Raw genomic sequence first — 69,200 nt, 5'->3', positions numbered from 1 at the left:
GATATGGAATCACCATATACTTCCATATCATGGTTTTTGGAGAATATGGTATCACCTCTCATGATATGGAATAATGAGATGGAATCAGCGTAAAATCGCATGTCCAAACGCTGATTCCATCTCACAACACCATATCGTGATATGGTATCACATGGCCAAACGCCTACTAAATATATTGATTATAATAAATATTTTTGATCGAGCAACTAACTCTGTAACATTCCTTTTTGTAGTTTCCCGATCAGGGACGGAGTCAGTGTAATTTGGTTTATACTGTTGATACATTATTACATTTTTTAATGTTTATATAGTAGATGTTAAACTCATTTGAATTGGTATGTTTACTTCATATTTTAACTCTTTCGATAAAAATTATGGCTCCACTTCCCAACGATTGTTTGGAATCCATATTGAGGCTCTGGCTAATTATAATAAAAAATATACTATGTCATTTAGATTAGTCATTTCAATTTCATGAGATATTAGGAGATTTACTAATTTCCGATATAACATGCAACTATTATATTTTACGTTTTACTTATACTTCATCCCATATACATGCAACTATTATATTAATTGATTGTTTTACTAATCGATTTGAATAGATTGGGCTTTTGTTCTCGACAATGTTAAGTCATAAGCATATCTCTTTTGGTCATATCAATCTGGCCTATAAAACATTCTTTGTCCTTTTGGACAATGATAGGTAGTAGAGTAGTCAATCGATCTCAAACATGACAAATATATAGAAATACCTAGCTTGTAAGAGTTTAAGTTGTAAACATCTTTGTTGTAAGAAAAACATTTACACTATGAGGTCACCCAAACGACATCTACAGACAAACCTGTTTAATCTTGAAGATAAGATAGGTTACCTGCTTAATCAATTTATATAAAATTTCACTTGGTCATTTTATGATTATGCATCATTCAAGAACATAGTACATGATGTTTGCTACTTAGTTCTAACCTGAAATCATCTGCTATAGTTTCTTGATCCACCAACTAACTCTAATGCCCTATTGAAAAGATTGATATAAAGAAACTAAAATCCAAAATCAAACTAGGATTTCGATTCATTTAATTGGTGGACAAGGGGTCTCCCATACATCAAAAATATCTTCGTCACCATGAAGAGCAAAAAGACGATCACCCCCAATTGAAAAATCACAAATCCAACCACCATGACTCTGTCGAACCTCTGATGTTAGAACCCAATCAGAACCACAGTAAACCGAAATTCTATCCTTCATTGATGAAAACAATTGTCCCTCATGAAATGCCAGTTTGGGATAGCAGTTGTTGTTACCTCCGAAAAAAGAGGAATTCGTGTTGTCCCTTGTAGTTTCTTTCCATTCCACACTTGCATCAGTAGTACTTCCTCAAATCAATGAAACCCAAACGCTCATTTTTATCGACTACACAAATGGAATAACTCTCCTCTATTGCTATCACGTCTTTAAACTTAGTTTGATCAGTAATATAAAGTTTTTTCACTCGATCCCTAACATCAGACCACGATATAACCGTTGTGTTTTTCCTAAAATCTAACAAGCTGATGCAACAATTTCCGTCCCTTGGATGAAAACTAGTGGCCATCAAACAGTTGGTTCCGTGCAACCATTGCAATCATCTAGCATTACCATATGTATAGTATGACGAGAAATCTATCTGCTTACCTGTGACTTGGTCCCAAACACCGATTGCATGCCCGTTGCTAGTACTTTTACAACTCGAGAATAACTTGTAATCCGAGCTACAACTTAGTATACCTGTTGTGTAATCATTCATTTCATCTGTAGCCTGAAATTTATACCTCAATTCCCTGTGGATGCCCTGAATAACCCCATGCCTCCATTAGGTATCTTTTCATCAGAGCTAACCACAATATTTTCAGAATCAACCCAACAAACATCGTTCACCTACGATAATCAAGATTGATTGCAGGGTGTTCTTCTAGCATCCAGTCGTACACGTGAACCACATTTCCCTGACACAGCACCAGCCATTCAGGTCAGCCCGAATGGCTGGTGTGAATTTACCATCCCCTGCTGACAAGCCTGTTATGGACTTTGCCAGACGGAGTCTATTGCCATCAAAAGTATCACACTCAGCTGACCTTACATGATCCAAAATGCCATAATATTCAGCCTCTCTGTATAGAAACTTTTTATCGATCTTTGGAGGAATGTAAAGCTCCCCGGTTCTGAGTAAGTCCAAAAGGACACCAAAATAATCGGGATTTCTATCGATGAAGTGTTCAGTGATTGCTGCATCAGNCAATTGATCTCAGGCATTCACAAATAAAAAATGCCTATAGAAGAGGCAGGGCAAGGGTAGTTATTGACAAATTGTTTTAAATTATATACATGCTCAGTGTAAAGAACATTTTACTCTATCAGGTTACCAAATGACATCTATAGATAAGCCTTCTTATCATGTAGGGCTTGTAATCTTGAAAACTATGAACTAACTATAATGACCTCTTGAAATCATCGATATAAATAAAAGAAACAAATTAAACTAGGATATAGATTCATATAATTAGCGGACGAGGGGTCTTCCATACATCAATAACATTTCTTCTTTACCAAGAGCAAAAAGACATCACCACCAACTGCAAAATCACTAATCAAACCACCACGAGTCTGTCGAAGCTCTGATGTTACTACGATCCAATCAGAACCACAATAAACTGAAATTCTATCATCCATTGATGAAAACAGTTGCCCCTCATGAAATGTCAATTAGTTATAACAAGGTTTAGTACTCACGCGAGTAGCGAAAAGCTTAACACCCTTGGTAGATTCTCTGCATTTTACCCTTAGCTCAGTAAAATGGAAATGCTACATAAATAATTAACCTTTCATCCACCAGGAATCTATAAAAGCTGTTTGGATATATCTGTTTTAAAGAAACTTGCAATTTACTTTATTCGAAGAATCCTGAGAAGATTAACAATAAAAACTTACCCACACACGGTGTTTACGTCAAGATTTACCAAGATTAACATATAGAACTTCATTTTTACCATTAAAAAAAATGGTACTTTCTTTGATCCACCAGCTCTAACAATCTATTGAGAATAGGGATAGAAGAACAAAACCAAAACCAAACTAGGATATAGATTCATGTCATTGGTGAACGAGGGGTGTCCCCTACATCAAGAACATCTTCGTTGCTATGAAGAGCAAAAAGGCGGTCACCACCAATTGAAAAATCCCAAATTGGACCACCGTGACTGTTGAAACTGTGATGTTGGAACCCAATCAGAACCAGAATAAACCGTAATGGTATTGTTCAATGATGAGAACAATTGCCCCTCATGAAATGCCAGTTTGGGATAACAAGAGTAACTTCTACCCTCCCAGGGAAAAAAAGGCATTACACCCTTGATAGAATTTCTCCAATTTATTGTTCCATTACCCCTCAAATCCATGAAACCAAGACACTCATTCCAATCTACTATACAAATTGAACTACTCTCCTCTATCGCAACCACATCTCTAAAAATTTTCTCACAAGCAATGTCATAACTGCTCCTCGCGTAGACACCAGACCAAGACCAAACCACCTTGTCATTCCTAACATCATACAAGCTGATATCATTCCTTGGGTGGAAACTAGCAATCATCAAACATTTGGTATCATGTAGCCATTGCAGCCTGCTAGCATTGTGTTGATACTTGTATGGTGACCAATCGAGGAAATCTATTTGCTTACCTGTAACTTGGTCCCAAACACCGATCCCATGTTTATTGCTAGTGCTCTTAGTACAACTGGAAAACAGCTTGTTATCCGAGCTAACTCCGAGTGCATCTGCTGTATAACCTTTTAATACATCTGTAACTTGAAATTTATATCTCAATTCCCCTGTGGAAGCATTGAATAACCCCATGCCTCCACTATCTATATTTTCATCAGAGCTAACCACAATATTTTCAGAATCAATCCAACAAAGATTGTTTACCTTACGGTAATCAAGATTGATTGTAGGACGTTCTTCTAGCATCCAGTCGTACATGTGAACCACACTACCATGCGCCACACAGCACTAGCCATTCGGGTTGGCTTGGATGGCCCGAGATATCTCACCATCCCTTACTGACCAGCCTGTTATGGACCGTGCCAATCGAGGCCTATTGCCATCAAATTTATCACACTCAGCTGACCTGACATGATCCAGAATGCCATAATATTCAGCCTCTTTGTATACGAGCTTTTTATCTATCTTTGGAGGAATATATAGCTCTCCTGTTCTGAGCAGGTTAAGAAGGACAGCAAAATAATCAGGGTCTCTATCGATGAAGTGTTCAGTGATTGCTGAATCAGAATGCAGGTTCCAATTCTCATCTAACATGGCTCGAAAGAGTGAATTTTGGCCAGCAAATTCTAAGGTTGTGGCTGTAGCCACCAACATTGAGTTTCACCCTACCTTTCGGAGTTCCCATTATTCAAAAGTACCCAATAAATACTAAAATGAAGTTCAAATTGTGCTGAAAATGTATGGTATATAAAGCCCTTCAAAAGGCATCAGTGGTCAGTCTATACCAATTCCCAAAGAAAGCATACAAAGAGTTATTTGGTGTCTGTTTAGTTTTTCCATAATTTATTTTCCCCATGTTTCAAATGTAAGGAATGTAAAAGGTTGTCTCAAATCATTGGTATCAAATAAGAGCTAAAGGCTATACATTTACGGGGGGAATGCAGATATACCCGATTTTGGGGCAACCATTGAGGTCATACCCGTTGTGCACAAAAAATGGTGAATTTCCTACTTCGGAACACGCTTCAGACTTACACAACTAAAATGTGTTGATCATCTTAGTTGTAATATAACTGCAACATAAAGGATTAACATTTGATACATCATATACCTAAAAATTATAGCTTTCAAATTAACTTTATTAGATTGCTGAGAAGATAAAGATACATGAATGAAATATGCAGAAGTTGAATGGTGTAAACTGAATATCGGCTATGGAGTTGTTGATAAACCAACTCTAACAATCTAAATTTTATATAATTGGTGGACGAGGGGTCTCCCATACATTTATTATATTTCCTGTACTTTGCAGAGAGAAAAGACGGTTACCACCAATTGAATAATCATGAATTGCACCAAAATCACTATGTCTAAGCTGTGATGTTCGAAGCCAATCAGAACCAGAATGCACTGAAATTCTATTGTTAAACGATGAAAACAATTGCCCTTCGTGATATGCCAGTTTGGGAAAATACGGACTAGCAAAAGGATCTTCCGTATTTCTCCAATTTACACCTCTAGCGGTACTCCTCAAATCCATGAAACCTAAAGCTCCATTCCAACGTAATGCACAAATTGAACTAGTCTCCTCTATCACTATTGCATCTTTAATAGTACGATCACAAGGTCTGTCGTGCTTCTCAGTCAATAACCGAACCATAGTGTTATCTCTAAAGTCAAACAAGATGATATCAACCTTTGCACAATCCAAATAAAAGGCCATCAAACAGTTGGTACCAGGTAACCATTGAAGTCTGCTAGCCTTTTTAAGTGAGAGATGAGGTGGACTACAGTGGAAATTTATCAGCTTACCTGTGACTAGATCCCAATTGCCAATCCCATGGTGTTCATCACCGTTTTCACAACTCGAGAACAACTTGTAATCTGAGCCAAAATCTAGTGTACTTGCTGTGGAAAATGGAGCTAAACCGCTCGATTTATCTGTAACTTGAAATTTACACCTTGATTCCCCTGTGGATGCATTGAATAGCCTCATGCCTCCATTTGCTAGTCTTTTATCAGAGCTTATCACAATATGTTTGTCATCAACCCAACAAATGTCTCTCACCTTATGGTGTGCAATATGTATTATAGGATGTTCTTCAAGCATCCAGTCGTACACACGAACAACACTACCCTGAGCCAGACAGCACCATCCCCTCGGACTAGCTCGAATAGTGTATGCAAGAGTTCCATTCGCTGCTGACCAGTTCATTATGGGCTGTGCCAACTGGGCCCTATTTCCATCAAACGGACCCCATTTAGCTAACCTGACATGATCAAGAATGCCATAATATTCTGCCTCTCTGTATAGGAGATGTTTATCTATCTTCGGAGGAATATAAAGCTCTCCTGTTCTGAGCAGGTTAAGAAGGACGGCGAAATAATCAGGGTCTCTATCTATGAAGTATTCAGTCATAGCTGAATCTGAATGCACGTTCCAATTCTCATCTAACATAGCTCGAAAGAGTGAATTTTCGCCAGCAATTGCTAAGGTTGTAGCCGTAGTTTCGAAGATTCTGCCACCAACATTGAATTTTACCTTGTCTTTTGGAGTTCCCATTCTTCAAAAATGTCGTAGTACCCTGAAATTCAAAACCAATACTAATGTAAAAGATAAAAAGAGCGATCTGATGCACAAAGCATCCCGCTTTACCCTGTCCAGGGAAGGTCCACACCCAAGAGATGTAATGTAGACAACCTAACCTAATGCAAGCATTAGTGGCCGCTTAGAAAAGAATTTCTACAACAACTTACCCACTATAATCTCACAAGTGAGGTTTGTGGAGGCCCTCGATTCAAGTAAAGCATCTCAAAGCAGTTTGAAAAAGAGAATACAGAAACGGAATAGTAACAACAATGAAATATAGCACTATGGAAAACAGTACATAGCATACATATAGAAAGAGCAATAACAACAACGAACTAGTGAGATTGAAACACACGAAACACAATGACAACAACACTCAATAAACAAGCAACTACGAGAATAGTGTTAATACTACCTGTAAGAGAGAAGATAACTATTCCACTATGTTCAACTACCAACCAACCTTCTATCTAAGGTCATATCCTCGATATTCGAAAAAAAAAAATCTAGCGCCAACAATAAAAGGGAGAGTTGAAAGAAATATTTATTTTTACCAGACTTAGAAGAAATCGAATAACGAGTAGCAATCTGGAGACGAATTCACTTGTGGTTATTGAAAAAAATTAGTCCATGAGATGTTTTTATACGTAAAAAAATAATTAATTTTGATTATCCCAATTGGACTCGTATTGTTTAGTGAAGTATTTCCTTTTACTATTCCACGTAGGACTAGTATTGTATAACTATTCAAAGTAGGATTCTAATGCGTGAATTTATGTATTATAAAGATTTTAAAAAAAAATACTCTTAAAATAATAATCTACCAAACTTTTAAAATTTGCTTATTTTGAAAAGTTTATTCCCAACACTCTCATGTATCAAAATTACGAAAATTGATATAACCTACTGATTATGAAAAACATATATAGCTGATTGACAATTTATATTGAACTAGGCTTTCCAATTTACTTTAAACTATAGGTTGCTCAGACAATTCAAAAATACGAGTGGGTGCCTGTTTGTCCTCCCAAACTAGTGTATTTTTGGAGGATCCGATATGGATGTACGTACCTGCATTTTCAGAGAGTCCGAGCAACATGAATGAAATATGCAGTTTCATGGTGTACACTAAATACTGAGTTGATGCATTTATAACATGTACTAGCTGAAGCAAAGCCAAATTGAAAATAATGTTAATCAATCAATATATGTAGAACTAGTTTACTTTGATCATTCTATGATATGCACCATTCAAGAACATAGTACATGACAATTTGCAACTTAATTCTGTTCTGAAATCAACAGCTATAGTGTCTTGATCAACAAACTCTGACAATCTAGATTCATATAACTGGTGGACGAGGAGTCTCCCATACATCAACGACATTTTCATCTTTATGAAGAGCGAAAAGACTCTCACCACCAATTGAAAAATCACAAATCGAACCACCAGGACTCTTTCGAAGCTGTGATGTTGGAAGCCAGTCAAAACCACAATACACCGAAATACTATCGTTCAGTGATGAAAACAATTCCCCCCTGTGAAATGCCAGTTTAGGAAAACACAGACCAGACGAAGAATCTTTCTTATATCTCCAATGCACACTCGTATCAGTCCTTCTAAAATCCAAGAAACCCAAACACTCATTCAAGCCTAATACACAAATTGAACTACTTTCCCCTATCACTGTTGCATCACGAATAGTACTAGAATGTTTGTTCTGATCCTCAGCCAATAACTGACACATAGCGTTTTGTTGAAATTCAAACAGCGTGATATCAACCTTTGGATACAAATAAAGGGCCATCAAACAATTGTAATCAGGTAACCATTGCAGCCTGGTAGCCTTTCTAAGTGAGTGATGACGCGCAAGAGAGCGGAAATCTATCAGCTTACCTGTGACTAGATCCCAAATGCCAATCCCAGGGTAACCATCAGCATTTTCACAACTCGAGAACAACTTGTTATCTGAGCCAAAACCTAGTGTACTTGCTGTGACTAATGGAGCTAAAGTTCTCAAATTATCTGTAACTTGAAATTTATACCTCAACTCCCCTGTGGATGCATTGAATAGCCCCATGCCTCCACTAGCTAGCTTTTCATCAGAGCTAACCACGATACTTTCGGAATCAACCCAACCGACATCATTCACCTTATTGTGTTCAATATGTATTATAGGGTGTTCTTCAAGCATCCAGTCGTACACACGAACAACACTACCCTGAGTCACACAGCACCATCCACTCGGGCTAGCTCGAATAGTCTGTGCAACCTCTCCATCACTTGCTGACCACCCCGTTATGGACTGTGCCAACCGGGCCCTATTTCCATCAAACAGACCCCATTTAGCTGACCTGACATGATCAAGAATGCCATAATATTTGGCCTCTCTGTATAGGAGCTTTTTATCTATCTTGGGAGGAATATCAAGCTCCCCAGTTCTGAGTAAGTCCAAAAGGACACCAAAATGTTCGGGATTTCTATCGATGAAATGTTCAGTTATCTCCCCATCGGAATGCAGGTTCCAGTTCTCATCAAACATGGCTCCAAACAATGAATTCCTTCCAGCACCCGCTAAGGTGGTGGCCGTAGTTTCAAACATTTTTCCGCCAACATTGAGTTTCACCTTGTCTTTTGGAGTTCCCATTCTTCAAAAATGTCGTAGTACCCTGAAATTCANGTACATCCCCAGCCTCATCATGTTTTTAATGAAACATTCTTTACTCAATGACTTTGTAAAGATATCAGTCAGCTGGTCTTTAGTCTCACAGAACTTCATCACCACATTTTGCTTCTCAACATTGTCCCTCAGGAAATCAGTGATGATCCAAGAAAATGTGCCATGCCTGATGTACTCTTTCGATCTACAAGAAAGCCTGCATAATCAACATCTGCAAAACCAATTAGATCAAGTGAGTCACCTGTTAGGTAGAGGAGGACCAGGTCCTGAGTTCCCTTCAAGTATCTCAGGATACGTTTAGCTGCCTTTAGATGGGATTCCTTTGGTGCTGCTTGAAATCTTGCACTCATTCCTCAACTCCATCTTCATCTAAGTCAAGCTTCACACTTGTGCTCATGGGAGTGTCAAGAACTTTTGCCTCAATCGAATTAAACTTTCAAAGCAGTTCCTTGATGTATTTCTCTTGACATAAAGGCTGAATATGCAACTAGATTTCTTGTCCTGGATCTAGTTTGAATTCCAGAGTCAAGTGAAGAGATGAGATTGTCCAATGGATGTGAGAATTGATGTTTCCATCTGGACTTTATGATCAACTCTTCTTCGATTTCAGCATCAGATTCAACATCATCAGCTTCATGATTTTGAGATGGAACCTTCTAGGTAGTATCAGAGGGACCAGGTGCTCTTGTGAGATCTGCAGCAATTTCCTTTGCCACCTGTTTGTTTCCAGGATTTAGGATATCCTTGTCTTCCCTTTCCTTGATTCGCTTCTCCATCTCATGGTATCCCTTTATCACTCCTCATCTGCTTTGAATTCTAACAGGTTCACACAGATTCATGTGGAGAAGTTCCAAAGGTCTGATAGTGCTCACACCCTTCTTTGCCTTGAAAGAAAATCTTGTTTGTTTGCCTTTTGCACAGGCATCACAGATTTTGTCATTTGAGAACTTCAACTTTGGTAGTCCGCGGACCAGGTCCCCTGTAACAAGCTTGTTAAGTAAAGGGGTACTTACATGACCCAGTCGCCTATGCCAAAGATTTGCATCATCAGTTTGAGCATTCAGACATGACAAGTTGTTTCCCTTCAGACATGAACTTGACTTCATTTTTCCTTGTCGCAAATATGATACACACTTTAGAGATTAAACTTCAAACCGTCCACATAGTATACACTGTCTATGGAATGATCAGGAGTTCTTCCTATCTTGCCAATACCAAGAATAAAACCTTTCTTTCCACCTCCAAATGACACACCTCCACCTTGGTGTACTTCCAAAGAGAGGAAGTTTAGAGAATTTCCAGTCATATGCCTTGAGCATCCACTATCCATGTACCAACATTGAATGCTCCCTCTCTTCTGCACAAGAATTACTTATTAGACTTGGGAACCCACTTCAGACGAAGTTCCCATAATCATTAAGAGGTCTGATAAGAAACCTTTCTGTCCAAAGAGGCAAAGTTTTCTTATTGAAACGATAACAGGGACCAGGTCCCTTGAGTTCCCTTTTATCATTGTTTTCAGATCTGACAAATTTCTCATGCTTTTCTTTTGCTTTTCTCAGAGTCTCACACTTTTCTTTTAGATGACCATTACGCCCACAGTGAGTGCACAACAGATTGTCATATACAGACACATATTTGCAATGAGGATTATAAGGAGGTTTTATTGGTCTACGTCCTAACCCTTTCTTTCCATTGAAACTCTGATTAGAAAGATTAGAGAGTATCTTAGAAGAGTCTATCCATTTTAGAGAGTGGCTTAACTCCTCCTTGACCTTACTCAGATCCTTTCTCAGTTGAGAATTTGTTTCAAGAGAAGCAACTAACTTGGACTCAAGGATTTTGAGCTTTTCTTTCAGTTCTTCCTCAAGGATGCTAAGCTTTCTCTTTCCACCTACTGAGGTACCAGGTCCCTCACTGGGTTCCAGACTATCATTCTCGAGGATACCTATCCTGATACTCAGTTTAGACATAAGAGCAGAATTCTTATCTTCACACAAACTTAATTTTTTATTCAACATTAAGTTTTCAGTGGTTCGTTCATCAACACAATCAATAAGAAGAGCAGCAAGTTTTCTCAAATTTTCAATAGGCAGATTATCTAGATCATCTTTAAGATCAAAAAGAGTTACCTCATCTGAATCCTCTTCATCATCAGAATTTGCTATTAATGAGAAGATGGAATTGAAGACATTTTCATCATCTTTAATAGCCATCATTGAAACATCTTCATAACTTTCTGCATCTTCTTCTGACTCACTTGAATCATTTCCCCATACAGCAAAAGCTTTTCTCACCAACTGATCAGCATGAGCCTTCCTCCGAGCACTGTCTGGGACCANTCACCAACTGATCAGCATGAGCCTTTCTCCGAGCACTGTCTGGGACCAGGTCCCTCTTACGAGGTTTGAAGTTCTGAGTTTCCTGCTTTTGGCTGGGACAGTCCCTCATAAAATGACCAGGTTTGCCACATTTATGGCAAAGGTCATTTGCGTTTGATGTTCTGCTGGTCGAAGCCTTCTTTTGAAAAACGTCATGTTTCTTGATGATTTTTTGAAACCTTTTAGTAACATAGGCCATTTCATCCTCCTCCTTTATGTTTGTCCCCTGCTTTTTATTCAGCTCGTAGGTCTGGAGATTTCCAATCAGCTCATCCATGGAAAGTGTCTTCAGATCTTTTGCCTCTGTTATAGCATCAATTTTGCTTTCCCATGACTTGGGAAGAACCTTGAGAATCTTGCGAACTTGTTTGCTTAAAGGAATGGGCTCACCTAAGCATCTTAGTTCGTTGGTGATGGAAGTGAATCTTGAGTTCATTTCAAAGATAGTTTCACCTTCCTTCATACAAAAATTCTCGTATTAAGTCGTAAGCATATCGACCTTAGACTCTTTTACTCGTTGTGTTCCTTCATGGGCTGTTTGGAGACAGTCCCATATCTCTTTGGCAGATTCACAGGCAGAAATTCTGTTGTACTCCTCCGCTCCAATCCCACACACTAGGATCTTCTTGACTTTGTAATTTTTTTCAATCTTTTTCCTATCAGCTTCATTGTATTCTTTTCTTGTCTTGACCACAGAAGTGGTGGTCTCTCCATCTTTCACTTTCTTGACTGGAATGTAAGGACCATCAAGAATGATATCCAACAACTCAGTGTCCTCTGCATTGATATAATCATGCATACGATTTTTCCACCATCCATAATACTGACCATTGAATCGAGGTGGTCTGATCGAAGACTGTCCTTCCTCCATGTTAGGTGGAGCGGCCATTCCGTCAGGATCTTTCCTTTTCTTGGTGTTAACCAGAGAGAAAAGACTTGCTTTGATACCACTTGTTGGAATGTATGCGTCCACTTGTCTAGATGGGACCAGGTCCTCAGCACAGTTACAATAACAGAAAAATAAACAAAGTGCTGAAAGTAAAGATTGCACAACAACTTTACGTGGAAACCTCCTTGCTCAAGGGAGTAAAACCACGACCTGGCCTGCCAGGACTTTTCAAACTTCTTTCACTAATCTTCTCCAAGCAAAAGTAAAAGCAAGTTTACAAACCGAGATTAGCCTACTAATCCCAACTCTAAGCAATACCTCCTATTACTTAGATGAGCCAGAGCAGATACAACACTACCCACTAAGCTATCACCCTTAGATAACTTAGACTTTGCTAAGCGGATACAACACCGCCCACTATACTAATCCTAACCGATTAATATAGACCTTTAGAGTAAGAACCTAAGTTACCCTTAACCTAGTTCTTACAATGATTCAAACAAGTTTGAAACGTTTCTTTCACAAAACGAATCCTACAATGTAAGCACTATTACAAGCAAACAAAGTAACAGCTGGTACAAGAAGCTCTTGAAGTAATCGATCAGATCCCTTGTTGTTCTTAAAGCTCTTGAAGTAATTGATCAAGTCCCTTGCTGTTCTTGAAGCTTGAAAGACTCTTTCTTTGAATGAATTCTTAATATTGTTGTATCATGTTTGATATAAACCATGAAAAGTTATTACCAAACGTACAAGCAACATCTTTGCTTCTGATTGGTGAAGTACTCTGCAGCTTTCACCAACTCTCTGACGCAGACAACTTTTACAGCTGTACCACACTTTGTCACTGGACGAGCATACTCTGCAGAGGACCAGGTCCCTGCACTTGTGAGGAGATCATCAAAACACCAAAAGGCATAAGCTCTTATCACCGAGCTAACACCGAGTGCATCTGCTGTGTAATCCTCAATTGATCTTCATCTTTAACTTGAAAATTATACTTCAATTCCCCTGTAGATGCACTGAACAACCCAATGCCTCCACTAGCTAGGTATTTGTCAGAACTACTAACCGCAATGTTATCAGAATCAACCCAACAAACATCGTTGACCCTACGATAATCACGAGTGGTTATTGTACGTTGCTCTTCTAGCATCCAATTGTACACGTTGACCATATTATCACGTACCACACAGCACCAGCTATTCGGACTAGCCCGAATTTTATCAGCCTTCCCTACTGTTGGGCCCGTTATAGACTCGGCCAACGGGAGCCTATTACCATCAAGCGGACCCCATTTAGCTAACCATAAATGATCTTCAATGCCATAATACAGAGCCTCTCTGTATAGGTGCTTTTATCGATCTTCGGAGGAATATAAAGCTCCCCTATTCTGAGTAAGTCCAAAAAGACACCAAAGTAATCGGGATTTCTATCGATGAAAAGTTCAGTGATTGCCCCATTAGAATGCAGTTTCCAATTCTCATCAAACATGGCTCCAAAGAATGAATTCCTTCCCGCACCCGCTAAGGTTGTGGCCGTAGTTTCAAACTTTTTTCCACCAACATTGAGTTTCACTCTGTCTTTCTGGCTTACCATTCTTCAAAAGGGTCTTTATACCCTGTAATTCAAACCAGTACTAATGTAAGAGATGCAACAACTTACACAGTCTAATTGCACAAGAGGGGTCTAGAGAGTGTTAAGATATACGAAGACCTTATCTTTACTTTGTAGGGTACATAGGTTGTTTTTGATACACCCCGACTCAAAGATGAGTAAACANAGTTTCGAACTTTTTTCCACCAACATTGAGTTTCACTCTGTCTTTCTGGCTTTCCATTCTTCAAAAGTGTCGTTGTACCCTGTAATTCAAACCAGTACTAATGTAAGAGATGCAACAACTTACACGGTCTAATCGCACAAGAGGGGTCTGGAGAGTGTTAAGATATACACAAACCTTACCTTTACTTTGTGGGGTACATAGGTTGTTTTTTATACACCCCGACTCAAAGATGAGTAAACAAAGCAGGATAAACAAGAAAGTAACGGCACCAAAATAGCAAGGAAAAAAAAAGCAAATGAAATGATAGGTAGTAATAAAATTAAAGGATAAGATACTATTTGAAAAATAGGTAAGTCTACGTTTAAATAGGGAGAAGATGAGAAGAGGAAACTAACTCCTTGCCTCTTTCACGTATAAGTATTCCAACATCAAGCTACCTACTATCCTTCTACCTTAATCCTTGACTCTTTCTCGTAAAAGTGCTCCAACACCAAACTACCTATTGCCCTTCTACCTTAATCCTTTTGACTATTTCTCATAAAATTACTCCAACGCCAGACTACCTACTACCCTTCTACCATAATCCTTTTGACTATTTCTTGTAAAAGTACGCCAACTCCAGACTACCTACTGCCCTTGTACCTTAATCCTTTTGACTCTTTCTCGTAAAAGTATTCCAACACAAAACTACATATTGCCCTTCCACTCTAATCCTTGACTCTTTCTCATAAAAGTAATCAAACACAGGACTACCCTTTGCCCTTCTACCTTAGTCCTTGGCTATTTATTGTAAAAGTACTCCAACACTGACTATATACTATCTTTGTACCTTAATCCTTAACTTTTTCTCATAAAAGTACTCCAACACCAGACTACCTATAGTCCTTCTACCTTAATCCTTGACTCTTTCTAGTAAAATTACTCCTTAGACTACCTACTGCTCTTCTACCTTAATCCTTTGTCATAAAAGTACTCCAACACCAGACTACTTACTGCGATTCTACCTTAATCATTTTGACTTTCTCGTAATAGTACTCCAACACTAGACTACATGTGTTTTTAGAAATAAACTATTTCACTTAGGGTTAGTAAAATTAAGAAATAATTTATCATAACTATTCCAATTGGGATTCATAAAAACAAAAATAATTGGGAGAGAATTTCTATTAATTCTAACAAGTAGGATACGATTCTTGCTTCCGTCGTACCTATTCTTGCTTTCTCTTGATTCGATGTGTTGCTCCGCCTGTGACTGAATTTTCATAGAATACTTTTGCGACAACGTAGACCTAACTTTTTAAAAACAAAAATGATGATGGCATTCCTGTAGTTTAAGGCTTTTACGTCCAATATTATTTCAACTTTGCTTATAAGTATTGGAGCTGCTAATAATTATTTATTGTTTATAAGGTAACTATACTTAAATTTCTATTGATGATATTTACTATTAATAACCCGATAAAATCATAATTTATTTACTATCATATGTTAAACTACATTCATACTATAAAGAATATTTTAACCACGGTTATATTTTAGGGAAAATGCATAAGTACCCCCTCTGCCTATGCCCGAAATCCCAGAGACACACCTAACCTTTACTAAGGTCCTATTACCCACCCGAACTTAATTTATCTATAATATTCTACCCCTTTTCTGCCTACGTGGCACTATCTTGAAAAAAATGTAAACATGCACTGGGCCCACAAAGATAGTGCCACGTAGGCCAAAAAGGGGTAGAATATTACATATAAAATAAGTTCGGGGGGGTAATAGGACCTTAGTAAAGGTTAGGTGTGTCCCTGGGATTTCGGGTATATGCTGGGGGGTACTTATGCATTTTCCCTATATTTTACATTGAAAGCTTGGGATAGGATGACAGAGATAAGGGTGGGGAGGGATATGTCCATTTCCGAGAACCATTTTGGATTAATGCAAGGACGTTCAACTATAAAAGTCATTGACCTTAAAAAGGCCTACGACAAAATTCCGAGAGAAGTCCTTTGGCGGTGTTTGACGTCTAAAGGTATACTTGTGGCTTATATTAGGGTGATAAAGAACATGTATGATGGAGTCAAGACTCGAATAAAAATAATGGGGAGAGACTAGGAGCATTTTCTAGTTGAGATGGAGTTGCACCACGAATTTACGTTGAGCCAGTTTCTATTTGCCTTGCTGATGGATAAATTGATGTTGCATATTCGAGGCGAGATCCATAGGTGTTTGTTATTTTCAAATGACATTATTTTGATGATGAGTCTTGTGACGGAGGTATGGAGTTAAAATCTTAAGACTAAAGGGTTCAAGTTGAGCAGGACCAATACAAAGCATTTGGAGTGTAAATTAAGTGATGTGACATATAAGTAAAGCATGGAAGTGAGACTCGATACTCAAGTTATCCCCAAGATAGATAAATTTAAGTATTTGAGGTCTCTGATTCAAGGAAATAGGGAGATTGATGATGATATCACACATCAAATTTGTGGTGCATGGTTGAAGTGGAGGCTTGCTTCCAGCCTCTTGTGTGACAAGATTGTACCACCAAAACTTTAAGGTAAGTTCTATAAAGTGGTGGTTGGACAAACTTTATTGTATAGAGTGGAGCGTTGACCAAACAAGAACTCTAGGTTCAGAAGATGAAGTTGAGGTGAATGTGCAGATATACTAAGAGCGATAAGGATTAGGAATGAGGATATCCAGGACGAAGTGAGTGTCATTTGTGGTGGACAAGATGAGAAAGAGAGAATGAGGTGGTTTGGACACATGAAGAGAAGAGGTATGGATGCCCCGATAAGAAGGTTTGAGAGGTTGGATATAGAGGGATTAAGGAGAGGCAGAGGTAGGCTGAAGAAGTATTGGGGAGATGTGATTAGGAAGGATATGGCTCACTTTCAGATTATCGAGGACATGACCTTAATTAGATAGAAGGGTATGAAGGTCATGGATAAGGGTAAAAGATTAATAGGTAGTTGAGAGTTGAGAGGTGTCTTATAATTACTAGCCTATTCGTGTCTTTGGCTGGGTGGGAGTAAAAAGCTCCATAACGGTCATAGTATTAGCGTACCCATGTAGTCTTCAACTTTTTGTATCTGATTTGTATGTGGTTTATTGTGTTAGTTGACCACACTTCGTTGTTGTTGCTACGTCCCTTGCATATCTGCTCCAAACTTCTTCTATATTAGCTTTCATATTTTTCCTTTGATTTGCTTGAGCCAAGGGTTTATAGGTAACAGTGTCTCCTCAAAGAGTTAGTTAGGGCCTACATACACTCTGCCTTTTCAGACCCCGCTTGGTGGGATTTCCCTGGGTATGTTATTGTTGTTGTATATTCCAGGAAAAATGCCCCTACTTGTTGTCTAGTTCTCCTATTTATCCTTACAAATGCAAAGATAACCCTCAAAAGTGAGTATTATCTCAGCTCAAAAGTTGTTTACTCAAATATTTCTTATCAAAGCGAGGGATTCATTTCAAGTGAAATCAAATTAAAAGTTATTTCAGCAATACCATTAATCATTGCTTTGTCCACACCCCTATCCTATGGTTTAAGAAAGACTTTACTAAGTGGTAGTCTGACAATTGTCCGCCAAATTCAGAAGAAGAAGTGTTATAAGCTTTATATGAAAGCCCCAAAAAATTAAAAGGGCGAGAGTAACTCCAATTGTCCTTTATATTTAATATTTCTCTATCATTCCATCTTATATCGCACTATTTTCTTATGTCTGTTAAAAAATAACGTCACTTTTTAAAACAATTTAAATTTAAATTAAATTTCTTGCTTTATCCTTAGTGACATACTTTTATAACTATAGATTTCTGAGTGTCATGCAATTTTATACTGCATTTCTACGTGAGGTTGTTTCCACGCGGATTTATAATTTGTGAAGTATATCATATCTTAATAAGTCAAGAACAAATCACATGAGTAAGGCATTATAGTTGAAATCATGGATACACACGTATCTATAACCTTGAATCTTGTGTTTATCACTATATCCACTAATTAAACCTCACGAAACAATCACTCTTATATCATCAACAAAAAGAAAATAACTTAAGGGATGAGTTGTTAAACTCATACTACTTATCAATAATTCACAATCAGTCATAGTTTTGTTGCATAATCAAATCAAGTTACATAGAAAATCAAAGTACTAATGAAGAAGAGATAACTTAAATAGTCGTTCACCCAAATGCATATGCATATATTATGGACGAGGGGTCTCCCATACATCAAAAATATCATTGTTCCAATGAAGAGAAAGAAGACGATCACCACCAATTGAAAAATCCCTAATCCAACCACCACGACTCTGTTGAAGCTGTGATGTTGGAACCCAATCAGAACCACAATAAACTGAAATTGTATCGCAAAATAATGAGAACAACTGTCCCTCTTGAAATGCCAGTTTCGGATAACGATTAAATGTGTTGTCCCTCGTAGAACTTCTCCATTCTATACTACTTGTAGTACTCCTCAAATCCATGAAACCCAAATTCTCATTTGAATCTACTATACAAATGGAATTTCTCTCCTCTATCGCTATCGCGTCTCTATACATTCTTTGATACGTAGCATCAGACCACGACAAAGCCACCGTGTTTTCCCTAAAATCAAACAAGTTGATGGAACATTTTGACCTCAAATGACAAGAAGCAACCATCAAACAATTGGTACCATGTAACCACTGAAACTTGGTAGCCTTACTATCTGGCCAGTATGGCAAGAAATCTGTCTGCTTACCTGTGACTTGGTCCCAAACACCGATCCCGTTCTTTTTGTTGGTGCACTCAGTACAACTGGAAAACAACTTGTAATCCGAGCTAACACCGAGTGCATCTGCTGTGTAATCCTTCAATTGATCTTCATCTTTAACTTGAAAATTATACTTCAATTCCCCTGTAGATGCACTGAACAACCCAATGCCTCCACTAGCTAGGTACTTGTCAGAACTACTAACCGCAATGTTATCAGAATCAACCCAACAAACATCGTTGACCCTACGATAATCACGAGTGGTTATTGTAGGTTGCTCTTCTAGTATCCAATTGTACACGTTGACCATATTATCACGTACCACACAGCACCAGCTATTCGGACTAGCCCGAATTTTATCAGCCTTCCCTACTGTTGGACCCGTTATAGACTCGGCCAACCGGAGCCTATTGCCATCAAACGGACCCCATTTAGCTAACCTTAAATGATCTTCAATGCCATAATACAGAGCCTCTCTGTATAGATGCTTTTTATCGATCTTTGGAGGAATATAAAGCTCCCCTGTTCTGAGTAAGTCCAAAAGGACACCAAAGTAATTGGGATTTCTATCGATGAAAAGTTCAGTGATCGACCCATCAGAATGCAGGTTCCAATTCTCATCACACATTGCTCCAAAGAATGAATTCCTTCCAGCACCCGCTAAGGTTGTGGCCGTAGTTTCAAACTTCTTTCCACCAACATTGAGTTTCACTCTGTCTTTCTGGCTTTCCATTCTTCAATAGTGTCGTTGTACCCTGAAATTCAAACTATTACTAATGTAAGAGATGCAAAGAAAGATATACGGAAACCTTACCTTTACCTTTGTGGGGTACATATGTTGTTTCTGATAAACCCAAACTCAAATAAGAGTAACCAAAGTAAGATAATCAAGAAAATAATGGCAGCAAAATAGCAAGATAAACAAAGCAAATGAAATGACAGGTAGTAATAAAATAAAAGGATAAGACACTATTTGAAAGAAGGGCAAGTCTACGTCTAAATAAGGAGAAAATGAGAAGAAGAGACCAACACCTTGCCTCTTTCACGTAAAAGTACTCCAACATCAAGCTACCTACTACCCCTCTACGTTAATGCTTGACTATTTCTCATAAAAGTACTCCAACACCAGACAAACTACTGCCCTTCTACCTTAATCCTTTTGACTCTTTCTTGTAAAAGCACTCCAACACCAGACTACCTATTGACCTTAGCTTCTACCTTAATCCTTGACTCTTTCTCGTAAAAATACTCCAACACAAGACTACATACTGACCTTAATCCTATCAACTCTTTCTTCCAACACCAGACTACCTACTGCCCTTCTACCGTAATCCTAGACTCTTTCTCGTAAAAGTACCCAAACGTCAGACTACTTATTGCCCTTCTACCTTAATCCTTTTGACTCTTTATCGTAAAAGGACTCCAACACCACACTGCATATTGCCATTTCACTCTAATCCTTGAATTTTTCTTGTAAAAGTACTCCAACACAAACTACCATTTTCCCTTCTACCTTAGTCCATGGCTCTATATCGTAAAACTACTCCAACACTAGGCTACCTACTGTCTTTTTGCCTTAATCCTTGACTCTTTCTCATGAAAGTACTCTAACATCAGACTACCTACTATCATTCTACCTTAATCCTTGACTATTTCTCGTAAAAGTACTCCAACAACAGATTACCTACTGCCCTTCTACCTTAATCATTTTGACTTTCTCATAATAATACTCCAACACTAGACTACCTGTGTTTTTTAAAAAATGATATATTTTAACTATTTTACTTAGGGTTAGTAAAATTAAGAAATAATTTATCATAACTATTCCAATTGGGATTCATAAAAAGAAAAATAATTGGGAGAGAATTTCTATTAATTCTAACAAGTAGGATAGGATTCTTGCTTCCGTCATACCTATTTCTTACTTCCTCTTGCTTCGATATGTTGCTCTGCCTGTGACTGAATTTTCATAGAATAATTTTGCGACAACGTAGAACTAACTTTTTAAAAATTAAAATGGTGATGGCATTCCTGTAGTTTAAGGCTTTTAGGTCCAATACTATTTCAACTTTGCTTATAAGTATTGGAGCTACTAATAATTATTTATTGTTTATAAGGTAACTATACTTAAATTTCTATTAATGATAATTATTATTAATAACCCGATAAAATCATAATTAATTTACTATAATATGTTAAACTACATTGATACTATAAAGAATATTTTAACCATGGGTATATTTTGCATTGAAAGTTTGGGAGAGGATGATGGAGATAAGGGTGAGGAGGGATATGTCTATTTCCGAGAACCATTTTGGATTAATTTCAGCACGTTCAACTATTAAAGTCATTGACCTTGAAAAGGCCTACGACAAAGTTCCGAGAGAAGTCCTTTGGCGGTGTTTGACGTCTAAAGGTGTACTTGTGGCTTATATTATGGTGATAAAGGACATGTATGATGGAGTCAAGACTCAGATAATGGGGAGAGACTAGGAGCATTTTCTAATTGAGATGAAGTTGCACCAGGAATTTGCGTTGAGCCTATTTCTATTTGCCTTGGTGATGGATAAATTGATGTTTCATATTCAAGACGAGATCCGTAGGTGTTTGTTATTTTCAAATGACATTATTTTGATGATGAGTCTTGTGCCGGAGGCATGGAGATAAAATCTTAAGACTAAAGGGTTCAGGTTGAGCAAGACCAATACAAAGTATTTGGAGTGTAAATTAAGTGTGTGACATATAAGTAAAGCATGGAAGTGAGACTCGATACTCAAGTTATCCCCAAGAGAGATAGATTTAAGTATTTGAGGTTTCTGATTCAAGGAAATAAGGAGATCGATGATGATATCACACATCGAATTCGTGGTGCATGGTTGAAGTGAAGGCTTGCATCCAGCCTCTTGTGTGACAAGATTGTACCACCAAAACTTTAAGGTAAGTTCTATACAGTGGTGGTTTGACAAACTTTTTTGTATAGAGCGAAGTGTTGACTAAACAAGAACTCTAGGTTCAGAAGAAGTAAGTGGCGGAAATGAAGATGTTGAGGTGAATGTGCAGGTATACTAAGAGTGATAAGGATTAGGAATGAGGATCTAGGACAAAGTGAGTGTCATTTGTGGTGGACAAGATGAGAAAGAGAGATTGAGATGGTTTGGACATGTGAAGAGAAGAGGTGTGGATAGCCCGATAAGAAGGTCTAAGAGGCTGGATATAAAAGGGTTGATGAGAGGCAGAGGCAGGCCGAAGAAGTATTGGGGAGATGTGATTAGGAAGGATATGGCTCACTTTCAGATTATTGATGACATGACCTTAATTAGATATGAGGGTATGAAGCTTATGGATAAGGGCAAAAGATTAATAGGTAGTTGAGAGTTGAGAGGTGCCTTATAATTACTAGCCTATTCGTGTCTTTGGTTGGGTAGGAGTATAAAGCTCCATATCGGTCGTAGTATTAGTGTACTCATGTAGTCTTCAACTCTTTGTATCTGATTTGTATGTGGTTTATTGTGTTAGTTGACCACACTTTGTTGTTGTTGCTACGTTTCTTGCATATCCGCTCCGAACTTCTTTGATATTAGCTTTCATCTTTTTCCTTTGATTTGCTTGAGCTAAGGATTTTTGGGTAACAGACTCTCCTCAAAGAGTTAGTTAAGGCCTACATACATTCTACCGTTTTCAGATCCTACTTTGTGGGATTTTACTGGATATGTTATTGTTGTTGTATACTCCAGTAAAAATATCCCTACTAGTTGTCTAGTTCTCCTATTTATCCTAACAAACACAAAGATAACCCTCGATATTGAATATTATCTCAGCTCAAAAGTTGTTTACTCAAATATTTCTTATCAAAGCGAGGGATTCATTTCAAGCGAAATCAAATTAAAAGTTATTTCTGCTATTCCATTATTCACTGCTTTGTCCACACCCTATCCCGTGGTTTGAGAAAGACTTTACTAAGTGGTAGCACGTAGAGTCTGACAATTGTCCGCTGAATTCAGAAGAAGAAGTGTAATAAGCTTTATATTGAAGCCCCAAATAATTAAAACGGCGAGAGTACCTCTAACTGTCCTTTTTATTTAATATTTATCTATTATTCCATTTTATATCGCACTACTTTCTTAAGTATGTTTCAAAAAATAACATCAATTTTTCAAAAAATTTAAATTTAAATTTAATTTATTGCTTTATCCTTAGTGACATACTTTTATAACTATAGATTTCTGCGGGTCATCAATCTTATACTGCATTTCTATGTGAGATAGTTTCCACGCGGATTTGTAATTTGTGAAGTGTATCATATCTTACTAAGTCAAGAACAAATCACATGAGTAAGGCCTTATAGTTGAAAATCATGGATACACACGTATCTATAACCTTGAATCTTGTGTTTATCACTATATCCACTAATTAAACCTCACGAAACAATCACTCTTATATCATCAACAAAAAGAAAATAACTTAAGGGATGAGTTGTTAAACTCATACTACTTATCAATAATTCACAATCAGTCATAGTTTTGTTGCATAATCAAATCAAGTTACATAGAAAATCAAAGTACTAATGAAGAAGAGATAACTTAAATAGTCGTTCACCCAAATGCATATGCATATATTATGGACGAGGGGTCTCCCATACATCAAAAATATCATTGTTCCAATGAAGAGAAAGAAGACGATCACCACCAATTGAAAAATCCCTAATCCAACCACCACGACTCTGTTGAAGCTGTGATGTTGGAACCCAATCAGAACCACAATAAACTGAAATTGTATCGCAAAATAATGAGAACAACTGTCCCTCTTGAAATGCCAGTTTCGGATAACGATTAAATGTGTTGTCCCTCGTAGAACTTCTCCATTCTATACTACTTGTAGTACTCCTCAAATCCATGAAACCCAAATTCTCATTTGAATCTACTATACAAATGGAATTTCTCTCCTCTATCGCTATCGCGTCTCTATACATTCTTTGATACGTAGCATCAGACCACGACAAAGCCACCGTGTTTTCCCTAAAATCAAACAAGTTGATGGAACATTTTGACCTCAAATGACAAGAAGCAACCATCAAACAATTGGTACCATGTAACCACTGAAACTTGGTAGCCTTACTATCTGGCCAGTATGGCAAGAAATCTGTCTGCTTACCTGTGACTTGGTCCCAAACACCGATCCCATTCTTTTTGTTGGTGCACTCAGTACAACTGGAAAACAACTTGTAATCCGAGCTAACACCGAGTGCATCTGCTGCGCAATCCTTCAATTGATCTTCATCTTTAACTTGAAAATTATACTTCAATTCCCCTGTAGATGCACTGAACAACCCAATGCCTCCACTAGCTAGGTACTTGTCAGAACTACTAACCTCAATGTTATCAGAATCAACCCAACAAACATCGTTGACCCTACGATAATCACGAGTGGTTATTGTAGGTTGCTCTTCTAGCATCCAATTGTACACGTTGACCATATTATCACGTACCACACAGCACCAGCTATTCGGACTAGCCCGAATTTTATCAGCCTTCCCTACTGTTGGGCCCGTTATAGACTCGGCCAACCGGAGCCTATTGCCATCAAACAGACCCCATTTAGCTAACCTTAAATGATCTTCAATGCCATAATACAGAGCCTCTCTGTATAGGTGCTTTTTATCGATCTTTGGAGGAATATAAAGCTCCCCTGTTCTGAGTAAGTCCAAAAGGACACCAAAGTAATTGGGATTTCTATCTATGAAATGTTCAGTGATCGACCCATCAGAATGCAGGTTCCAATTCTCATCAAACATGGGTCCAAAGAATGAATTCCTTCCAGCACTCGCTAAGGTTGTGGTCGTAGTGTCAAACTTTTTTCCACCAACATTGAGTTTCACTCTGTCTTTCTGTCTTTACATTCTTCAAAAGTGTCGTCGTACCCTGAAATTCAAACTATTACTATTGTAAGAGATGCAACAACTTACACAATCTAATCGCACAAGAGGGGTCTGGAGAGTGTTAAGGTATACGGAGACCTTACCTTTACCTTTGTGGGGTACATAGGTTGTTTCTGATAAACCCAGACTTAAATAAGACAACCAAAGTAAGATAATCAAGAAAATAACGGCAGCAAAATAGCAAGATAAACAAAGCAAATGAAATGATAGGTAGTATTAAAATAAAAGGATAAGACACTATTTGAAAGAAGGGCAAGTCTACGTCTAAATAAGGAGAAAATGAGAAGAAGAGACCAACACCTTGCCTCTTTCACGTAAAAGTACTCCAACATCAAGCTACCTACTACCCTTCTACGTTAATGCTTGACTCTTACTGGTAAAAGTACTCCAACACCAAACTACTTATTGCCCTTCTATCTTAGTCCTTTTGACTATTTCTCGTAAAATTACTCCAACACCAGACTACCTACTGTCCTTCTACCTTAATCCTTTTGATTATTTCTCATAAAAGTACTCAAACACCAGACTACCCACTGCCCTTCTACCTTAATCCTTTTGACTCTTCCTTGTAAAAATACTCCCAACACAAAACTACCTATTGCCCTTCCACTCTAATCCTTGACTCTTTCTCATAAAAGTACTCAAACGCCATACTACCCTTTGCCCTTCTACCTTAGTCCTTGGCTAATTATTGTAAAAGTACTCCAACACCGGACTACCTACTACCTTTCTACCTTAATCCTTAACTTTTTCTCATAAAAGTACTCCAACACCAGACTACCTACTGCCCTTCTACCTTAATCATTTTGACTTTTTCTAGTAAAAGTACTCCAACACCAGACTACCTACTGCCCTTCTACCTTAATCTTTTTTGACTCTTTCTCGTAAAGTACTCCAACATCAACCTACATGTGTTTTAAAAATGATTTATTTTAACTATTTCACTTAGGGTTAGTAAAATTAAGAAATAATTTATCATAACTATTCCAATTAGGATTCATAAAAAGAAAAATAATTTGGAGAGAATTTCTACTAATTCTAACAAGTAGGATAGGATTCTTGCTTCCGTCGTACCTATTTCTTGCTTCCTCTTGCTTCGATATGTTGCTCCGCCTGTGACTGAATTTTCATAGAATAATATCGCGACACTGTAGACCTAACTTTTTAAAAACAAAAATGGTGATGGCATTCCTGTAATTTAAGGCTTTTAGGTCTAATACTATTCCTAGTTGGCTTATAAGTATTGAGCTACTAATAATTATTTATTGTTTATAAGGTAAGTATACTTAAATTTCTATTGATGATTATTACTATTAATAACCCAATAAAATGATAATTAATTTACTATAACATGTTAAACTACATTGATACTATAAAGAATATTCTAACCATGGGTATAGATCCATTATACATGTCCTTTATCTCCCTAAATAAGCCATAAGTACACCTTAAGACTCCAAACATCGCCAAAGGACTTTTCTTGGAACTTTGTTGTAGGCCTTTTCAAGGTCAATGACTTTAATAGTTGAACGGCATGGCATTAATCCAAAATGATTCTCGGAAATGGATACATCCCTCCTCACCCTTATCTCAACCGTCCTCTCCCAAACTTTCAATGTAAATTATACCCATGGTTAAAATATTCTTTATAGTATCAATGTTGTTTAACAAGTGATAGTAAATTAATTATCATTTTATCGGGTTATTAATAATAATAATCATCAATAGAAATTTAAGTATAGTTACCTTATAAACAATGAATAATTATTAGTAGCTCCAATACTTATAAGCCAACTAGGAATAGTATTGGACCTAGAAACCTTAAATTACAAGAATGTCATCACCATTTTAGTTTTTGAAAAGTTAGGTCTACATTGTCACGATATTATTCTACGAAAATTCAATCACCGGTGGAGCAACATATTGAAGAAAGAGGAAGCAAGAAATAGGTACGACGGAACCAAGAAATTTATCCGACTTGTTAGAATTAAAAGAAATTCTCTCCCACTTATTTTTCTTTTATGAATCCTAATTGGAATAGTTAAAATAAATTATTTCATAATTTACGAACCCTAAGTGAAATAGTTAAAATAAATCATTTTTAAAAACACAAGTAAATTGGTGTTGGAGTACTTTTACAAGAAAGAGAAAATCGATTAAGAAAGAAGGGCAGTAGGTAGTCTGGTGTTGGAGTACTTTTATGAGAAAGAGTAAAAAGGATTAAGGTAGAACAACAGAAGGTAGTCTAGTGTTTGAGTACTTTTACGAGAAAGAGTCAAGGATTAAGGTAGAAGGGCAGTAGGTAGTACAGTGTTGGAGTATTTTTACAATAGAGAGCCAAGGACTAAGGTAGAAGGGCAATGAGTAGTATGGTGTTGGAATACTTTTATGAGAAAGAGGCAAGGATTAAGGTAGAAGATTCGTAGGTAGGTTGGTGTTGGAGTACTTTTACGATAAAAAGCCAAGGATTAAGGTACAAGGGCAAGGGATAATATGTTGTTGGAGTAATTTCACGAGAAAGAGTCAAGGATATATTAAGGTAGAAGATTAGTAGGTAATCAAGACTCGGGTAAGAACAATGGGAAGAGACTCAGAGCACTTTCTAGTTGAGATGGAGTTGCACCAGTGATCTGCGTAGACCATGTTTCTATTTTCCTTGGTGATGGATAAATTGATACGGTATTTTTTCCGACGAAGGGTGTATTAGCGTACTCATGTAGTCTTTGGCTTCTGGTATTTGATTTTATCTGTGGTTTGTTGCGTTTAAGTGACCGCATCTTCTTGTTGTTGGTACGGTTTCTTACATATCTACTCCACACTGCTTTGATATTAGTCGTGTTTTTGCTTTGATTTGCTTTGAGACGAGGGGTTTCCGAAAACAGTCTCTCTATCTCGAAGAGTTAGTGGTAAAGCCTATATACACTCTACCCTCTCCATATCCCATTTTGTGGGATTTCACTAGATATGTTATTGTTGTTGTATATTCTAGTAAAACTAGTTCTCCTCCTTATCCTTACAAACACAAAGATAACCCTCGAAATTGAATATTATCTCAGCTCAAAAGTTGTTTACTTAAATATTTCTTATCAAAGTGAGGGATTTGTTTCAAGAGAAATCAAATCAGAAGATATTTCCGCTCTACCATCAATCGTTGTTGTTTCCACACACATAGCTTGTGGTTTGAGAAAGACTCTACTAAGTGGTAGCACGACGTATAGAGTCTGATAGTTGTTCGGTGTTGGAATGTCGAACTTGGAAGAAGAAATGTTATAAACCTTCAATGCAAGCCTCAGAATTAAAGGGCAAGAGTAACTCTAACTAACTTTTTTATTTAATATTTCATTGTCATTCCATCTTACGTCGCACTATTTTTTTAAAGGATGTTGCAAAAATAATTTCACTTCTTAAAACAATTTAAATTTACATTAAATTTCTTGCTTTATCCTCAGTGACATACTTTTATAACTACATTTCTCATGGCATGTTTAAACTAGTAGTCCCAAACTCCTTATTTTTTTCTTTTTTAGACCCTTATTATCTAGTCAAACTCAGCCACATAAGTTTAAAAAAAAAAAAAAACTTTATGGAGTCCTTATTTAATTTGTGAGGCATAAAAAAACAGATGAAATGCACTAAGCTCTTGCTATACACAAAGTTTGGAGAAGAGTCAGATCACAAGAATCTATTATACGTAATCTTATACTGCATTTCAATACGAGCGAGGTTGTTTCCATGACGATTTATAATTGTGAAGTATATCATATCTTAAGTCAAGAACAAATCACATGAGTAAAGCCCTATATAGTTAAAGAGTTTTAGTCAATAACTGTCAAATATCACACACCAAAATTTAAAGAATTAATTCTACTCAATCTTGAAAATCATGGATACACACTTATCTATAACCTTGAAAAAAAATTAAGCACTATCTCAAACTTAATCAACTAATTAAACACTATAAAAACCTCACTAAACAATCACTCTCATATCATCAACAAAAAGAAAATAACTTAAAGGGGTGAGTTGTTTAACTAATACAAATACTCTGTAATTCGCAATCAGTCATAGTTTATAGCATAATCAAATCAAGTTAAATAGAAAATCGGAGCACTAATGAAGAAGAGATAACCTAGATAGTCGTTCACCCGATTGCATAAACTATGGACGAGGGGTCTCCCATACATCAAAAATATCGTCGCTCCCATGAAGAGCAAAAGGACGATCACCACCGATTGAAAAATCCCAAATTGGACCACCATGACTCTGTTGAAGCTGTGATGTTCGAACCCAATCAGTACCACAGTAAACTGAAATTGTATCGTCAAATGATGAGAACAATTGTCCCTTGTGAAATGCCAGTTTCGGATAAGAAAACTTGTACCCTGTCCAACCAGATAATTTTTCCGTGAAGCCCCTCATATGAGTACTTCTCCATTCTATACTACTAATACTCCTCAAATCCATGAAACCCAAAGTCTCTTTTGAATCTACTACACAAATGGAATTACTCTCCTCTATCGCTATCGCGTCTCTATATACTCTTTCATCCATAGCATTAGACCACGACAAAAACACCCTGTTTTCCCTAAAATCAAACAAGTTGATGGAACATTTTGACATCGAATGACAAGTAGCGACCATCAAACAATTGGTACCATGTAACCATTGAAACTTGGTAGCCTTATATGGCCAGTATGACAAGAAATCTGTCTGCTTACCTGTGACTTGGTCCCAAACACCGATCCCATTCCTTTTGTTGGTGCTCTCAGAACAACTAGAGAACAATTTGTAATCCGAGCTAACACCGAGTGCACCTGCTGTGTAATCCTTCAATTGATCTCCATCTTTAACTTGAAAATTATACCTCAATTCCCCTGTAGATGCACTGAACAACCCAATGCCTCCATTAGCTAGGTACTTGTCAGAACTACTAACCGCAATGTTATCTGAATTAACCCAACAAACATCGTTGACCCTACGATAATCACGAGTGGTTATTGTAGGTTGCTCTTCTAGCATCCAATCGTATGTTTTAACCATATTACCACGTACCACACAGCACCAGCTATTCTGGCTAGCCCGAATCATAGCAGCCTCCCCTGCTGTTATGCCCGTTAGTGACTCAGCCAACCGGAGCCTATTGCCATCAAACGGACCCCATTTAGCTGACCTGACATGATCTTGAATGCCGTAATACAGAGCCTCTTTGTATAGAAGCTTTTTATCGATCTTTGAAGGAATATAAAGCTCCCCGGTTCTGAGTAGGTTTAGAAGTACGGTGAAATAATCAGGGTCTCTATCAATGAACCGTTCAGTGATCTCCCCATCAGAACGCGGGTTCCAATCCTCATCAAACATGCTTCCGAAGAATGAATTCCTTCCAGCACACGCTAAGGTTGTGAATTCCTTCCAGCACACGCTAAGGTTGTGGCCGTAGTTTCAAACTTCTTTCCACCAACATTGAGTTTCACCCTGTCTTTCTGGCTATTCATTGTTCAAAAATGTCGTTGTACCCTGAAATTCTAAACCAATACTAATGTAAGAGATCCAACAACAATAATATACCCAGTCTAATCACACAAGTGGGGTTTAGGAAGAGTAAGATATACACAGACCTTACCCTTACCTTTATGAGGTAGAGAGGTTTTTTTTCGATCGTTGACTCAAAGAAGAGTACCAAAGCAGGATAGATAAGAAAATAACGGCAACAAAATAGCAACATATATAAGCAATGAAGATGAAGTATCATGTAGTAGTAAATTTGAAGCATATGATACTATGAGAAGAGGAGACCAACTCCTCGCCTCTTTCTCGAAAACGTTTCCAACACCAAGCTACCTACTACCCTTCTGCCCTAATCCTTTGACTCTTTCACGCAAAAGTACTCCAACACTAGGCTACCTATTGCCTTTCTCCTCTAATCCTCAACTCTTTCTCGTAAAAATATTCCAACACTAAGCTATCTACTGCCCTTCTCCCCAAATCCTCGACTCTTTCTCGTAAAAATACTCCAACACCAGGCTACCTACTCCCCTTCTATTCCATTACTTGACTCTTTCTCGTAAAAATACTCCAACACTAGGCTACCTACTCCCCTTCTATCCCATTCCACTCTTTCTAGTAAAAGTATTGCAACACCAGGCTACCTACTACCCTTCTCCCCTAATCCTCGATTCTTTCTCGTAAAAGTACTTCAACACCACACTAACTATTACCCTTCTACCCTAACCCTTGACTCTTTCTCGTAAAAGTATTCCAACACTAGGCTACCTACTACCCTTCTCCCCTAATTTTGGAATCTTTCTTGTAAAAGTACTCCAACACCAGGCTACCTACTACCCTTCTACCCTAATCTCGACCTCCAAAATTTCCTATCTAGGGTCATGTCCTCTTTAAACCCTAATTCTAGAATCTTTCTCGTAAAAGTACCCCAACACCAAGCTACCTACTACCCTTCTACCCTAATCCTCGACCTCCAAAATTTCCTATCTAGGGTCATGTCCTCTTTAAACTAAACATGTATCATGTCTTGTCTAGTCACATCCCCAATTCTTTTCAGGTCGATTTACCTTTATCTCTCCTAAAACCTGCTAAATATATACAATCCAAGTTTTGTACAACTTTTTTCTAAAACAAAAATTATTCAAAAAAAAAAGTTCAAGAAATATAGATAGTATTTTTTTTTACCAGAACTTGGAAGAATTCAAAACAAGGAGCAGCAATAATCTGGAGATGAATTCACTTGTGATTATTGAAAAAAATTGGAACCATGAGGTGTTATTATATTTGTGATTAAAAATAATTAATTTTAACTATTTGAATTAGGGTTAGTTCAAAAAGAGTAGAGCTGTCAAAATGGGCTGGCCCACTCTATTTGGGCTAACCCATACAGGCTTTGAAATTTGATGGGCCAGGCCGGGCTAACCCATTTTTTGTGTGGGTCAGAAAATGGTCGGCCCAGCCCACAAGTACGTGGACTACGGGCTTTTCCGGGTCATCCCTCTTTTTTAAAAAAAATATTTTTTATAATTTTTTAAATTAAATTATAATTTAAAAATATAATCATAAATATCGATAAGACAATATTACATGGTGTTAGTGTTACTACTTGTTAATCAAATCCACAAATAAAATTATCTTTATGATATTTATTAGGTTTGATTTCAAGCAAAATCATAAATAGCTAAATAGAATTATTAACCTAATTGTTTTCCAATGATCATAATAAAATACAAAAACTATGACAATATTAAATAGACAGTGGCCTATGTAGTGATTCCCTAGAAATTTTAGGAAATTTTTATTTTATGTAGTACATATTTTATAAACATAATTTGTATTTAAATTGTAATTTTTAAAACTTTAAACATATTTTGAGTTTAGACTCTTGTTATTTTTAATATTCTGTTTTATTTTTATTTTTTAATTAATTTTTATTTGGCCCACGGTCCGGCCCTATCCATATTTCTCAAGCCCCACAAATGGGCAGATGCATTCAGGCCGGGCTAAAAAGTTTTTTTCTTAAATGGGCTCCAAATATCATAGCTCAGCCCTATCAAATCACGGATTAGGCCAGGCTTGCCCAATGGCCCTAGCCCATATTAACGGCTCTAAAAAAGAGAAGTAATTTATTTTCACTGTTCCAATTAAGATTCGTAAAAAAGAAAAATAATTGGGAGAAATAGAATTTTTTTTTTCTATTCTTCATTTTGTCGTACCTGTTTCTTGCTTCTTCTTTAAAAATATTGTGATAACGTAGACCTAAGTTAGGAAAAAAAATTGAACTGACAAACAATTTATGAATAACTAGCACCTAAGTATTTATAAGTATTTGGAGCTACTGATAATTGATTGTTTATAATGATAATTTCTATGATGATGAAAAATATTATTAATAACACGATAAAATGATAGTTAATTTATTATTATCGCATATTAAACTACATAGATTATATTATAAAAAATATTTTAACTGCAGGTATTTAGTAGTAAATAACTCGCTACTAATTCTCCTCCTTTTCCTAACAAACGCAAAGATAATCCTCAAAAGTTGTTTACTCAGATATTTCTTCTCAAAAGCAAGGGATTCATTTTAAGCTAAATCAAATCAGAAGCTATTTCCGTTCTATCATTAATCGTTGCTATTTCTGCACCCCTATTTGGTGGTTTGAGAAAGACTCTACTAAGTGGTAACATGACGCGTAGAGTGTTAGACTCTACTTCTGACCTAAGCTATAACTTCGGACTATAAGATCCGTTGTAGTCTAGTTGGTTAGGATGCGTCGAGTCTAGCACTCATCTAATGTTGAAAGGTCCGAAGTAGAAATTAAAGTTATAGCTTTGGATGGAAACTTTAAAAATGGTGGCAGTAATTCTAACTATATATCATTTTTACTTAGTATTTCACTTATCGTTCCATCTTATGTCGCACTATTTTTTGAAGTATGTTGCAAAAATAACGTCATTTTTTTCAAATACTTTAACTTTAAATTAAATTTCTTATTTTATCCTTGGTGATATATACTTTTATAACTACAAATATCTCAAGGCATGTTTAAACTACTATACCCAAAGTCCTTACTTCCTTTTTAGGCACCTATCATCTAGTCAAATTAGGCTACATTTTTTTAAAAAAAAATTAGTCCTTATTTAATTTGTGAAGTATAAAAAGAACAGTTTGATGCACTAAGCTTTTACTATACACAAAATTCATGAAAGAATCGATTTATAGGAATCTATTGTACGAAATCTTACCGTGCATTATTATAATTTGTGAAGTATGTCATATCTTAAGTCAAGAACAAATCACATGAGTAATGCCCTATATAGTTAAAGAGTTTTAGTCAATAGCTATCAAATATCACAAACCAAAATCCAAACAATTAATTCTACTCAATCTTCAAATCTTGAAAAACTTGGATACAAGATCTATAACCTTGAAAAAAAATTATGACTATACCAAACTTAATCAACTAATTAAACACTATAAAAACCTCACTAAACAATCACTCTCATAACCTCAAAAAAAAAAACTATAGAAAGTGTTCAAGTTTCATTTAAATTATAGCCATGGCCACAAAAAACTCATTTTACTTTCTTATTTTCTTTCTCATCATTGCTTTAAACTTCATTAACACCTTAGCCACTTATCATAATTCTGATGATAATAATACTGCAAAATGGTTACATATTTGGCCATTTGTTCCACCACCACCACCACCTTCATCAATTGGTCATTTTCCTAAATTTCCTTTTACAAGATCATCAATATTTCCATGGCCGCGGTTTTTGCCTCCTTATTCCCCGATTAATAAAAAAAGTTCTGATGACATAAGCATGGTCAACAGTCAGAACGTGTTGAAAAAGAAATCATGTGCCTCAATCGTTGAAAAATGTATATTTTGCGTTCGTCGTAGATGTTTTTTCTCCTATGATTGTTGTGAGGTTGTGAGTGAATTTGGTCATGAGGGATGTAACAAGTTTTATGAATATGCCATGATTAAAAATAAATGTGCAATTAGCCCATTAGCTGCTCCTCCTCTTTCAACTTAAGAAAACTTAGTGAAATTATATTAAGTATGTATTTATGTGAGAATAAATTAATAAAGTGATGGACTATATAATTATCAAATTATGTACTTTGTTTTATGTCTTCATGCTATATATATATATAATCAATAAAGTGAAGTTCTTGTTTAATACTAAAGCATATATGTTACTTTCATTAATGAAAATTATGTTAGGACCTAACTTTAGAGATGAAGATCGTAGTCTTTCTCAAGAACTATCATGTCAAATCATTAAGATATAAGCATATTTGAATTCATGAGTAACCTTGAATTTTTAATGTCACGAGTTTTTTTATTTCTAGTTTAGCTCATCATTAAACTAGAAATACAAACGGTTATCTACAACATTAGAAATAATTAGTTGTCATATTTACTATAAATAATTAATCCAAAATAATTGTTATTTTAGAAACTAAAGATAAATTTTATTAATTTGCATCTTTACTCTTACTCAACAAATGTGGAGAGAGAGAGAGTAGTAATAAATTCAAATAAAAAACAAATAAGGATAATTTATTCAATTTACTCTTTTTAATAGTACTCCCTATTTTTCTTTTAAGAAGATTGCAAAAGAGAAACATGACAAGTAAAATGAATTGAAGTGACTAAATGCACATGTACGCCTTCTACGACAGTGAAGACCTTGTAGCTAACATAATAATTTGATGACTTGTTGCTAAATAGGATAAAAACGGATTTCGTTATTTAATTATAAACTTAATATTGAACTGGTATTGAACCTAATATAAACGTTACAATAAAAATATCGAACAAGTTAGAGGACAGCTTATATATTTAGCTTTTTTTGTTCTTCAACAATTTTCATATTATTAATCATGTTCATTTACACCCACACCCGATAATGACAGCCAACTATAAACATGAAAAAGAAGTTACAATATTGTGAGATAATTATTGTGGAGCAATTGGTGGAATTATAAGCAAGGAAAATAATCATTATGTTCTAAGAATATTATAAACTTCTAAATCTTTAATCATTTCACATTAACCAAAAAAAATAAATAGGTGAGGATCTTTTATTAACCTTTCTAAAAATAGTAACTTTGGGAAATCTGAAACTTTGAAAAAATTATAAATATTATAATATAAGGGTTTTATTTAGGAGGATCATATAAAGCATCCAAGGGTGTGGCCAATGATGGATCCAGTGGATTAGCAACAGGTTTATAAGAATTTAGTTTATTAATTCATATATTATTGTATATCAACTTGATGTTCATGTAGGAATTCATAAAATTTAAGTTTTAGATTCGTCTCTTACTATGATTTAATGATTAATGAAATAGATTGAGAAGCATGAAGTCTAAGAAAAAATATTAGGTAATTTTTTCCTATCCATCCAAATCTTAATAAACGATATCATCTAATATTTATGATGATGAAAAATAGCAAATAGCCCATAAAAATTAATTAATATATGCGTAAATTGACTCCACTACTACCATAATTTAAAAATATATATATGGTTCAAATAATGAACCATATAACTATTTGAAATCTTTTCTATCTATAAAAAAAAATTGTTATATTTTGCCATATTTGAGGATAGATATTCATTAACTAAAAATGGACCATAGAAATTAGAATTAATAGACAATGGCCAAAGTCAATGTTACATTATTATCCATATATGATATAACAATGATAGAGATTGGACGGTGCAGCCTTCGATTTTAAACTTTTTTGTTATCGTCCCATATTCGATATTCGATATTTGATATTCGAGTTCTTCACTAAATTGAATTCATTGTTTAGTAAGTCACATTAAAAAGAGAGAAAAAAACGCTACTTAGAAAAAATTTCACTTACAAAGTTTAAAATCAGTAATTTTTTTTAATCAAGAATACTGAAATCATATTAATTTCATTACACAAAAGTCGATTAAATTACATTATTGAGAAAAAGGTATATCTATAAAAAGAAAAAAAGGAAGATATGGAACAAAGAATTAGGAATTATTCCTTGAATTGACATCATGATGATATATGTGGATTATTTCTATCCCTTCTTCTTGGGGAATCTCATTCCTTCTCCAATAGTCTTAAAATGTAAAAGTATTATAATTTGTCAAGATTCTTATTGAAAATATAAAAAAGATGGCCCTTTTTTCTTATTAGAAATAGTCTGAATTAATGGAGGTACGTACGAATATATGTTTAATTAGACATAAAAAAGAAAGGTTAATTTTTATATTGTAACTACACATATTCTTATTCTTTTCATTCCACCAAATCAACTATATGGTTCGAAATAGAATATCAATAACCTATATGGGATAGATGATGCCCAAATCTTAATATATAATTTATATTTATTTTAGTTATAATATTACTAACTAATATGGAATAAACAAAATTTCAATTTTTATATCAAAAATAGTATCTAAATCTCAGTAATGCAACAAAATAAAATCAGTTAGTTAGTGAACAACTTATATGTCATTCTAATAACATAATTGTAATACGAAATTAAATAATGTCAGAATTATTTAGTTAATATATTCTTATCGATAAATATGTAGTTCAATGGACCTCACATCACATCTCTTAGAGTACAGCTCTTCTCCAAACTTTACTAATACAAAATGTTTTATGCATCAAATTACTCCTTTTTCTTCTTTTTTTCTTTACCAAATAAATATTTCATCAAGTTAATCAAAGATGACTTAGATATTCATATAATTATAGAAAAAAAAACTAATTAACTTTGGGAAAATTGTATGAAATAGCAATAATTCAAATTAAATGTTATAACCATAGTTTATTTTAATTGTAATTCGCAGCAAATATTTTTTTTGTCGTCTGATTCGATATACAATTAGTCATTTCAGTATACATAGTCATTTTATACATTTCGGTATAAATGTTTTTATTTGTATAAAACGAGAGAAAAGTGTATATACAAATACAAATACATATATCTTCGTCCTATACACTTATAATTATACAAATATAGATCTTATTATATAAATTACAATGTATAAATGAATTTATATAAAACAAAACAATTTGTATAAAATTAGATGTTTGTAACGAATTATACAAATCAAAAGCTCCATAGCAAACATAAAATTTGTTATGAAGCGCAATTATACAAACTATAGCTATAACATACAAATATGATTTTTATATTTGCTATATGTGAAAGTTGCTCATTAACTTTTATGGTCAAACAAATTCTTGAATACTATAGATATTTTTTTTTTATACCTTCCTTAGGAGCTTCCATTTTTTTTACTTTCATGATAACTGAAACTCACAATCGATCAGAAATAAGGATGTTTACCAACCGAGCAACTCACTCTTGTCATTATAGAATTTTGTTCAAATCAGAAAAGATAGTTTATATATATAAAAAGAAAAGAAAGTCACAATTTTTTTTGGTTTTTCATCTTGTGTTTGGTACCTATATTGGAATCGACTAAATTTAAATTCACGTCGAAAGTTCTAGTATTAGACGTAAAACACTTTTACCAACCAAGGAGACTCGAACCCGAGAGAAAGAAAGTTACAATTGTTTTCCTATTAGGTATGAAATTTGTTGGCCCAATCATCAACAAACATGTGGATATATCTCTTTAATTTCCCTATCCATCATTATTATTTGGTATTTATATAATTACTCCCATTTCCATTTTCTCCTCATTTGCCTATCCCCTTGTTCTCCACAGCAAAACAAAGAGAAGTTCATAACAGAAGAAGAGAGAGAGAGAGAGAGAGAGAGAACTAGCTATGTCTGATGAAGAACACCATTTTGAGTCCAAAGCTGATGCTGGTGCCTCAAAAACTTACCCTCAACAAGCTGGTACTATTCGCAAGAATGGTTATATAGTTATCAAAGGCAGACCTTGCAAGGTTTTTAATTTAGACCCTTTTGTTTTTTTCAATTAAATCTGCTTTGGGAAGTATAGATTTTGTGTTTAATCTATGTTTTGTTTCATGGGGTTTTGTTATTTTTGCTTAATTTGAATGAATCTTGTATAAAAATCAGATCTTGATGTTTTCTTGCCCTTTAATGGTTTTGCTGTTATCTAAATCCTTGTTGTTGGTTGAGTTTGTTTCCTTTTGCTGCTTGTTTTCATGGATCTCTAAGTGTTATGTAGTTGTAGTTGGAGAGATGAAGGTGTGGTCTGGTGGTAAATGAAGTAGATAGAGAATCATGAGGTCTTAGGTTCGAATATCTGCAGAGGCAAAAATATTGTCAATAAGTAGGTTGAGAATCATGAAGTTTTAGGTTTCAATGTCGACGGAGGCAAAATTATGGTCAATGAACTGGTTGAGAATCATGAAGTCTTAGGTTCAAATATTGGGGAAAATATATGGTCAATGAACTAGATTGAGAATCATGAGGTCTTAGGTTCAAATTTTGGCGGAGGCAAAAATATAGTCAATAAGTAGGTTGAGAATCAGGAAGTCTTAGGTTTCAATATCGGTGGAGGCAAAAATATGGTCAATGAACTTGAACTAGGTTGAGAATCATGAGGTCTTAGGTTCAAATAGCGGCGGAGGCATGTAATTGACTGTTTGGATATTCCCAGCAGTCTTGTAACTTTTGGTTTTGTACCTTCTTGGTACTTGAGTCAATAAACCTTATCCAAAAATAAATTAAAAAAATAGGGGCGGAGACAAAAACTATTAGTGGTTTCTTTCCTTAGTGGCCCCACTCATGTGGGCTTANGTTGAGAATCAGGAAGTCTTAGGTTTCAATATCGGCGGAGGCAAAAATATGGTCAATGAACTTGAACTAGGTTGAGAATCATGAGGTCTTAGGTTCAAATAGTGGTGGAGGCATGTAATTGACTGTTTGGATATTCCCAGCAGTCTTGTAACTTTTGGTTTTGTACCTTCTTGGTACTTTAGTCAATAAACCTTTACCTTATCCAAAAAAAAAAAATAAGGGGCGGAGACAAAAATTATTAGTGATTTCTTTCCTTAGTGGCCCCACTCATGTGGGATTACACTGGGTCTGTTGTTGAGTCGAATAAATTTCATTCATATCACACCAAGTTGGTCAAAAAAATACAAAAAAAAAAAAAAAAAAACTTAATGTGTAGCTAGCTTAACCACAATCAACTACCAAACTACCCGAATGATTCTCTTTACATCAAAAGAAGGATAGGGTGTGTTTGAGCTGTGACTTTTAACCCCTGATTTGTTTGATTTTTATGTAAACATATGTAGCTTAGATAGTAAACTTTTCAAGGATTCTGTATTTCTGAAGATTATGGTTCTTGTATTTTTCTCGCATTAGCTATAGTTGATACGAGTCAAAAGGTTGAACCTTTTCAAAGTCTTTTGAGGAAAAAGGGTACTTGCATTATCCCAATAGCATTATAGGAGATGTCTGGCAAAATTTTAGTGAGTAGGATCAGTTTGGTGTATGCATCAATAGTCATTGATTGAATATGTCCTGGGGTTCTCTTTATAAGTTTAATGTTAATTTCTCTTTCTAACTTCATATCTCCAACTAATAGAGAAAGAAGTAAGAGGGGGATATCAACTAATGAAAACATTTTTCAATCAATGACTATTGATGCATACATGTCATTGATTGTTGAGTAAATAGCTAGCATGTGAAGCACATCATTAGAGGGGAAATCTGAAGTCACTGGTATTGTTGCATAAGCTAACAGTATGATAGACTGTTAAGTCTTTTCTTCTAATGGAATTTCATTGTTCATTCTTTCTAACTCTGTGTTCTAAAACTTAATAATGAGAATACTATATTCAGATTTCACCCACCGTAGTGTACCCCTTTTGTATTCTTTAATCTGATTAAATGAAAGGAAACGGGTGATATCTTCTTGTTAAAGGGTTTTCGTTAAGAAAACAGACATCTTGGTTCAATAGCATTGTTGTATCAGCTCAAAATATTGAGTCATTGCATAAATCTTCTACCTTCTCGTTGCGGATAGGTATATTCAATTTTTTTGGTTTTCTCTTCCCTTCTGGCTCTTTAAAGAGGTTTTTCTTTGTTTTGTCCATGGAAGCAATTGTTCTTAAAGTGATGGAAATCTTGAACAGGTTGTTGAGGTCTCCACTTCCAAAACTGGCAAGCACGGACATGCAAAATGTCACTTTGTGGCAATCGACATTTTCAATGGAAAGAAGCTTGAAGATATTGTTCCTTCATCCCACAATTGTGATGTAAGACAAGATTCTCCCCTTCGTTATTTCTATGGATGTTTGTTCAGTTTTCCGACAATCGAAGTTTGATTTTGTCTGATTTTTAAATGTTTTCTGCAGGTGCCACATGTCAATCGTACCGACTATCAGCTGATTGACATCTCTGAAGATGGTTTTGTAAGTTTTCTTTTACTAGTATATGAAGTGTATAAGTCATCCTNGATAGGTATATTCAATTTTTTTGGTTTTCTCTTCCCTTCTGGCTCTTTAAAGAGGTTTTTCTTTGTTTTGTCCATGGAAGCAATTGTTCTTAAAGTGATGGAAATCTTGAACAGGTTGTTGAGGTCTCCACTTCCAAAACTGGCAAGCACGGACATGCAAAATGTCACTTTGTGGCAATCGACATTTTCAATGGAAAGAAGCTTGAAGATATTGTTCCTTCATCCCACAATTGTGATGTAAGACAAGATTCTCCCCTTTGTTATTTCTATGGATGTTTGTTCAGTTTTCCGACAATCAAAGTTTGATTTTGTCTGATTTTTAAATGTTATCTGCAGGTGCCACATGTCAATCGTACTGACTATCAACTGATTGACATCTCTGAAGATGGTTTTGTAAGTTTTCTTTTACCTAGTATATGAAGTGTATAAGTCATCTTTTTTATTGGGGAAAAACTTATTGGAGATAGTGCTACGTAGTTCTGGTTGATGACGTATTGCATCATGTTCGATGTCTGTAGTAGTTTCTTCATGAAATTGAGATTTGAATAATGATGAAATTATCTTACATTTCTTTTGTGAGAGAATTCCTACAGGGATTCTTTTCTCAATGAGTCCTGTCGACTCTTTCCCAAGGGTCCGTTGAGGGTCACTCCCCTCTGGGCTGGTCCTTTTGAAGTTCGATGATGCAACTGAACATGTCTTTAAAGTAGAGAATTTCTCCCACTTTTACTGTTTTCTTTTCCCCTTCCAAGAATGTGCCTTGTGAGTAATGTGGCCGACGGATGCAACTATGAACACTGATTTTTCTTTTCCACCTAAGGTGTAAAACAATCCTTTTATTTCCAAAATTTAATACTAAAACCAAAAAACTTGAAATTAAAAGTTCATCGTTCTAATTATAGTCTTGAAGCTGGACTTCCTTTTGCTATACCTGTTTTGAGTGTGGTTATTCGTTCATTCTTTGGCCAGGTGTCTCTTCTTACTGAAAATGGAAACACCAAAGATGACCTCAGACTTCCCACCGATGACGCCCTGTTGAACCAGGTACACATTTTGGATGGATAAAACATGAAGAATGTTTATTTTCTAGTTTTTTCATACACAATATCTGAGCAAAGCTCTCGACTTTTTGTAGGTTAAAGGTGGATTTGAGGAAGGAAAGGATCTCGTTCTGTCTGTGATGTCTGCAATGGGTGAAGAGCAGATCTGTGCTGTGAAGGACATTGGTACCAAGAGCTAGTTGCGCTCATTCTGCAGCATAAATAATTGCTTTTTAGCCAAGACGCTTTATATCTTGTTATCGTGGTACTTTGCAATCCGTTTTATCGTGAAAATGCCTTGTATCTATTGGCATGGCTTGAATAGTTGAACTCTATAGTTTTTGTTTGGCAAAAGGCAATAAACTGGATTTGATAGCAGAAATAATCTACATGAATGTCACTTTCTTTTTACTTGTTTTATTCATTATTTGCCTATAGTGTGTGCTTAATGGTCTAATCAAAGACTGTTTGAAATTGAGGAATTCTTTCTTTCAGCTGTTATACATCCTTGAGCCGACGGTCTATCGAAACAGTCTTTCTACCTTCAAAAAGGTAGGTGTAAGGTAGGGTACACACCACCCTCTCCTGACCCCATTACGAGATTTCACTAGATATGTTGTAGTTAGATACATAGAGTATATGAGATGATTTGCTAATAGCAAGGGTATGAATGACAATCGATTATAAAATTGATCAGAAAAATGCTCCAATTATTTGCGTGTTGTAATAACATAATTACTTGCATCAGCTGTTTACAACATTTTATTCGATACCCATAATGAAGGATAGGAAGTGTTGTGCCAAACTACCACCTAGGTGTGTTCCGTGATGAATGAAATTTCTTCACCCCTAATTAGAAGTCTCGAGAGTATAAGCTCGAATAGATAAATTGGAGAGCTTGCTTCCCTTTTTCGTACCATACCAAATGCGGATTTAATTAGTCGGGTCAATTAATTCAGGAGACCAGATGGAAGTTATTTAACTAACAAGATCCGTTGTAGTCTAGTTGGTTAGGATACTCGGCTCTCACCCGAGAGACCCGGGTTCAAGTCCCGGCAACGGAATTTTTTTCTTTTTTTAATTTTTTTCTCGTCTTACATATTTTTCTTTTGTCAATTTTTCCTTGTCTTACATATTTTTCCTTTTTTAATTTTTTTTCTTGTCTTACGTGACATAATCTCACGTAGGACGTGTGTGTCATTATTACAAATTTAAGTATCTACTTATGTACACCTAAAGTAAAAAAAATAATAACTTAATTTATCGGATTCAATAACACTCCAGTCCACACCTAAAGTAAAAAAAAAAATGATAATTTATCGTATGCAATAACATTCCAGTCCAAGCGCTGTAAGACTTTTCAAAATCATGAACATAATTTGCTAACCAAACACCCCTGATTAGGCACATCTTATACAAGTGATTTATGATTATGTAGATAGCAATTGTCCTAGATAAAGAATATTCAATAACTAGACAAGACGATTGAATTAACCAATTGAACAAAATTGGACAAATATTAAGTACTGGTTTATGTTTGTCTACTTAATAAATACTAAACATATGGCCTTAACAATAAATGCTTAAAATATTAGGTATTAGACTTGCAAATGGTAGCTTAGAGACAAAAAAAAAATATCAACTCACTTGATAAGCATTTTATAAAGGGAAAAAACTATGACATCGTCTCTTAGAATCATTTGTTTCCAGAGCTTTGGTCCAGTAGCAAGAGCAATCCATGAGGATGCGTGAGTTAGACGTACATCATTGATTTGAAATTTACAGTAGAAAAAAGCCTAGTATGTAATGTAACGGTAAGAGTGCAATTTATGATACATGTTACTGGTTGGAAGTCCCTCACAGATAAAAGTCTAATGTAGTGGTAAGAGCACAATGCATGATGTGCGGGTTAAGCACACTTCCCAAAATCTCTCAGTTACTTCCTCTGTACAACAATAGTTGTCCATTATTGACTTGACACAGAAATTAAGAAGCAGTAAATGATAGGGGTAATTTTTCCAAAGCACCTTTATTAAATATAAGTCATTTAAACATTAAAAAATGAATAGTATTTAATAGCAAGGGTAAAGTAGACATAAAATGATAAATTATTTATCGATTTTATAAACTGGACTAGTATTGTTGAACATTCCAAAATAGTATAATGGACAAGTAAAGATGAATGGAGGGAGTATCAAACAGTGGGTGAAGAAGAACTATCAATAAGGTTGTTGTTTTTTGACAGCCATGATGTCAACACACTTTGACTAATTTCACGAATTCCTGCTACCTCTCACTAGCACAATTTCGGTTAACTCTATTCGTTGAGGCTCATATGGAAAAAAATGATTTTATAATAAGAAATATCAATGAGATTTAAATGATTCAATAAACATTGAGATAAAGTTGGGCATCTTTAAAAATAGGGCCCTTAACAGTTGGTAAACCTGCCTTGGAAATTGGAAACATATTTCACAATCCATCCCCATTTGTTATAAAGATAGTTCTCAGTTGTCAATCTACTTTGAGCTGTCAAGCACAGTTTTTGAGACATTAACAGATAACATAAGTCCCTACATGTAGATGTATGACCTAATTCAAGGTACAATAACTAATAGACTATGTTGTTCGTACTCTCCAAAAATGTTGCCATACATGTGTCAGGTCCTCCAAAAAATAGAGTATATTTTGAAGAACCTGATACGCACCTATCTTTTTGAAGAGTCTGAACAACATAGCTAATAGATGTTTTGCTTTTGGTTACCTGCTTCAGTGAACAGGTTAAGATGGTTGCTAGTGTAACTTCCTTTTTGATAATCGAGAAATCCCAGACGGTCAACTGACGCACGGTTCACAAGTCGGTGGACAATGAGTCCGTCCCTCTATTCTTCTCCACTAAATACTAGTCTTTTGTATGCAGTAGGGCTCAAGTTAGTGACATGTGCTTAAGTTTAACCTATGTTGCTCGAACTCTCCAAAATGCACTATATCCGACATGCACCTGTCAATATATTTGAAGAGTCTGAGCAACATAGTGCTTAACCACACGTCATACGCTTCGCTCTTACCACTAGCTTGGGAGAGGGTAGCTGCTATTTAACTACATGCATAACTTTTGACTTGCAAAAAACTTCATTCATTTATAGACATGAACAGAAGTTACTCCTAGTTAATCTTGATCTAGTAATCTAAAAATATCAAGAATTCTATGATATGCATAGATATTGACTCATTTCTCTGTACACAACCAGTTTTTGCAGCTAATCTATGTGAATTTAACCAGTTGTTACAAGTCTTTATATCACCTGAATAACACAAAGATGAAAATCACTCTGAGGAGAAACTCAAGTCATCGATTGATCTACATATCTCTGTTTCGTTTGCTTTGTTGGCTTGTGTTGCTTCAGTTTCATCGTTGTTCGAGTCCTTCTCTTTACCTTCAGCAGATTCAACACAGTCAGGAAATCTAAAGCAACTAATAAGATGGTCATTTGTAATACCAGCAACCTGCATGAAAGAGTAGACCACAGTAGGTCCCACGCCCCGGAAACCTCTCCTAATTAGGTCTTTGCTAATCAGATCTGCTTTTGCTGTCTTCACCGGAACTTGACGAGGATATCTAAATCCACTTACTATAGGCTTGTGGTTCACAAAGCTCCAGATATACTTGTCAAATGATCCAAATTCATCTATAACCTGATATAAAACAACATGAAATTCATTATTTAAGCTTGTGTTTCACAAAACCTGTCACTAGGCCACACACCGGCTATGTACTCGGACCCTCAAAAAATGTTGTCGAGTCGGTGTCTGATCCACCAAAAATGAATAGCTTATGGAAGATCAGATACACAGTGATTTTTGAAGAGTCCAAGCAAAATAGCACACTGTCATTAAGAAGAGTCCATTTCAAAAAGAACGTCTCTTTCTGTTTTTGGGAACTCTTTGATTTCAACTTTTCACATGGCATGTTTAAGACCACAATATTAAAGGATATTTTGGTACATTCACAACCTATTTTTAGTTTAAGACCACAAGATTCAAAAGTCTTCTTTACTTTCTTAAATTTCGTGTCAAGTCAAAACCAGACAAACAAATTGAAACGGAGGAAGTACTAGGTATAATCAGCTGGCATTACTTTCTAGTTTGAAATATTAAGGTAAGCCTGCCTCAAGTGAACTTGCCAGTTGTCGGTACAGATCAAACAAACTGACTTATCACCAGGTCCACTATTTAACTTACTTCTCTACCTAATCCAACAAATCAATAAATGATTGAATATCCCTACTTTTAACAGAAGTAAGAAGAATTGAGAGTGGTCCACGGAAGAGACTCCCGATAAAATCATACTATTACTTCAGAAATTCGACATTCACAATGATCGTTTCTTTAATTAGTGAGTAAGTTGCCTATAAGTTGGATCACATGTAAGTGTTTATCCTAAATAGTTGATGTTAGCCATTGGACCACCCTATACAAATTAGTAAACGCAAACAAATTGAATCAAGGTGGAAGTGACCACTATTTCTAGCTGGATAAGAGAGTAATACCTTCAACATTTGACGAGCATTTTCAATGATGCCTCGCAGTTTAAGTTCTGATAATAGTGAGCATGCTGTACCTCCAGGAGCTAAAGTCTTCTTTTCATTCAACTTGGCCACTACTATGGGATCAAAATCTGCGAATACTTCTCTGCATCACAATTTTTTTTTATTTGTTAAAGTTATGGTAGAGAGATGGTGAGGCAATGCAAGAAAGAACTTGGACGACAAAACATAGCAGACCATCCTAGCGTAGCACAGAGGAGAACTAGAATGCGTTAATCCCTTTTACTGACAAGTAACATGAATAATTGAAAGAAAATCTTTAAAGAAAAAATTTAGGCATAATTACATAAACAAACACTCAAACTTGGCCTCAATTTTGACGAGTAAACACTTCAACTTTGAATATGCACATCTAGATATTTCAACTTGTCTCCACATGTCAGTTGAACACTCCACCTTACAAAATGATCATCTAGACACCTCCAAATGTTATGTGTCACGTCCACATCAAATGTCCACGAGACACAATGAGGACGAGTTGGAGTGTTTAGTTGTCAGTTGAGACCAAGTTGAGGTGTCTCAATGTGCACTCTCAGAGTTTGAGTGCTTACTTGCGGGTTGGGGCCAAGTTTGAATGTTTATTTATGTGATATGCCAAAAATTTTACTGTTTTCCTGGTGAAGAAATAACACTTTCCTCTATCAAATCAAAGAACTGATCCCAAAAAGTACCTGAATATGTGCCTCTTGCAAAGAATGGAAGGCCATGTGAGTTCAGCCAATGCCCCGCAAAGGACAAGGAGCTCGAATAGCTTCCTGCAAGATTCAGTAAGAATTAGAATCAATATATTATGTAAGAATTCTCTGGACAAGAATCTGGCAACTTACTTGTCGTCATGGACTGGAACTCCCCATTCTTCATCGTGAAAATTAGCATAAGATGGATCTGGTTAAAAGGAGAGACAATATAAGAAACTACAAGCTCAAAATTGTATAGGTCGTACTATATATATATATATATATATAGCTTAACTTGGATTTTAATCCTCAGTAATGTACTCCCAAAGATATTTAAAGTTTTCTGCAGCTTTTCAAATTCAATCTGACATTTCCTATAGTCAACAGTACTGGAAGTAGAAGATAATAAGGTCTTGCTATAGCCAGTTTGTATACTGTGCAGCCAAAGGATTTCAATAATACATAACAGAAACTCAAACTTGGGCTCAGCTGGCAAGTAAAAACTCCAACTTTGAGAGTGCACATCTAGACACCTCAACTTGATCTCAACTGGCGATTTAACACTCTAGCTCATCCTCACAGTTTCTTGTGGACACCTAACGTTGACATTACACATGAATATTGGAGGTGTCTAGATGATCATTTTGTAAGTTGGAGTGTTTAACTGACACAGTTGAAATGAGTTGAGGTGTTTAGACGTGCATACTCAAAGTTGGAACGTTAGTTGCTAGTTAAGGCCAAGTTAAAGTGTCTATCTATGTATTATGCATTTATTTATTCCAAGGCACTAATACTTAAAATTGTTCGAATTTCCATATTTTTCATCTTGAAACATCTTTCAAAGGTTCACCCCATTCTTGGTCACCTCCGAAAACGATGGTAAAGAAGAACATGCAATATCAGCTATCAGGCTGCAATTTACCTTCTAATTTAAAACATTTCTTGATTACATTTACAATGATAATTGCTTGCAGTTTGAACAGTGTAATATCAGAAGCAACAAAGAATCAAAATTCGGATAATGTAAATTTAAAAAAAAGATCTACCAAGAACACACCTGTATTAGGTGTCACCCAGGCACATCTTTTCTTGGATTGCGAACCGTCAATTGAAGAGTCTGATATATCATCTGAAACTATCCTTTTGGACTTCGATGCCAACTGCTTCCTTCTGCTTGAGGTACTATTCATTCTATATATCCTACCAGTTGAAGCACTGCTGTGAAATGAATCCGTCGAGGCATCAGAAGAACATGAAGCACTAAGTGAAAAGTTGGAATACAACGACTCCTGTCGCCTAAGTATTGAGGGAACATCAAAAGAAAGCAATGAAGGGGATGGTTGGTGACCATTTTTATCTTCCATCTCAAGCTCCTCTTTTGACTTCACTATCTTTCTCGTAGGTTTCGAAACAGATTTTCTTGAACCAGGTGACCTTTGTGCCTTATTCCCAGCTAGTCCAAGACCTGGCCTTGCTTCTGAATCAGCTACATTCATTGACCTTACCCTTGAAGCTCCTGACATTGAACAAAACTCCCCTCTGCTTCTGTCTCCTAATTCAATTTTAGGCCTCTGAATCCTCAAAATTCCATACGTCTACCGCCTCCTGCAGCGACCCAAATTTCAAAATTACTAATCTGAAGAACCTCTCAAGATCTAACAAAACCACACATTGCTAGAACCCTGCAAAAACTCAACAAATCATACCTAACAATGCTTATGAATCCTACCTAAAACCAAAACTGGGGGATCTTAGTAGCTCAGTTGGTTGGTTTGCTACCTGAAATTTCACCGTGTTGGTGAGGGTTCGACTCCCCACCTTGTAATCCCCGCCCCCTTTTCCCCCTTTTCACAAAAAAAGGCTATCTAAACCTCAATATCACTATGTATAGTGTATAACCTTTCAACCCCAGAAGCACAAAACTTGCATTAGCTAAATCATCCTTCACAAATCCAAGAAAAAACAACAAACCCTTTAACTTAGATGCTACAAATGACATGTATTCATTCAATCTTGACACTCAAATTGCAAAAATCTCAATAAAGACTCAACCTTTTTCATACAAACACTCAAAACCCACAATTTGTTTCCTCTCAAAACTCAATCTTCAAAACAAACTTAACTTAAAACTCACAAAAACAACCTCATACTTAAAATGAAATGCAAATCTCAGCATAAAGTTTCAACCTTTTCAATAAAACACTCAAAACCCCACAATTTTATTTCCCCTAAAAAATCTTCCAACACCCCATCAAAGTTAAATCTCTCAAACAAAAAACATCAACACAACAAAAGAACTTCAAAATGCATTAAAAAAAATAATCTTATCTGTCTTTGACTATACATAAACTTCCAACACACACATTTTTCAATAAATTAAAGATTTTACTTTACTACTTGCAAATATTAAAAAAATGTAGAGACAGCTGTTAATATTATAGAAATTAAGAATGAACCTTGATAGATACAGATTCCATTGAGCTTTATTTTTTTTTCTATCTTTTAGAAAGGATGAAACTGAGACTTTGTCTTTTCAGAGCTTCATTATTCTATGAAGGAAACAAAAGCTGTTTCTCAGTGATACTAATGATGCTTTTTTCTTTTCCTTTTTTTTCACTCTCTCTCTCTCCTTTTCTTGATTTTTTTTTTCAAAAAAGATTATATTTTTGAAGGAATTTAGAGAAAGAAAAGAAAATGTAGGAAATGTGAAGGGGTTCTTGATCTGGAAACAAATTTTTTTTTTTTTTTTTTATTGAGTTTTGGAGAGAGAAAGAGAGTGAAGTACAGTGAGTGAGAGAGAGAAAAGAAAATTGAATTTGGAGGAGAATTGATGAAGATCTGAGAACCGGTTTGAGGTGACAAAACGGTTGGGTTGGTGACCAGCTTAGGCCGGTTGAGGTTGGTACATATAGGAGTGTCGGGCACAAGGCAAAAACTAAATGTCGTCTAAAATTCTGAAAAGATTAAGAATTGTTTTGAATGGGAATGAAAAATTTAGTTGGTGACAAACTTAAATTGATTGTCATTGTTTTCTTACATAAGTGATAAAACTATAAGAGTGTCGAGCACAAAACGAAAGATGGATGTACGTAAAAATTCTGAAAAGATCAAAAATTGCTTTTGAAACGAAAAATGGAAAGTTTAGTTGGTGACCAACTTGTATTGGTTGTCGTTTTTTTTTCTTATATAAGACATAGGAGTGTTGCGCACAAGGTGAAAGATGAATGCAAGTAAAAAAATCTGAAAATATCAAGAATTGCTTTGAAATGGGAATGTAAAGTTTAGTTGGTGACCAGCTTGGATTGGTTGTCGTTTCTTTTTTTTTCCTTTTCATATATAAGACATTAGGAGTGTCAGGCACAAGGCAAAAAATCGATGTACTTGAAAGATTTGAAAAGATCAAGAATTGAATGGAAAATTTAATTAGTGATCAACTTGAATTGATTGTCGTTTTTTTCTTTCTTACAAAAGCCTATAGGAGTGTTAGGCACAAGGCGAAAGATGAATATACGTAAAAAGTCTAAAAAAGATTAAGAATTTTGAAACAGGAATGAAAGTTTAGTTGGTTACCAACTTGGATTGATTGTCGTTCTTTTTTTTTTCAATTACTTTTTTTCATACATAAGAGTTAAGACTCTTTTTTCACAATAATAACAATTTGAAGCATAATAATGAGGAGTTAAATGCCTAAACCATATAGGTGCATTGACCATATTGTCATAACACAACAAATGTTGCTTTTTATCAATTTTCATTAAATTTTGTCATTTTGAACAAGAAAGAAGAAACCAACTTGGAGCAATATCATTTTTCTCACTCAAATGTCTGATATTTTTGTTAATTTTGATTAAATTCAAATTTCGCATTAAAAGGTCTTTCATTAGAGAGTAATGTGTTGCCCAATAAAAATGTTATCTACTCATAACTCAAATTCAAAATTCTCATTAATCAACTTCATTAATATATACTTTTATTGTTTGACTACTTATTTAATTATCCGGTACACACAATTTATGAATTCAATTAATTTAGGTTCATGTCAAATAGGTAACTTTACTCTTTAGTGATTTATGCCGAAAGATCCTCAATTTCTATGGTTCAAACTAGGGGTATGCACTATTTTGATTAAACCAAAAAATCAAATCAAATTCTAATTTGGATTGGTTTTTTGGATTTTTGGCTTGGTTTTAAATTTATAATTTACTTTGTTTGGTTTGATTTCGGATTTAGAAAAATGTAAACCAAAAAATCGAATTATATATATATACACATATGATTAGAATTAAGTTGGAGTTAACCACTTTTGTCCCTTTTTAGTTATTTTCATTATGGTTTAGTTTATTTTTTATGTTTGGACATCTATAATTGATATACTTTTAAGTATTGTGTTTTACGTTTTACTTGTGATTTATATTAAAAAGTATATTTAAGAAATTCAATATTATATATATATATATATAATTTTTTTCAAATTGCAAATATAACTTTGTTATGTTTCTAATTATTGACATAACCGATTAACCGAACAGAAAAAACCCAAACCAAAAAGATAAAAACCAAATCAAACCAAATTTATTTTGGTTCGGATTGGGTTACACTTCTTCAAAATCAAAAACCAAAAAACCCAAATCGAATAGTATAAAATCAAATCAAAAAACCGAATGCACACCCCTAGTTCAAACTTAAAATTCTTAATTAAAATTGTAGAAATTTTTAAAGTTTAAATGTGTGGTTAAAAAAATGTTTTGCCCTATTTACACAGTACAACTTTCATTCTGACATTTAAAAGATTCTTTTTTTTTTATTTGGTTATTCTTTTTTGAAAGATATTTTCTACTATATATAGACAATCTAAGCTATGGCATCCTACAATGGAGTTTTCTTGTTTTCAACAAATGTGTCTCATCACTTTTCCATATATATATATTAAACGTGTGTAATCCACGAGTAGAGTTTGAAAAGAGTAATATGTGTGTAAATTCTATTTTTATCTCGTGAAGATAAAAATACTATATTTTTTTTAAATCGACTTAAGCAATCAATAAATACCAACTAAAACAAGTAAATTATAAATCTGATCGGCCATTTGCATAAAGATTACATCTTCTTTTGATAGAATTAGATCTTTTATGCTCTATAAGAATGTGTTTGGCCCAAAGGCCCTTAATTACTTGACAAGCTTGTCTCTTTTCTTTTCTTTTTTTCATTTTTTAGTATGGAGTATGTTTTAATATATACTCAATAATAGCAATGTTGACATTTTAATTAATCAAGTTGGGTCAACTCTATACGCTATATGATACATTATAATGTTTTTATTTAACCATTCTGTATTTAAAGTATTTATTCAATTAATTTAAATTTTGCTAGGTATATTCGTTCATTTATTGTCTTCAGTAAAGTGCTTCCTATCGTTCCTTTACAAAACAAATACTAATACTGATGTTAGATACAAGGAAATGATACGAAATAATCAATTATAAGTTGAATAAAGAATTAACTTACAAACCGTACGTCTTAACCTATCTTGTAAAATATATTATCTAATAACTCAACAATCATTTTATCTTGTTATATAATAACTCAACAAACATTTTATCTTGTTTAGTCCACACCTGTAAGCATGATTTTTATATAACAAAAGGCATATAGCTTGTATTTAATTTAATTACATTATAATATATCGTAGTGGCATATATACATTAGATAATATCACATATAATGCATGTATACACCCAATAATTCTTAATATATACTTATATTTTTCTCCATTATAAAGTCAACAAATATTCTTCTTCAAACATTTCGAGTTTCTTCAAGAAAAAAATCTCCTGATGTTAGATATTTATAATGGAGTCTTGACTAATTTAGATTCACATCGTATAAAGCTCATTCAAGAGAAAGCGATCCTAATTTTTTTTTTCATATATACTTATAGCTCAAAATTGCACCATTTTATTCCTAGAAGTCAACTCTAATTTTGGAGGTTACAAAGTCAGGCATAAATTAGACCAATTGGATAATTAAAACAAAATAAAATAAATAGAACTAAATGATTATGATTAAATTACAAATCATTAGTGACTTACAACTAGCACCAACAAGAGAAATTCAAAATTATAATAATCCAAACTCATGACACATGTTTGTACTTTTTGAACTATTTTATAATCGAGTTCAAGACGTTTGTGGGATTTATTAGGCAAACATGAATAGTATATATCATAGGTTTGAGCTGTAACAAATATGATGTTAATATCTAACATATTCTTTAGTATAGTAATAGGATTAATCTCAGCAAAAACATTGAGTCCTAAAGAAAATGATGTATATAACGTATGTAACGAAAGAAGAATCGAAGAGAAGATCAACAAAAATTTAGACTAAAAACTTTTGAAGAAAATGTATTGATGTAACATTTGAAAGTCGTCTAAAAAATAATGTTAATATTTTAAAGATTGGATGAAATAATACTAACTCTTCAATTATTTTGTTTGTCACATAAAAAAATAATGACATTTAAATTAATTTTTTGGTTTATAAACATTGAAATTCTCTAGCTATTTCCCCATACTTAAGAAATTAATTATTTTATTCCTTTTATTCATTAGAGAAATGAATTGACATTTTTGACCAAGCATAGTGTTATAATATGATGATTCTTTACTCATAATATAGTGTTTTAATTTCTACCCTTGTGAAAAATTATAGGAGTAAAACACACGAGGCCGCGGAGGACATAATTATGATAAAAAGTTAATAGAAAATAATATTTTGTTTCGTTCATTTATATTAATAGCCATAATATTGTTTTTAAATTTTTTTTTTAATTCTTCTATTTCTATTATTATATGTTTTTTGTATTTCGATTATTGTATTATTTTATTGTTATTACTGTTCATAATGCTTTGTTTATTCTCTATATTTATTTTTGACTGAAATGTCAAAAATACACCTAATTTTTTTTCAAGTTTTCGAGTTCATACATGAACTATCAAGTGTGCGAGTTTTTTACATGAACTATCACCAAATGTTTATCGAAACACACCTCAACTATCAGTTGTTTACTTTTTCTACCTGAACGACAGTGATATTTTAGATAGAAAAAGAAAATAATTGATAATTGAGATATGTTTTGATAAATACGTAGTTGGTAATCTGATAATTCGATGAGCAACAAACTTAAAAAATTGATATAATTTAAGTGTGTTTTTTATCCTTCATTTTTTTGGATTATTTTCTTTTTGGAGTAGAGAATCTATCGAAAAACAACGATAAGAACAATACTGTTAAATATTCCCGCCATCTCAATTTATGCGTCACCTTTTAAATTTTGAAATTCAAACAAATTCTCTTTGATCAAAATCTTTTAAATATTATGAATTATCAATTAGTACTTTTTATTAGTTTTCAATTATATTAGTTTTATTTTAACAAAATTAAAAATTTTTAACTCTCGAAATTCGAATTATACCAATTACGAAACCCCAAAAAAGACACGTCAATGCATACATCATTATCTTCTCAATTTCTCACTCAACAAGAAGTCACACTGACCCTTTAGGTCTCTCTATCTACATATAAATACACACAAAATTCCATTAACAATGGCCGCACTGAGAGTTTCTTCAGCATTGGCTTGTTCATCTTCTTCATCTTTTCATTCATACCCTTCATTTTTTACTAAATTTCAATCTAGTCCCATCTGGTCTTTTTCAATTTCAGTTACACCCCTGTGTTCAAGAGGAGCTAAAAGAATGGCTCATTCTATTGCTCGTGATACTCTTGGTCTTACTCATACTAATCAAAGTGATGCACCTAAGGTGATTTCTTGTTTTATTTTTGCAAAAAGATTTGATTTTTATTGGTTTTTTGTTATGTTGGTTGGATTGATTTCTGATTTTTATTTGTGGGGTTTGGATTCTTGATCTGTGATACTGTGTAATTTCATCTTTATCTTTGGGGATTCAGTTGATAGAATGGATTTTTGTTGATTTTTTTGGTGAATTTAGTGCATAGAACTGGGTTTTCTTGTTTTTGTGGTTTGGATTCTGATTTGTGATAGCGTATACTTCCATGTTTGTGATTCAGTGCAAAGAATGGATTTTTTTTGTTTTTGGTGAATTTCAGTGCATAGAACTGTTTTTTCTTGTTTCTGTTGTTTGGATTCTGATTTGTGATGCTGTTTACTTTCATGTTTTGTGATTCAGTGCAAAGAGTTATTTTTTGTAGCGTGAAAGATTGAAAACATACCTAAATTGTGACCATTTTTGGGGTTCTTACCGAATTATCACCAAATGTTTATTGAAACATACCTCAGCTATCATTGAAAAAGGAAAAAGTGAACAACTGATAATTGAGGTTTCAAGTAGGAAACTCACACATATATGATAGTTTAGGTATGAAACTAGAAAAATTCGTGATATGTTGGGGTGTGTTTTTGACCCTTTGCTCTTTTTTACTTCTTATCTTGTTCTTGTGGGCTTGGATTTTGATTTGTTATGATGTATACTTTCATCTCTGTCTTTGATAATTCAGTTCAAAGAATGAATTTTTGTTGTTGTGAATTCAATGCATAGAACTGATTTTTCTTGTTCTTTTTCTCTTGTTTTTTGTGGGTTTGGATTCTGATTTGTGATACTGTATAATTTCATCTTTACCTTTGTGAATTCAGTGCAAATAATGGATTTTTTTGGTGTGAATTCAGTGCATAGATAACTAATTTTTCATGTTCTTTCTCTCTTGTTTTTTGTGGTTTGTATTCTGATTTGTGATACTGTATACTTTCATCTTTATGTTTGTGAATTCAGTGTAAACTTTTGATTCTTGATTCTCATTTGCTTGGGATTTTTCATGAGTGTGATACCCTTTACCGGTTATTAAAAAGGCATAACACATAAAAACACTCGATCTTGGTCTCAGTTGGTAAGTGAGCACTCCAACTTTGAGAGTGTACTTATAGACACCTCAACTCGTCTCCACTATGTCAGTTGAACGCTCCAACTTATGGAATGATCATCTAGACACCTCTAAAATTTATGTGTCACGTCAGCCTCGGGTGTCCACGAAACACAGTGAGGACGAGTTGGAATGTTTAGTTGTCAGTTGAGACCAAGTTGAGGTGTCTAGATATGCACTCTTAAAGTTGGAGTGCTTACTAGTCAATTGATGCCAAGTTTAAGTGTCTCTTTATGTATTATGCCTATAAAGGGTGAGTGTGATGCCCTTTACTCTCACGTTTATCTTTGTGAGCTTAACCTTTTGAAAAACTTATCTTTCTCATCTTTCTTCTCATGTTTTTGATGAGTCCGTATTCTGACTTCTGAGTGTGACACCCTATAAAGTCATGTTTATCTTTGTTATGCTGTTTGATATTAGAATAGCTAATGATTGTTTTATGCAAAATTGGTGTTATTTATCTCATGAATAAAAAAAACTCATTATGTTCTATTTGAATTGACGTTTTGGAGTAGAACGTGCTTTTATATAGTGGAATGGATATAAAGGTGCAGATTGGTTACAAGTTATAACAAGTAGTTTGGGATCAAGTAGTAGTTCTGTGATTGGGACTCTTTTCTGGGGGCGGCTATAATCCTAACATATCCCATCTTTTAGAGTGTGTAGATAACTTTTTTAATGCTCCACCCTTAGCATGCAGCCAATCGTTGATTCTTGTGTTTATACATATGGAAGTTTTATAATTTCCGGACTAAATCCTTTTTCTGTTTTTGGAACATGAAAGATTTCATTTGCTGCTAAAGAGATTGATCTGGTGGAATGGAAAGGAGACATACTTGCAGTAGGTGCCACAGAGAAGGACTTGGCTAGAGACGGGAATTCTAAGTTCCAGAATCCACTATTGCAAAAGCTAGATTCCAAATTGAGTGGTTTATTGTCTGAAGCTTCATTCGAGGAGGATTTTAGTGGGAAGTTTGGACAATCCACAATTCTGAGGCTTCCTGGTCTTGGCTCAAAAAGGATTGCTCTAGTTGGGCTTGGCTTATCAACATCATCAACTGCTGCTTATCGCAGTTTAGGGGAGGCTGCTGCTGCAGCTGCCAAGTCTGCTCAGGCTAGTAATATTGCCATTGCTCTTGCTTCTACGGATGGACTGTCTGCAGAATCAAAGCTTAGCTCTGCCTCTGCCATAACAACTGGTATCCATTTTCGTGATCTTCGCTTAGTTCATTGAACCATATTGAGAAACTAACTTGGTTGATTTTCTTGAACGTTGTAGGAGCTGTGCTGGGGACATTTGAAGATAATAGGTTTAAGTCTGAGTCAAAGAAACCAACGTTGAAATCTTTGGATATTCTTGGACTGGGGACTGGACCTGAGATAGAGAAGAAAATCAAGTATGCTGCAGATGTCTGTGCAGGTGTTATACTCGGCAGAGAGCTCGTCAATGCACCTGCCAATGTACTTACCCCTGGTTAGTGATCTTCCAATGCATTTCCTTGTTGTCCCTTTAAATAGCATGACCATAACCAAGCTATCAACATGCCAACTTTTTGCTGCAGCGGTACTTGCTGAAGAGGCCAAAAAGATTGCTTCCACCTATAGTGATGTCTTTTCTGCAAACATCTTGGATGTTGAGCAGTGCAAAGAATTGAAAATGGGATCCTATTTAGCTGTTGCTGCAGCTTCTGCAAATCCTGCTCATTTCATCCATTTGTCTTATAAGCCTAGTAGTGGAGAAATAAAAAAGAAGATAGCCTTGGTTGGAAAGGGATTAACTTTTGACAGGTAATTCTATCTTCTATAAGTTGGAAAAATAGAAAATTGATTTCTGACCTGGCTGCAGTGATATTGTTTCTTTTATTATTGCTAATTTTTTTAATTCTTATGGTATGATTTCTTGAACAATTCTTTTCACATTCCCAGTGGTGGCTACAACATCAAGACTGGACCTGGCTGTTCAATTGAGCTAATGAAGTTTGACATGGGAGGGGCTGCAGCTGTTTTAGGTGCAGCAAAAGCTCTTGGTCAAATAAAGCCTGCTGGGGTAGAGGTGAGTCCTTCATCATCATTCAAGAAAAAAATATATTTACTCAATGTGCGTGTATTCAATAATGCTCTTTTCTCCAAACTAATAAATACCATGTTGCAGGTGCATTTCATTGTTGCAGCTTGTGAGAATATGATCAGTGGGACAGGCATGAGGCCTGGTGACATTATCACTGCTTCAAATGGGAAGACAATTGAGGTAAGCTCATTTTTGGGGCCTTTAGGGGTTGACTTAATTGGGTCACTCCTTCACTCCCCTTACCCAACAAGCTCCATTTGAAGAGTGTTCATCAATTTTCCTATTGGATCCATTTTCTTTTGTGGTATTTGTAATTGGTTGGGGTGTTTGGATATACCAAAACACTTGTTTTATGAGTTCTCTAGTTTTTGTATAACTCGAGCTGTTTCGTTATTTTATTTTTGTCGAAAGATTGTCCATTTTCTGCATAATTGAGGTATTTTAACTTTTAGAGTGAGTGAAAAGTGTCCCCTATCTGTCAATTATAAGCTTATAGATGAATACTACTCTGTATAGTTATCATGTATCAATCATGCTTCTCAGTGGTCAGACATATGGCATATGTGAAAATGCACTAGCTTCAGGAATGCATCTTATTCTCTGGACCGCAAAAATATTGGAAATAAAACCTTCAAAAGGTGGATGGTTCAGACTTCCATCTTGACATTTTCACACTAGATACATTGCACTTTGTTGGGTAATTTATATTTGGTAGGATTTCTTTTATTTGATTGTTGACCTATTAGTTTAGGACCACTATGATGCAAGTCTAGTGCTTATTTTCTGTTTTGCTAATCTTTATTTGACTGTTTCGTGGTTTCTATTGGTGCCTTCATATTTATGGTAGGTTAACAACACTGATGCTGAGGGTAGGCTCACACTTGCTGATGCGTTGGTATATGCCTGTAACCAAGGTGTAGAAAAGGTATTAATTGAACATTGTCATAATACATCTGTCGCTTTCGGAGATCACTTTACACTGTTTACCGTCTAATATGTTCCCTTTTCTTTCCCCTATCACTTTGCAACCCAAAAGTGAAAGGTTCCCCTTGAATACATGATCGGAAACCTATGAGCTTTCATTGGTCAATGTTCCTGTATCGATCAATATGATTGGTCAGTTAAATGCTTAAAATAGACATGGCCATGAAGCCACAGATACTAAGAAAGTTAGAGCAATAAGACACGAAATGGAACAAGATTAGTTTTTAACTAAAAATTTATTTCCTAAATAACCAAAACCTACCAAAATTAGATGTTGTAGCTATCAAAAAGAAGCTTTCAGATTTCCAACCTAATTTGTAATAAAGATGTAATGAGATCCTTTGCTTTGATCTCCAAAGCTTCACTCTTGCTAAGAAAGGTTGTACAGTAGTTGGAGGTTTACTCAGTACCTTGGCTTGTGTTAAATGAGATGTTTGATTGTTATGCAGATAGTTGATCTGGCAACATTAACTGGTGCTTGTGTGGTTGCTCTTGGACCTTCAATTGCTGGTATGTTTGTGTGTGCCTCTTTTCTTTTCTTTTCTTTTTTGGTATACGTGATGGTTGAATTATGTTCAACATTTAGCCGATGGTCTATTGGAAACAACCTCTCTGCCCACAAAGGTAGGGTGAGGTCTGCGTATATCCTACCCTCCCCAGACCCTACTTGTGGTATTGCACTAGATATGTTGTTGTGATGATCAGTTTACCATTTAACGTCTAGTTTATACATGTATTACTTTGATTGCACTAAAATAATTGTGACACCAAATGCACGTGTTGGATAAAGAAAGATGCTACGGTGAATATTTGACTGACATATATATAAGCTCTGAATTTGTAATGTTCTGGAACTTTATTGGATATCTTGTACAGGTATTTTTACACCCAGCGATGACCTAGCAAAGGAGGTGGTTGCAGCTTCTGAGGTAAGTGGTGAAAAACTATGGAGGTTGCCGATGGAGGATAGTTACTGGGACTCTATGAAATCAGGAGTGGCTGATATGGTGAACACGGGAGGTCGTCAAGGTGGTGCGATAACTGCTGCTCTCTTCCTGAAGCAGGTAGTCATCTGATCACTCTAATAGTGACGTGTAATTTAGTTTAGTCATATACTTACGGAATTTACTATGTCATCCCTAGAAAATTCTGGCTTGATGCCTTCTTACAGGCAGACCTATGTTGTTCAGTCTCTCCAAAAATGCTGCTACATCGAATCCTCCAAAAATTATACTCCAATTCAATTTGTTTGTTTGGTTTTGACTTGGCACTGACTTGGTACGAAGTTTAAGAAAGTAAAATAACTCGAGTCTTGCGGTCTTAAATATGTTAGGTGAAAAGTTAGAATTAAAGAATTGCCAAAAAAATTTAACAGAGACGTTCTTTTTGAAACATACTATAAAGGAAAGTAACACAAACAAATAGAAACTGGGAGTACTACTTTTTGAGGAAAAAAAATGATCTGGACTTTCTGTTCTAGCAGCAATGCAAGCTTATGTTTAGTAGAGCTAAAAGTTTCTTCTTACATCATAAACAAAAGAAAAGCGACAAGGATGGAAACTTAAAACATTATAGAAAGGCTAAGGGCCTTCGTTTACAGCTACCGGTTGTACGTTACTAGGTACTTTGGCAATCCTTCTGTGTTAGAGCTTTTCCCTCTGGTCCTCTCATGCTGTTCCTAGTTCATTTCAATTTGATGTCACTCGGAGGTTTAAAAAAAGGATAAATCTTTGAGACGAGAAACATGACATTTGGTTTTCGTTTTGCAGTTTGTTGATGAGAAGGTCCAATGGATGCATATCGACTTAGCTGGTCCTGTCTGGAGCGATAAAAAGAAAAACGCCACGGGTTTTGGTGTTTCAACTTTGGTGGAATGGGTGCTGAAGAACTCTACAAATTAGAGCCAGTCATTTGATGGGTAAACATATGAGGGAGTTATGTTACCATTTTATAAGAAAAAACATATGAGGGAGTTGTCTCAAGGGACTATGGATGTTTGAGAAAAGAAATGCATCAAGTTTTATGAATAAATTTGGGGTGAAAATGGTGGAAAAGTAAAGGCAGTAGTAGAGACTTTCTTGATTTATAAAATGCCTAAAATTGCTACTTTGCCTATGAAATTTATTATTCCTATCTTATATTCCTATCCTATTTATGCATATGTTTGGTAGAGATCGTATTCACTCTGTATTGTTATGAATCAAGTTCAACTTAATGTGGATATCAAGGTCACGCTAGTTATTGGGCTGACAAGAGTTATTGGGTCGAGAATGAGCAATAGGGCCAAGTTAATTTGGGATCCGAGTTGAGTAGTGAACATGGAACAGAAGGGTAGTGATATGTGATTTAGGGATTATGCAAATTGTTAAGAAAAGAGTGTGATTCCTCTCATCTCCTTTCTTAGTCTAAGCTTCTCATCCCATTCTATCCATCTCCATAATTTATGACCTTGCGTTCTGAGTTTCGTTTTAAGGATCACTAGTGGTTACTTGCTTGTTGTTTTCATTTCTCAATTGTATTTTGTGTTGTCAACGATTATAATATATATCCTTGTTGTGTGGTAACTTGAGTTGTCACCACACAACTCAATCCGGATCTCAAATTAACCTGGTCTTAGTGCTTGTTCTCGGTCCAATAAGTTTGTGTGACCTTGGTATCTACATTAGGTTGAACTTGATTCATAACAGGTACCGTAATAGGTAAACATGAAGGTGAAAGAAACATTTCTTGTTTTACTACGTTTGCATGATGATATTGTTGAACAAGATCAAAGTGCTGGTATTTATTTCATTCTAAGATTGGATCTCTTTATCGGATGTTTTATTTGTGGCTTCAGAAGGTAATCACATTTGACATATGCCAGACTCATATTTCATATTAGAACTTTTGAGCAAAATTGGCATTATAAAGATCTGTTGTTTGGATTCTTCAAGATTGTTGTTGTGTTGCCTTCTAAAAAAATACTCCCTCCGTCTCATTTTATGAGGCAATATTTGACCGGGCACGGAGTTTAATAAATAAATGAAGACTTTGAAATATTTACCAAATTGCTCTTTAAAAAGTAAACTCACTTTTTTCTCTCCTCATAAATGTTTTGGAGTATTATTTTAAGATTAAGTGGGACCAACAAAGGTAAAAGAGGAATTGTACCTTTAAATACTTATCATATAAGGAAATGTGACATTCTTTTTGGAACTGACCAAAAAGGAAATGGTGCCACATAAAATGGGACGGAGGGAATAGTAATTTTTACTCTTGATATTGTGATAAACCATACGAGCAATAAACATGAGTCCGCATATGATACAAATTAGGATGGAAGTCATTAAGTAATAATATGTTGTCTTGCTATTTGCCCATACTAGTAGCCATAGGCCATAGCCATGGCGAACCATATGGTGGGTTGAGGATCTACGTGCATTCATCAATTTTAAAAAAAAAACAATATTCCCTCTATATATGTGTAATTGTGTATACACTTTGAAGAACTATCATATATCTACTGGGTCACTTGGTTAACATGCAACTTAACCAGGTTGTCGGAGGACTTGAGTTTGAACCTTAGTTGTTGTATCATTTTTCGTTTTTAGCTAACAATTTAAAAAATGTACAGAACATATAGTAGATGTGGTTTGATTTTTTGCTTTTCAATTTATGTTATTACATGTTGTTTCTTATACTTGAATTATTATATTATTTTGTTATAGAAACTGTTAAATTGTTTTTAATTAATTTTTCAATNTTTTTTTTCAAAAGTAGAATTTAAATTAAAAAAAAAAAAATCCAAATCAGCCATGCTTATCCCGATTCCCATAAATTTCTCCAATAATTTATCTTCCCTAATTTATTCAAATATGCTATATATTATCTCCCATAAATAGAGGTTTCCTACCAAAACAAAACTCCCTTTCTCTGAGTTATCGTATTCATATTTTTGAATTCATAGTTGTTATAAATGGTTGTATATAATAGATATCATGAACACTTTTGGATTACGTGTTGTCACATATCCAGAAATATTGAAAAAAAATGAACTTATTGGATGATATTCTGCTGTTGATTTGATATGGTAAATAAGCCAAATTCTTGGTGAAATTATGGTAAATAGGCACAAATTTATGGTAAAAATAAAGGATCATAATAATGGTGTATATAGTAAAACAAATGTTTGGAGTATACACCAAACTAAAACAATAGATTGAAAAGTATTAGATGTTAGTATATTAGTTTGGACGCTACAATAATTAACACACAATTACTGTAAAATTGATTTACTTTGGTTACAACTGGTACAAAACTTGGTATAAATGATGGTATATGTAACAACCAAATGTCATAATGATGATGGTATATTATCTTACATATGAACATACGTATATTAAAATGACTGCAGTAATAAATTATTTGGTGTAATTGGTGGTGTAAAAAACTACAAGTTTGACGATCTATGGTATATAATTAGAACCTCATAAACAAAAATATTGTGCATATTTTAGTGTATTTTAAGTATGTGAATTGGTGTAAATAATAATATGAAAAATAGTTCCTACATTTATTGCAGTAACCTGATAAAATCATAAATTTTAAAAATTGGTTTAAGGGTATGTAACTTTGACTTTTTTTTTTAAGTTTATTAAATGGGTAAAATATTGGTAAAATACTTTGGTATTTCTTTGACTGTTTTTTTTTAAGATCATTAAATGGTTAAAATTTTGGTAAAATACTTTGATATTTCAATAAATGGCTTATGACTACAATCTTGGTTAACACTGAAACCATAAAAAAAAACGCTGTTGAAAAAAAAATTTGGTTTACATATGAAAGAAAAAAACACAAAACGGGATAAACACATTGGTATGTATACCAACCTGCAACTTTGAAAGAAATCCAATCGATCATATACAAGCATTTTGTATAATTTTCAATAATTATAAAACCCAATTTATACCTAAATTTATATCAAACTCATACATGTACAAACCAAACTCACACTATAAATTTATCACAAAATTTAACCAAAAAAACAACCAAATAAATGCATAATCACATAATAAAGACAATATCCAACAACGAACCCAAAATCATAAACGCAACTAAAGTACAATCCAAAATAACAAAAGAGATTCAAAATCATAAAACATTCATGAAATTCTGTCTTAAGAAATAACACTTTTTACTCCTTGACCCTCCGATTTGACCGACCACCTTGCTTAGAAGCTTCATCTTCACTAACAGATTCAGTATCAATTTTCATCTTTCCATATTTCCAAGGTAATGCTCCAAATCTCAATCGAAGATTTTCAGCATTTACACCCAACATAGATATGTTCATATCTCCATGGCACACACATTTAGCAAAAACACAAGTATACAAACCACAATCCCTATAAATATTACCCAATCAACATAATTAGTACAATACATAGTATAATCAATCACAAAAAAGACACATTATACTTTTACGTGGAGTCTTTTCCATCAAAAATTGATAAATTTTTTGGTTAGTTGGATTGTGAATCGTTTATGTGAAGAAGATTAAAGGTTAAGAAAAATGAAGAAGAATATGGAAGAGAAACCCTTTTGACTTCCCAAAATATTTTCAAGATTTCTTGAAACTATAACTCCACATTGATAAGTACACCCCTTTCTTGGTAAAAAAACAGTTTTATCAAAAAATGAATAAACTAATTATGATCCCCAAAAGGTCCACTAAGCCTAAAAAAGGGGAAAAAATAAAAGTAATGAATCGTGTGTATTTGAAACTGTTTAGGAGAGAGAATGTTTGGTAAATATTAATATCCTAATTATACTCCATATAAAAGGCATGAAATACTAATAGTATGAGAGAGAAAAATCTGTAAAACAAAATTAAAATAAATACAAAAATTAAATGTTTTGTTATGTATGTAATTTAAAAACTTAGTTTGTAATTAAATATAAGTATATTGATATTTTGTTAATAAAAGTCTTAAGTAGTATATTTTTGTAATTTTCCCTTATAATACTTGAATTATTATATTATTTTGTTATAGAAACTGTTAAATTGTTTTTAATTAATTTTTTAATTTTCTTTTATTAAATTGAAGACCTAAAAAAAAATCCTCTTTGGTCCCTATCTTACGAGTTATATAAGGATAAGAACAATATAGATAAATACAAAATACATGTCAATTCATACATCTTATCATCATCACTCACCCTTCAACTATCTCTCTTTATAGGCCAAACACAAAAACAGATCCCTAAACTTATTGGGGTTTTCCCCTCAGGTACCTTAACTACGCCATTTTCCTATTGAATCCTTGAACCATCCATAATTTGTTCCTTTAAACACTGTGGGCTATGCGGCACAAAACTTCCGCAAATATTTTTTGTTGATTGTGCGCATGAGATACACCTTTCCCACGTGAAAATTGCAACCAATCAAACTTCAATCCATTTATACGTCAGCGCCACATAATCATTACCCAAACCTAAAGCCCCTTCATCCCCCCCCCCCCCCTCCCACCCCCCCAAAAAAACACTCTTGACTTGAAGAAGAAGAAATCGATGAACAAGATAACTTCGACATTGGAACTGGATGATTAAGAAGAAATCAATGAAGAAGAGATGTATTCTAATGAGCAACTCCAACTTAATGATGAAGAGAAAGAAAAGAGGAGAAATAAGAGAAAAAGGGGAGAAATTAAGGTTAAAAGGGGGAGAAGAGCGTTGGTGGGGTGGTTCAGGGATTCACATTAGCGCCTTTAAAACGTCTTCACGCGATCAAGCGACCTGAGATCACATTTTGTGCCACATCAGCCCACAATGTTTAAAAGGGAACAAATTATGGGTGGTTCAAGGATTCAATAGGAAAATGACATAGTTGAGGTACATGAGGGGAAAAACCCAACAAGTTTAGGGACCCGTTTATGTGTTTGGCCCTCTTTATATATATTACACACAACAAAAATTCACGAGTATAAAGTTATAATAATTAAATTTAAAGTTAAGTATAATTAGTAAGATCAATTTATTAGATATACTTTTAATTAAATCATTTTAAAGTGCATATCAGATCAATATAAGTCAATTAATATGAAATGAAGGAAATAGTTAACTTTTTAGATCTACCTATTTTTCATTAAATATTTATGAAAAGCAAGGCATATAAATAAGACAGGAGTATGTGACGTATATTTCACAGTTTAGGTATGTAAATTGATCAATCATGTGAAATTATTTATAAAATTATGTTATATAAAAGATAATTAGTTAGAGATACGATGTCAAGTGAAAATTAACAGTTAGAAAATAATTATTTCGATTAATAAAAATATATGTTCCACCAATAAGGATGATCTCAATTGAAAATGAATTCCACGTGTTTATGAATTGAACAAGACTCCACAAAAATATCCCACAAAGTCAAGTAGGTGTGGAATTAGAAACTCAATAAATAATGAATGGACTCATCCACCCTCTTCATTATATATGTATTAATATAGTCTTATACTCATATTTATCATTATTTTTAATGGGCATACAAATGGCGGATAAATAAAAGTGAACGAAGGGAATATTTGTCATTTTTAGCATTCGAGAGAAAAACATATTTCCTCCATTATTTTTTAGTTGTCATAGTTTTCTTTTTGAGAGTCAAACGATATGAATTTTGATAAATATTTTAAGATGTATTTTTTCATCATATTGATATGAAAAAAGTTGTAATATATAGTACTTTATGTGTAACTTTTGAATATCTAAAATTTATTTTAAAATATTGAATGAATATAATCTAATTAAAAGCTTTGAAAATTAGTCAAATTGACTCTCTAAAAGTGCAACATGACAACTAAAAAGAAATGGAATGAGCATCCTTTTTCATAGTTTTACCATTAAGATTAATTACGTATTCCTCAAATTATTTATCAAAATCTTAGATTACTCGTCAAGATATTGCGATAAAATATTTATATTAATTATTTTTTAAACAAAAATATAAAAAAATTTAAAATGAACAAAGTAAAAATAAAGTCCGAAAAGTAATAAATATTTTTTCTTTCTCCTGCTTTAGTGTACCACCAATCTTTTTGGGTCTCCAAAAAGAAAAATAGAAAAAGATAATGAAGTCTTATTTTATAATAAATAAAACGTGCTCAAAATTTCAATGGTTGAAATTCTTTGAAGGGGCTACAAATGGTCCAATTATTGTCTTTTATTTATTATTGACCAATAACCAAACAAAAGGGTATATATGTTACGTGAATAATCGAAATTGTTTTCACAAATAAGTGATAATAATTTAGATAACAAATTCAACTTTTTCAGAGAAATAATAAATAATGATTTTGTTAAGCATGGACTCTATTTTAAAAAGATTCAAAAAATAAAATAATTTGCTATAAACTTTATACTAATTCTAACAATACCCTCCATTAGAAACAAACATATCATCGATGGCAATAAGCCAATAAAAGACAAATATTTATGAATGATATCACGTGTTGGTCTATGAGTGAAAAAAAAAAAAAAAGATGCATGAGTTAAATTTAGTTGCCCCACAAATTTTACCATGCATAACTAAAATTATTTTTTTTAAAACCAATCCAATCATGTTGGTTTTTATTTGATATCGATATGGTTCAATTAATTTTTGATTACTTTGTTAGTATTAAACTTTCAATAGAACTAGTACGTAGTGTGTTAGGTTTGCTGTAAACTAATTATTTGATATATCAATATTATTATATTAGTATAGGTAATTAGTTATGATTTATGAATGTATGAGTCTACTAATTGTATCCTTTAAAAAGTTAAAACTAAAACTAATCAACTGAAGACCCAAAGTCTAGTGGCCTAATTTTTTTTTCATGTATATGAAAAATAATTTATAAAATATTTGTATATTAAATTAGCCAAATTGACTTTCGAAAAGCGCAACATGACAAATAAAAGTGGACGGAGGGAGTATAAATTAGAAAGACCATCCTAATTATTCGAGACGTTTATAAGTAGACATTGAAACTATTTAAAGTTAAACAAGTAGACACACACGTCCTGTGTGTCATAATATCGTAGGATGTCATGTAGGATGTAGAACTGTTATGTAGGACGCATGTGTCTACTTTTTTTTTGAATTATTTAAGTACTTACTTGTGTACACCCAAAATTGAAGGATATAGATCCTGTTAAAAGAGTAGAGAATGAATAAAACGTGTTGACATGCAAATATCTTATTCTTTCTTCTATATAAGAGATGAAGAGAAAGACTACAGTACACACAACAAATTTTCTTTTTTTAACAATGGCAACACTAAGAGTTTCTTCATTATTGGCTTCTTCTTCTTCTTGTTCTTCTTCTTTGCATTGTAACAAGAAGAAGTAAAAGAATAGTTCATTGTATTGCTGGTGATACTCTTGGTCTTACTAGGCCTAATGAAAGTGATGTCCCTAAGGTGATTATAGTTTTATTTCGTTGTAGTACTTTTTTGGTACTATCTGTTGTTTTCTTTACTATATATTGTCTTTTATACTTTCATTAGTCTGTTTTATTTGGTTGTAGTACCGTTCTGCTACTATCTGTTGTTTTGTTTACCACGTATTGTTTCTTGTACTATTATTACATCTTTTTTAGTTTGTTTTATTTGGTTGTAGTACTGTTCCGCTACTACCCATATGTTGTTTTGTTTACTATATATATATTGTCTCTTGTACTTTCGTTACGTCATTTTTAGCCTGTTTTATTTGGTTGTAGTACTGTTCTGCTACTATCTGTTATTTTGTTTACAATATATATTGTCTCTTGTACTTTCATTACGTCTTTTTTAGTCTGTTTTATTTGGTTGTAGTACTGTTCTGCTACTATCCATATGTTGTTTTGTTTACTACAGACACCTTCATTACGACTTTTTTAGTCTGTTTTACTTGTACAACTGTTCTATTACTATCTGTTGTTTTGTTTACTACATATATTGTCTCTTGTACTTTCATTACGACTTTTTTAGTCTGTTTTTTTCTTGAGCTGAGGGTCTACCGAAAACAACCTCTCTACCTGATCACCTCTGAGGTAGAGGTAAGGTCTGCGTACACTCAATTCTTGTTGTTGTTGCTCCATCCTTAGCATGTTGCCAATAGTTGATTCCTGCTATCTCTATTTTATAGTTTTCGGACTAA

General features: G+C 34.4%; 7 protein-coding genes, 1 non-coding gene and 4 pseudogenes across 13 annotated transcripts; 3 read left to right on the top strand and 9 right to left on the bottom strand.

Moving 5' to 3' along the window:
- Nucleotides 1–1,076: 1,076 nt before the first annotated feature.
- LOC125852258 (BTB/POZ domain-containing protein At4g30940-like) lies at nucleotides 1,077–2,714 on the bottom strand (annotated as a pseudogene).
- A 415-nt stretch (nucleotides 2,715–3,129) lies between these two features.
- LOC125852257 (BTB/POZ domain-containing protein At4g30940-like) lies at nucleotides 3,130–4,451 on the bottom strand (annotated as a pseudogene).
- Nucleotides 4,452–5,018: 567 nt separating this feature from the next.
- LOC125852256 (BTB/POZ domain-containing protein At4g30940-like) lies at nucleotides 5,019–6,329 on the bottom strand. Its single transcript, XM_049531988.1, has one exon. The coding sequence runs from the start codon at nucleotides 6,327–6,329 to the stop codon at nucleotides 5,019–5,021; it is 1,311 nt and encodes a 436-aa protein (XP_049387945.1).
- A 1,370-nt stretch (nucleotides 6,330–7,699) lies between these two features.
- On the bottom strand, nucleotides 7,700–9,004 carry LOC125852263 (BTB/POZ domain-containing protein At4g30940-like). The gene has a single exon (XM_049531998.1). The coding sequence runs from the start codon at nucleotides 9,002–9,004 to the stop codon at nucleotides 7,700–7,702; it is 1,305 nt and encodes a 434-aa protein (XP_049387955.1).
- A 4,228-nt stretch (nucleotides 9,005–13,232) lies between these two features.
- On the bottom strand, nucleotides 13,233–13,903 carry LOC125852255 (BTB/POZ domain-containing protein At4g30940-like). The gene is made up of 2 exons (XM_049531987.1): nucleotides 13,720–13,903; nucleotides 13,233–13,621 (listed from the first exon to the last, which is right to left on the bottom strand). Exons 1-2 carry the CDS (start codon nucleotides 13,901–13,903, stop codon nucleotides 13,233–13,235), a joined length of 573 nt encoding a protein of 190 aa, XP_049387944.1.
- A 4,276-nt stretch (nucleotides 13,904–18,179) lies between these two features.
- Nucleotides 18,180–19,577, bottom strand: LOC125852262 (BTB/POZ domain-containing protein At4g30940-like). The gene has a single exon (XM_049531997.1). The coding sequence runs from the start codon at nucleotides 19,571–19,573 to the stop codon at nucleotides 18,293–18,295; it is 1,281 nt and encodes a 426-aa protein (XP_049387954.1). The 5' UTR covers nucleotides 19,574–19,577; the 3' UTR covers nucleotides 18,180–18,292.
- Nucleotides 19,578–23,362: 3,785 nt separating this feature from the next.
- Nucleotides 23,363–24,736, bottom strand: LOC125852264 (BTB/POZ domain-containing protein At4g30940-like; annotated as a pseudogene).
- Nucleotides 24,737–28,933: 4,197 nt separating this feature from the next.
- LOC125852265 (BTB/POZ domain-containing protein At4g30940-like) lies at nucleotides 28,934–30,267 on the bottom strand (annotated as a pseudogene).
- Nucleotides 30,268–37,960: 7,693 nt separating this feature from the next.
- Nucleotides 37,961–42,162, top strand: LOC125852259 (eukaryotic translation initiation factor 5A-1/2). Of its 3 annotated transcripts, none has more exons than XM_049531991.1 (5): nucleotides 37,961–38,219; nucleotides 40,389–40,511; nucleotides 40,611–40,667; nucleotides 41,681–41,755; nucleotides 41,847–42,162. In XM_049531991.1, exons 1-5 carry the CDS (start codon nucleotides 38,097–38,099, stop codon nucleotides 41,949–41,951), a joined length of 483 nt encoding a protein of 160 aa, XP_049387948.1. In that variant the 5' UTR covers nucleotides 37,961–38,096; the 3' UTR covers nucleotides 41,952–42,162. The 3 variants fall into 3 exon arrangements, with proteins under 3 accessions (XP_049387948.1, XP_049387947.1, XP_049387946.1); XM_049531990.1 differs by lacking the exons at nucleotides 40,389–40,511; nucleotides 40,611–40,667 and adding exons at nucleotides 40,826–40,948; nucleotides 41,048–41,104 and having other exon boundaries at nucleotides 38,002–38,219; XM_049531989.1 differs by lacking the exon at nucleotides 40,611–40,667 and adding an exon at nucleotides 41,048–41,104 and having other exon boundaries at nucleotides 38,002–38,219.
- Nucleotides 42,163–42,742: 580 nt separating this feature from the next.
- TRNAE-CUC (transfer RNA glutamic acid (anticodon CUC)) lies at nucleotides 42,743–42,815 on the top strand. Its single transcript has one exon. It is a non-coding gene; the product is annotated as a tRNA-Glu (tRNA).
- Nucleotides 42,816–44,940: 2,125 nt separating this feature from the next.
- On the bottom strand, nucleotides 44,941–49,697 carry LOC125852261 (uncharacterized). 4 transcript variants are annotated; one of them, XM_049531995.1, is made up of 7 exons: nucleotides 49,492–49,695; nucleotides 48,093–48,640; nucleotides 47,186–47,243; nucleotides 47,030–47,113; nucleotides 46,302–46,443; nucleotides 45,259–45,447; nucleotides 44,941–45,188 (listed from the first exon to the last, which is right to left on the bottom strand). In XM_049531995.1, exons 2-7 carry the CDS (start codon nucleotides 48,556–48,558, stop codon nucleotides 45,096–45,098), a joined length of 1,032 nt encoding a protein of 343 aa, XP_049387952.1. In that variant the 5' UTR covers nucleotides 48,559–48,640; nucleotides 49,492–49,695; the 3' UTR covers nucleotides 44,941–45,095. The 4 variants fall into 4 exon arrangements, with proteins under 4 accessions (XP_049387952.1, XP_049387951.1, XP_049387949.1 ...); XM_049531994.1 differs by having other exon boundaries at nucleotides 44,941–45,447; nucleotides 48,093–48,637; nucleotides 49,492–49,697; XM_049531992.1 differs by having other exon boundaries at nucleotides 44,941–45,447; nucleotides 49,492–49,694.
- Nucleotides 49,698–54,574: 4,877 nt separating this feature from the next.
- LOC125852254 (leucine aminopeptidase 2, chloroplastic) lies at nucleotides 54,575–61,196 on the top strand. The gene is made up of 10 exons (XM_049531986.1): nucleotides 54,575–54,858; nucleotides 56,778–57,192; nucleotides 57,273–57,467; nucleotides 57,556–57,781; nucleotides 57,920–58,046; nucleotides 58,146–58,241; nucleotides 58,909–58,986; nucleotides 59,495–59,555; nucleotides 59,922–60,109; nucleotides 60,815–61,196. Exons 1-10 carry the CDS (start codon nucleotides 54,643–54,645, stop codon nucleotides 60,944–60,946), a joined length of 1,734 nt encoding a protein of 577 aa, XP_049387943.1. The 5' UTR covers nucleotides 54,575–54,642; the 3' UTR covers nucleotides 60,947–61,196.
- Nucleotides 61,197–69,200: the final 8,004 nt, after the last annotated feature.

Source organism: Solanum stenotomum, unplaced genomic scaffold (genome assembly GCF_019186545.1).
Source record: "Solanum stenotomum isolate F172 unplaced genomic scaffold, ASM1918654v1 scaffold33159, whole genome shotgun sequence".
Taxonomy (NCBI): Eukaryota; Viridiplantae; Streptophyta; class Magnoliopsida; order Solanales; family Solanaceae; genus Solanum; species Solanum stenotomum.
The sequence above is the reverse complement of the archived record's forward strand: the minus strand, read 5'-3'. Positions and strand labels throughout refer to the sequence as shown.

What these genes read in the sequence shown, in the direction of transcription:
- LOC125852263 (XM_049531998.1), bottom strand. Translation starts at nt 9,004, where the DNA reads ATGGGAACTCCAAAAGACAAGGTGAAACTCAATGTTGGCGGAAAAATG.
- LOC125852259 (XM_049531991.1), top strand. Translation starts at nt 38,097, where the DNA reads ATGTCTGATGAAGAACACCATTTTGAGTCCAAAGCTGATGCTGGTGCC. An exon ending in TCAAAGGCAGACCTTGCAAG is followed by an intron (nt 38,220 to 40,388) that starts GTTTTTAATTTA and finishes AATCTTGAACAG; the next exon opens with GTTGTTGAGGTCTCCACTTC. An exon ending in CTTCATCCCACAATTGTGAT is followed by an intron (nt 40,512 to 40,610) that starts GTAAGACAAGAT and finishes TGTTTTCTGCAG; the next exon opens with GTGCCACATGTCAATCGTAC.
- LOC125852261 (XM_049531994.1), bottom strand. Translation starts at nt 48,558, where the DNA reads ATGTCAGGAGCTTCAAGGGTAAGGTCAATGAATGTAGCTGATTCAGAA. An exon ending in CTGGGTGACACCTAATACAG is followed by an intron (nt 47,244 to 48,092) that starts GTGTGTTCTTGG and finishes CCTTTTAACCAG; the next exon opens with ATCCATCTTATGCTAATTTT. An exon ending in TGCAAGAGGCACATATTCAG is followed by an intron (nt 46,444 to 47,029) that starts GTACTTTTTGGG and finishes ATTGTGATGCAG; the next exon opens with AGAAGTATTCGCAGATTTTG.
- LOC125852255 (XM_049531987.1), bottom strand. Translation starts at nt 13,903, where the DNA reads ATGGTAAGCCAGAAAGACAGAGTGAAACTCAATGTTGGTGGAAAAAAG. An exon ending in TAGAAATCCCGATTACTTTG is followed by an intron (nt 13,622 to 13,719) that starts GTGTCTTTTTGG and finishes ATGGCATTGAAG; the next exon opens with ATCATTTATGGTTAGCTAAA.
- LOC125852254 (XM_049531986.1), top strand. Translation starts at nt 54,643, where the DNA reads ATGGCCGCACTGAGAGTTTCTTCAGCATTGGCTTGTTCATCTTCTTCA. An exon ending in AAGGGATTAACTTTTGACAG is followed by an intron (nt 57,782 to 57,919) that starts GTAATTCTATCT and finishes TCACATTCCCAG; the next exon opens with TGGTGGCTACAACATCAAGA. An exon ending in TAAAGCCTGCTGGGGTAGAG is followed by an intron (nt 58,047 to 58,145) that starts GTGAGTCCTTCA and finishes ACCATGTTGCAG; the next exon opens with GTGCATTTCATTGTTGCAGC.
- LOC125852256 (XM_049531988.1), bottom strand. Translation starts at nt 6,329, where the DNA reads ATGGGAACTCCAAAAGACAAGGTAAAATTCAATGTTGGTGGCAGAATC.
- LOC125852262 (XM_049531997.1), bottom strand. Translation starts at nt 19,573, where the DNA reads ATGGAAAGCCAGAAAGACAGAGTGAAACTCAATGTTGGTGGAAAGAAG.